Source organism: Schistocerca gregaria, chromosome 6 (assembly GCF_023897955.1).
Source record: "Schistocerca gregaria isolate iqSchGreg1 chromosome 6, iqSchGreg1.2, whole genome shotgun sequence".
Taxonomy (NCBI): domain Eukaryota; kingdom Metazoa; phylum Arthropoda; class Insecta; order Orthoptera; family Acrididae; genus Schistocerca; species Schistocerca gregaria.
Window position 1 is genome coordinate 375,147,785 of NC_064925.1, and position 72,089 is coordinate 375,219,873.

Here is a 72,089-nt window from a genome sequence, read left to right on the forward strand (position 1 = left end):
TTGTGGCCTTCATTCCAGAGACTAGTTTGATGCAGCTCTCTATGCAACTCTATCCTGTGCAAACTTCTTCTTCTCCAAGTAACTACTGCCACCTACGTCCTTCTGAATCTGTTTAATGTATTCATCTCGTGGTCTCCCACTACGATTTCACCCTCCACGCTGCCCTTCAGTACTAAATTTGTGATCCCTTGGAGCCTCAGAACATGGCCTACGAACCGATATCTTCTTCTAGTCAAGTTGTGCCACAAACTCATCTTCTCCCCAATTCTATTCAGTACCTCCTCATTCGTTACGTGCTCTATCTAATCTTTAGCATTCTTCTGCAGCACCACGTCTGCAAGGCTTCTATTCTCTTCTTGTCGAAACTATTTATCATCCATGTTTCACTTCCACACAAGGCTACACTCCCTACAAATACTTTCAGAAAAGACTTATTGATACTTAAATATATACTCGATGTTAACACATTTCTCTCCTTCAGAAACGGTTTCCTTGCCATAGCCAGTCTACATTTTACATCCTCTCTACTTCGACCATTATCAGTTATTTTGCTATCCAAATAGCAAAACTCCTTTACTACTTTAAGTGTCTCATTTCCTAATATAATTCCTTCAGCATCACCTGATTTATTTCGATTACAATCCATTATCCTCGTTTTCCTTTTGTTGATATTCATCTTATATACTACTTTCAAGACACTGTGCATTAGGCTCAACTGCTCTTCCAGGTCCTTTGCTGTCCCAGACAAAATTACAGTGTCATCGACAAATTTCAAAGTTTTTCTTTCTTCACCGTGGATTTTAATTCCTACTCCAAATTTTTCTTTTGTTTCCTTTTCCGCTTCCTGGATATAGAGATTGAATAACATCCGGAATAGGCTACAACCCTGTCTCACTCCATTCCCAATTTCTGCTTCCCTTTCATGACCCTAGACTCGTGTAACTGCCATATGGTTTCTGTACAAATTGTAAATAGCCTTTAGCTTCAGAATTTGAAAGAGAGTATTCCAGTCCATATTGTCAAAAGCTTTCTCTAAGTCTACAAATTCTAGAAACGTAGGTTTGCCTCTCTTTAATCTAGCTTCTAAGATAAGTCGTAGGGCCATTATTGCCTCACGTGTTCCAACATTTTTACGGAATCCAAACTGATCTTCCCCGAGATCGGCTTCTACCAGTTTTTCCATTCGTCTGTAAAGAATTCGTGTTAGTATATTGCAGCCGTGACTTATTAAAATGATAGTTCGACAATTTTCACACCTTTCAAGACCTGCTTTCTTTGGGATTGGAATTATTACATTCTTCTAGAAGTCTGAGGGTGTTTCCCCGGCCCCCACATCTTGCTTAGAAGGTGGTAGAGTTTTGTCAGGGCTGGCTCTTCCAGGACTATCAGTAGTTCTAATGGAATGTTGTCTACTCCCGGGGCCTTGTTTCCACTTAGGCTCCTTCAGTGATCTGTCAAATTCTTAACGCAGTTTCATATCTCCCATTTCATCTTCATCTACGTCTTCTTCCATTTCCATAATATTGCCCCCAGGTACATCGCCCTTGTACAGACCTTCTGTATACTCCTTCTACCCTTCTGCTTTCCCTTCTTTGCTGAGAACTGGTTTTCCATCTGAGTTCTTGATATTCATACAATTGGTTCTCTTTTCTCCAAAGGTCCCTTTAATTTTCTTGTAGGCAGTATTTATCTTACCCCTAGTGATATATGCCTCTACATCCTTACATTTGTACTCTAGCCATCAAAGCTTAACCATTATTGAGACGATTGTATTCCTTTATGCCTGCTTCATTTACTGCATTTTTTAATTTTCTCACTTCATTAATTAAATTCAATATCTCTTCTGTTATCCAAGGATTTCTGCTGGTCCTCGTCTTTTTATCTACTTGATCCTCTGCTGTCTTCTATATTTCATCTCTCAAAGCCACCCATTATTCTTCTACTGTATTTCTTTCCCCCATTCATGTCAATCGTTCCTGAATTCTCTCTCTGAAACTCTGTACAACCTCTGGTTTAGTCAGTTTCTCTAGGTCTCATCTCCTTAAATTCCTACCTTTTTGCAGTTTTTTTTTCAGTTTGATCAACAGTTCATTGCCAATAGGTTGTAGTCAGAGTTCACATCTGCCCCTGGAAACGTCTCACAATTTAAAACCTGGTTCCTAAATCTCTGTCTTACCATGATATAATCAATCTAAAACTTTACAATGTCTCCAGGCCTCTTCCTCGTATACAACCTTCTTTCATGATTCTTAAACCAAGTGTTGGCTATGATTAAGTTATGTTTTTGCAAAATTCAACCATGCGACTTCCTCTTTCATTCCTTAACCCCATTCCATATTCACCTACTACTTTTCCTCCTCTTCCTTTTCCTACTATCTAACTCTAGTCCCCAAATGCTATTAAATTTTCGTCTCCGTTCACTATCTGAATAGTTTCTTTTATCTCATAATACATTTCTTCAATCTCTTCGTTATCCGCGGAGCTAGTGGGCATGTAAACTTGTACTACTGTGGTAGGCTACAATAATGCCTTCACTATGCTGCTCGTAGTATCTTACCCGCGCTCCTATTTTTTTTATTATTAAACCTACTCGTGCATTACCCCTGTTTGATTGTGTTTTTGTAACCCTGTATTCACATGAGCATAAGTCTTGTTTCTACTGCCACCGAACTTCACTAATTCCCACTATATCTAACTTTAACCTATCCATTTCCCTTTTTAAATGTTCTAACCTACGTACCCGGTTAAGGGATCTGTCATTCCACGCTCCGATCCGTAGAACGCCAGTTGTCTTTCTCCCGATAACGACTTCCTCCTGAGTAGTCCCCTCCCGGAGATCCGAAAGGGGGACTATTCTACCTCCGGAGTATTTTTCCCAAGAGGACGACATCATCATTTAACCATACAGTAAAGCTGCATGCCCTCGGGAAAAATTATGGCTGTAGTTTTCCCTTGCTTTGAGCCGTTCGCAGTACCAGAATAGCAAGGCCGCCTTGGTTAATGTTACAGTGCCTGATCAGTCAATCATTCAGGCTGTTGCCCCTGCAACTTCTCAAAAGGCTGCTGCCCCTCTTCAGGAACCACATGTTCGTCTGGCCTTTCAACAGATACCCCTCCGCTGTGGTTGCCCCTGCGGTACGGCTATCTGTATCGCTGAGACACCAACAGTAAGGTCCATGGTTCAGCAGGATATACTTTATTATGGAAGTGAAAACTCATTTATAATATTTTATTGTTCTTTATATTGATGCAGAACTTCTTTGAGGATTTTTAAAGGTGTGCTTGTAGCTTCTTTGTAATGAAAGAATTTTGTAATTGTTAGAGTGTTCCCAAGTTGTGTAGTCTTTTTGTCAATAATCAGAGTTTGATTTCTCAACAATGATTTTGTTTAGAGTAAAACCCATCTCCATGATTCATAGCAAAGTTGTGAATATTTTGTACTGTTTGCATTGTACCTTACTTCACACGCAGCAACAGATATTACCGACAAGAAAAAGAATTAAAGTATTTTATTTACCTTTAGCTGCTGCTTTTAGTTGTTTGTATTTGATTTGAAGAAGTTTTGTGCTCCAGACACAAAAACGACATGGTGAGCAAGAGGTAAGACACTTTTATTTCAGGGCAGATCCTAACTTGCATTCTCGACTGAACAGTGTGCAGTCAGGATTGTCAGGTGGGTGCCAGCAAATACATTAAATTTTGATGAACAGTGTTGGTAATTTCAAGCAGTTATTTTCTTACGACTGCAGCAGAATTTTATTTTTGTGGAGGATCTTAGTCTAACGTTGCACTTCATATCACACATTGTTCATAGTGTGCTTCGGTATTTAGTTTTAGTTAGATAGTTTTCATTGAGCACATAATTATTTTTTGGCAATTAATTAGATTCATTTCTATTATTTCAAATTTTGCATTTCATGAAGTTCAAAGTTTTATTTCACAACATTGTTCACTTGCACAACACAAGACCTACCAACAATCAGTTTTGCTCAGCAACTGAATAAGTTATCAGTTTTCTCTTACACAGGCAATATTTTATAGGATTCTTAAAGGACCACTGCCAACCGAGGGAATGAATGGCACTTTATTCCGCTGATGGAACATGATGTGGCAGGGAAAGTACGTAAGCGTAACAGAGACGGTCTGGGAATCGCTGTAGAGACGATAAGCTCCGAAAATGGTGAAATTCACTGACATAAACGACTTTGACAAAGGACACTTCTTATGTCCCGGCGCCTGCAAACGAGAGTCTCGAAACCAACGAAGCTGGACGGTTGCCACGCGCTACTGTCGTGAGCATCTGTGGGAAATACGTTAAGTATCTTCGCAAATGCGAATATGATCAGCCATCAGCTGTAGAATGGAGTGATGTAAGTGAAAATTTGTGCCAGGCCGGCACTCAAACCCTAATTTCACGCTTGTCGGCAGCAGTTCAAATGGTTCAAATGGCTCTGAGCACTATGGGACTTAACATCTGAGGTCATTAGTCCCCTAGAACTTAGAACTACTTAAACCTAACTAAACTAAGGGCATCACACACCCATGCCCGAGGCGGGAATCGAACCTGCGACCGTAGCAGCAGCGCGGTTCCGGACTGAATCGCCTAGAACCGCTCGGCCACCACGGCCGGCTCGGCAACAGTCTCCTTACTATTTTGCTATCCGTGCACGACTCACGGCTACACCCAAACTTCCATATGTCGTCAACCACATGTCGACAATCTGTACTCGTACACCCATTATATATATTTCCGTACATGCGAAACCTTTTACACGAAAGTCGCTTGCCCGGCGTCGGCGATAAATACACTACTGGCCGTTAACATTGCTACACCAAGAAGAAATGTAGATGATAAACGGGTATTCATTGGACAAATATATTATACTACAACTAACATGTGATTACATTCCCACGCAATTTGGGTGCATAGATCGTGAGAAATCAGTACCCAGAACAACCGCCTCTGGCCGTAATAACGGTCTTGATACGCCTGGGCATTGAGCCAAACAGAACTTGGATGACGTGTACAGATACAGCTGCCCATGCAGCTTCAACACGATACCACTGTTCATCAGGAGTGTAACTGGCGTATTGTGACGAGGCAGTTGCTCGGCCACCATTGATCAGACGTTTTCAATTGGTGAGAGATCTGGAGAATGTGCTAGCCAGGGCAGCAGTCGAACATTTTCTGTATCCAGAAAGGCCCGTACAGGACCTGAAACATGCGGTCGTGCATTATCCTGCTGAAATGTAGGGTTTCGCAGGGATCGAATGAAGGGTAGAGGCACGGGTAGTAACACATCTGAAATGTAACGGCCACTGTTCAAAATGCCTTCAATGCGAACAAGAGGTGACCGAGACGTGTTGAAACGCCCCCTTTGAAAAATTATACGTGACTGTGCTTAAACTGACACACAATATTTTTAACTCAACGCAATCTGACTTCCAAAAATCCCTACGAAAGAATGGCCCTGACTATCATTAACCTATACGTTTCACAAATCACTTACCTCACAAAAATCTTCGTTGCTCAAGCTACTGCAATACAGCGAGCGCCACTACTGCCAGCTAAATAAAAGATTCAAACTACTGAAGGCACTAACTACTGATAGGCATAGTTAGCAAATGAAAGATTTTAATAGAGAACAAACAATGTATTTACCTCACTAGTCATAATATATATAGCAGTTCATGACACCAATTCTTACAAATTTCAAAACTCAGCCATCTCTTTCCCCACGTCCACCACTGCTGGCAGCTCACCTCCAACTGCGCAACGCTACCCACTGTTAGCATCCAGCTGCCGCTGCCCAACACTACAATGGCAGACAACAATGCAAACCAGCCACAGACTGCACATGGCACAGCCAGTGATTTTTCATACAGAGCGCTACGTGGTGTTGGCGTTACCAATAAAAATACTTAAACAGCCTACTTACATAGCCCCCATGCTCCCACAAAAAAATTTACAAATTGTTTTGGACAGTGGCCAATACAGATTTGAATTTTTTTTTCATAATTACAATAACAAAGATATCAAATGCACACACTTACTGATACAATGTTGGTCAAAAGCTAAAATTTTCTCACAGTCCATAAAGACAGTCCTGATCATTCATCAAAGTAAAATTGCAGTGTTTTTCTCAAAGTCTGAGCAGTAAAAGAAAATGCACGCGGAAGTAGTGGATTTCCATGCAGTCTTGAAGAAGTAGTGTTGTCCTTCCAACGGAAAGACAGTGCTGACTCTTGACATGCAGACAAGTAATGGACCACAACAGTCAGTCGATGTTGAAGCCTATCGGTAGGTAGGTCATCACAGAGCAGACCCACTGTAGTCCTGGTAGAGATTACTATTGGTGGGCCACCAGAGGTGCAGACCCATTGTAGTCCTTGTAGAAATAATAGTATTGGTGGGTCATCAAAGGTTTAGACCCACTGTAGTCCTGGTAGAGATGGCCAGCAGCCATCTGTTTGACTGTGCAGACGCACAATCACCATTGAAGAGTCTTGCAGATAATATAACAAGTCCATAACCACCACTTGGGCACTCAGAAAAATTGTTTTTGAAATGTCTTTAGAACCAGCAATGCTGTTATCCAGTCCCTTACTGAGTTATTAACACACGTGCAAACACTATCAGTCCCTACTTCTCACATATTGTCCATATACTATGACCAACAGAAATGTGTGCAGTGAAATGTAATTTACAAGTAACTTAATTTGATGAACTGGTGTCAATTACAATTTTATAACATAAGAATGCAATAACAAAGGTAAAAAATACATCTTTAAAGAACATAATAGTACAAATAACATTTGCAGTAGTACAGGCTTTACAAAAGAATCAAAATAGGAAATACATCAGTGTTACAAAAATTACGACATAAGTACATACATAAAAGATCAGAATAACTTTTGAAACATCAACTTCACACATGAGCATTAAAACAAAACACAATAAATAATGTCTGAACATATTTACAAAGAAAATAACATAGTATTTGAAAAATTCTACAACATAAATCTTATTAGCTAAACACATAAAGACAGGAAAAAGACAAATACACAAGGGTACATAAACACATAGAGGGATAATACAAAAGGAAAGGACAGGGTTTGTTTTACTGCAGTATTTTGCATAGAGATCTCCCTTAGATCATCATTATTCCCAAAAAGTCCTATCTAAACCTGCTTTCTGTATTCTGTTCACATCCTCTTTCAAAAATAGTTTTTCTCCACTGTACACTACTTTTTTGGCCAAACCATTTTCTTATAGCTTCTCAATGCATTTCTTCCAAATCATCATAGTTAGTTTCTTATATAGCCTACCCCCCTTAAGCTAACTTAAATCTACTGAGCTCAGATGATTAACTAAGGGATGAGGCATTGCAGCAGCACAAAACAATTTACACAAACAGCAATGTTAAAAAATGGAAATTGGCAAAAAAAGGCAGCAATATTACAACTAATATAAGGCAATGCGCAGCAAACAAGAAAAATAAATCAGTAATAAAATTGGCTTAACCCAGTAATACAAAGTGACATTCAGTAGCACTATGAATGGCAAACAGCCGCAGCAAATCCTATAACTTATACCTAAACATCACAAAGCTCAATCAGAAAAATGTTACACTAAAGACAACAATGCAGATAAGGACAATGTCTATTTACATCTTAATGTCTATGCAATTTAAGTGGTGCACCACAAAAATTTATTGTAAAAAAAATGTTACCATGTACTTGAAAAGACAATTCTGTATGCAATTTCTGTGAAGGGAAATGTCTTTTTGTGCTACTTCGTTTTTTTAAGTACATCAAAAAGTTATTATTTACTGGATCTGTAGGCATAAAATATTTATATTAGTACATCCATAAAATTTAATTTAATCAATGCTTCAGTGCAGTTAGAAACTAGATATTAAACAAAATGAGTAAATAAATGCATAAAGCAAGCCACATGGCATTTCTCTCAACTAGCAGGACAATAGCCATGAAATGTTTCTCGTCGTTTCATTAGGCATTTTAGTAAATATCATAAATTAAGAGCTCCACAGTGTAATCATATGTTTTCAAGTTTGGACGTGTAGTATTTGCGATGCTTTCTACAAAGGAATCTCAATAGCGAGGATAATGGCCTCTTTTTTCTTTTATTTTCACCTGTGCCTCTGACAGGCACACACTAATGGCTTTCTTTTGTCAGGTGGTTGTCGCGCAGCTGGGTGCCCACGACGCATTACATGCAGGTGGTCACTTAACTCTCTTATCGAAATATTTACGACACCAGTTTCGGCTACAGTGGCAGTCTTATATAAAAAAATTTACAGGTCAAGAATTTGCGTTACAAATCTGTAGAAATAAAATCATTTAAATTTAATAGTGTCCAAAAAATTTTCGCCAGCATAGTGATACATTCACGCATATACACTCATTTCATAACTCTTAAAGTACGATTCTCGGTTTCCAACATCCTTTTTCACAAATCAGAGTCCCTAACCACTACTCAATATTCCTTACCTTATTACACATATGTATATTCGTCGACACTTCTTCAATATGTCATCATAACAGATACGTAGCATAACCAAATAACTCATATAGCATCAGCTTAAACATACCTCAACAGCATAATTCACATCGTCATCGTAATAATAACATCATAACACCACAGTCAAATTCTCAAAATCCCCGTAGCTTCCTCCAATAATTTCAAAACCTAAAAAAAAATTCTCTGCTCATGTCAAAAGTGTCATCTGCCTCAAACGTACTTTAAAAATCGTGATCCCATACCAAATATGTCATTCAAAGCTCTCATAGTATCACAATGGTTCCGAAAAAATATGAACAGTTCACAAAGTACAGACAAAATACAATTTCATAGGTGTTAAATCATCCAACTGTGTAATTGCGTAAACATGTGTCACTGATGATGTAGTAAAAAAAATGTTTATCTCTCAGTTAAATGACCAGATAGCTGTGTAATTTATGTGTTAGAGAAATATGGTACCGATGTGTAAAGTTGTATAAGCAGATACCATATTAGCTAGGGCTCCTTGTGCTGGCCAAACACATAGTACACAAAGTAGACGTGTACCCCCCTGAGGATTAATGTGATTATATCCTCAGGTGTTACAGATTACAGCAATGGAATGAAATGTATCACAGAAAACCTTTGTTTCATTGTACTTCAAATATCTTTAAAAATAAATGTTTTAAGTACAAAATTAGTCACTCAAATACGTGTACTGTAGCGATAAACTGTGCGTCTTGTTGTAAGATAATTATGTGGAAGTGTCGTAGTTATCGTCCTCTGTAAGCAAAGTTTTGCTGAAGTCAATGTACTTACCTCGTAATAAAGGAAGTGAATTGCTTTGCGTATAAATATCTTAGTTATTACACTTATTGCCATGATGAAGTAAGTACTGTACTGTAACGTATTGTTGTGCTACAGAAAAGGCTGTCTCATTGTAGCTATACCACAAAGTTACTACTAAAACGTGTTTTACTTTCCAGAATAATACAGAAAAGCTGTGCAGATATAAAACAGAAACACCGCAAAAGCAACATTGTAAATTGTGTCACATATTAGTAGCGTCGTGATATAATCGTGTAGCTATCAAAGAAACCAAACGCTAAGTCATCTTTAATGTCACAGAAAGAACTTTAAATCCAGAATTTATTTTCAAGTAAACCAAAATGTTGCATTAAAATCTCATTAGCAGTACTGGTAACTGTTCTAAGTATGTCAGCCTTATAGTCGTTACGTAATCGTGCAACTAACAAGCAAGAATGTACACACACAATAACACTGTGTCGCGTGTTCACTATGACAATGCATTCGTAATTTCTGTTTAAATAAGTTCTCTTGGTTCTTGACTGGATATTTAACTTCAAACATTGTTGCATGTTAACAGATTCTGAGTCTGACAAAGCATACTGGTAACGTGAAGTGAAAAATTTTATAGCAAAGACTAAGTTAAGAAGCAGATTATCTTTCAATAAACGGTTTTACATGTGAAATGTGGTGTAAACCTTTCCTCTTCCTACTACGCAGACTGTCAACTGAAAAGCAATTATCATGTGATTACGTCGGTAAGGAACACTGGAATTCTGCTCAAGGTTAGTGTCTCTTGTTATTTTTCTCTGAGCCAGCCGGCGCAAGTGGCTGCCTGCGGTGCGAGGCATTGTCTGTTTCTTTGTTGGCGCGCGCCGTTATTGGGATTAGGAGACCTAACTTCTACGAATTCACCTTGCCGAGAGGTCCCAGCTCTGTTTGAATCCCGCCAGTTCTGATGAAATTCCGGTCTGTCGTTACGATCATATCGTCTGTCATCATGTCGGTAGTTCCTGTAGTTTCTTTCTTGTCGGTTAAGTGGTGGAGAATTTCTCCCTGAATTATCACTGCAGGGTGGACCGTTGCGTCTGAAGTTATTCTGTCTCCCGTGATAATAATTATTTTGGTTGCCATATTGTCTGTTTCTCTGATTGTCTCTGTGATAGTCACTACCGCGGAGAGGTGATCTTTCCCTGTAATTATTATTACCCTGCCAACGGTTGCCATACGGGTGGTGTCTGTTATGGTCACGATTTATATTATGAGAATAGCCTTGTCGTGTCCAGTTATTATTTCTTTCATCGCGGAATTGCGACGGATGTGACCTGTAATTGTTGTGTTCCTGTTTTCGCGTTCCACGATTGTCAGTGTCAATTTCTAATTCTTGTAAGAGTCCCTGAAAAGCTTCAATGTTGTCTTTGCAACGGCCTGCCAAAATAATATGCCGTAAATGTTCAGGCAATTTGATTAAGCAAATGCGGATGAGTTCTGACGGGCTGTATGGGTTTGACAGGTACTGATTCTTGTGCAACATGTCTTCAAAATATTTCACAAGACTGGAAAATTCAGATTGTTCGAAATGTTTCATCATCATGATGCCATGTTTTACTCGGTCTTGTGTGGCTTGAGACCAATATGCTGAGAGGAAGGCATGGTAAAATTCTCCTTCACTGTGGCAATCGTGAATGACCGATCGCATTCTTACAGCTGGTTCATTCTCTAAGTAGCCACACATAAATTCTAATCTGTGCTCTAGTGACCAGTTGGGAGGAAAACAATGAGAGAATTGATGGAGCCACACTTGTGGATGAATATCGTTGCCAGAATTCTTAAATGTTTTGAATTTACGTGCAGTAATGAACAGCTTATAGTCAAAATCATCGTGTCGGCGGGTAGCGTATCGTTCATTGTTACGTCGTGTCGGCAGTTCCATCTCAAAATTCGGTGCACCTTGCCAATTTCTTTCACAATTTCCGAAATGCCCTGTGTTATTATTTTGTGGCTTTTCCGTATTTATAAGTCCATCTTCCCGTGTTGGAGCGCGACTGTCCTCTGAAATACGTAATTCTTGTATTACCTGTGTCAGCTGATCTTGCACTTCCCGGATTTCTCTTTGGTGTTGTGTATTAATTTCATTCTGATTTTGTTTGAATTTCATAATTTGTTCGCACCCTTCTGTATCATTCAGATCATCATCTACCTTTGTAGATAAGTTAGTGAACTGATCTGAAAGTTCGGCTACTTTCTCCGATAGTGAACACATTTCCTCAGTGTGTTTTTCTGAACCAAGTTTCAGAGTGTCCATTTGTGATGAAATCGAATCTACTGTGACCTTTAAGTTTTCCTGAGTTCTTACAAGTTGCGTAACCGAATCGGTGGATGCAACTGAGTCCATTTTAGCTTGCAAGGTGTCGTGATTTTCACGAACAATAGTTTGCAGTTCTTTTATGGCTGCTTCATGATTCTGTAATGCATTTTCATGCCGCGAAAAAATAGGTTGAAAATGCTCACAAATTTGTGTTTTAACGTCATTACAGATTTTTTGGCATTTCGATTCAATGTTATGTAACTCAGTAGTTAAATCTTCACGTGTTTGTTCAAGTGTGGTGTCTAACTTTCGAAGATTTTGTTCCATTGTGTCTAACTTTTGAAGCTTTTGCTGTGTTTGTCTCTGATTTTGTTCCATTGTGTCTAACTTTTGAAGCTTTTGCTGTGTTTGTCTCTGATTTTGTTCCAAGGTGTCTAACTTTTGAAGCTTTTGTTGTGTTTGTCTCTGATTTTGTTCCATTGTGTCTAACTTTTGAAGATTTTGTTCCATTGTGTCTAACTTTTGAAGATTTTGTCCCATTTGTTTCTGATTTTGTTCAAGCGTTGTGTCTAACTTTTGTAGCCTTTGTCCCATTTGTTGCATTAACTGTAATAACAGTGCACTGGTGTCTGAAACATGTTTCGCAGTGCTATTCGGCAATGCATTTGAACCGGCAATATTCGCAGTTTGAAAAACAGAAAATGTGTCTTGACTTATTTGAGAAAACAGTGAGGACGCAAAATCTGAATCTACAGTATTTGCAAGATTGTGTCCTGTCATTTCGGAATCCTGAGGCGAGCTGTTGCCGACCGATCGATCGATAATGCTTCCCTGTTCACTAATTGTTTCACTGCCTACACCATTATTTGCAACTCGCTCCATTTCCCTATGCGCTATTACCAAATTACTACTTTGAACATTAGTGAATTCATTACATGGTGACGTTAACACACTGCTTTCGTCTTCACTGTCATTTCTCAGTTTACTTTGGAGCCTAGTGTTACGTTTTTCACACGCCATTATTGTCACAATTTTTCATACGACAACACAGAAAAACACAATTTGAAGAACAAAAATAAAAGAACACATTAACATAGCACTGAAAATAATATCTAATTAATTGCAAGCGCAGCTGCGAAATACTTCGTGCAAAACTACATGCATGCCACAACTATTTTACTGTACAACAATGAAAGACTGCAACTACAGAGGAAATCCTCTCTACAATTACGCGCTAGCAATAAACAAAAGCTCCACTAATTACACAAACTACAAGGAAAAAAATCAGAGGATTCCAGTGAGGTATCCTTGGCTAAGGGTCGACATATGAAACGTCCCCTTAGAAAAATTATACACGACTGTGCTTAAACTGACACACAATATTTTTAACGCAACGCAATCTGACTTCCAAAAATCCCTACGAAAGAATGGCCCTGACTATCATTAACCTATACGTTTCACAAATCACTTACCTCACAAAAATCTTCGTTGCTCAAGCTACTGCAATACAGCGAGCGCCACTACTGCCAGCTAAATAAAAGATTCAAACTACTGAAGGCACTAACTACTGATAGGCATAGTTAGCAAATGAAAGATTTTAATAGAGAACAAACAATGTATTTAGCCCACTAGTCATAATATATATAGCAGTTCATGACACCAATTCTTACAAATTTCAAAACTCTGCCATCTCTCTCCCCACGTCCACCACTGCTGGCGGCTCACCTCCAACTGCGCAACGCTACCCACTGTTAGCATCCAGCTGCCGCTGCCCAACACTACAATGGCAGACAACAATGCAAACCAGTCACAGACTGCACATGGCACAGCCAGTGATTTTTCATACAGAGCGCTACGTGGTGTTGGCGTTACCAATAAAAATACTTAAACAGCCTACTAACAGTGTAAACAATGGCTCTCCAACCATCACGCCGGCGATACGCCAATATGGCGATGACGAATACAAGCTTCCAATGTGCGTTCACCGCGATGTCGCCAAACACGGATGCGACCATCATGATGCTGTAAACAGAACCTGGATTCAACCGAAAAAATGACGTTTTGCCATTCGTGCACCGAGGTTCGTCGTTGAGTACACCATCGCAGGCGCTCTTGTCTGTGATACAGCGTCAAGGGTAACCGCAGCCATGGTCTCCGTGCTGATAGTCCGTGCTGCTGCTAACGCCGTCTAACTGTTCATGCAGATGGTTGTTGTCTTGCAAACGTCCCCATCTATTGACTCAGGGATCGAGACGTGGCTGCACGATCCATTACAGCCATGCAGATAAGATGCTTGTCATTTCGACTGCTAGTGCTACGAGGCCGTTGGGATCCAGCACAGTTCCGTGTTACCCTCTTGAATCCATCGATTCCATTTTCTGCTAACAGTCATTGGCTCTTGACCAGCGCGAGCAGCAATGTCGCTATACGATAAACCGCATTCGCGATAGGCTACAATCCGACCTTTATCAAAGTCGAAAACGTGATGGTACGCATTTCTCCTCCTTACACGAGGCATCACAACAACGTTTCACTAGGATACGCCGGTCAACTGCTGTTTGTGTATGAGAAATCGGTTGGGAACTTTCCTCGTGACAGCACGTTGTAGGTGTCGCCACCGGCACCAAAGTTGTGTGAATGCTCTGGGAAGCTAATCATTTGCATATAACAGGATCTTATTCCTGGCGGTTAAATTTCGCGTATGTTGCACGTCATCTTCGTGGTGTTGCAGTTTTAATAGCTAGTAGTGTAGGCTGTTACAATGCCTGTATTATTCCGAATGCGATTCAAAGTTTCTTTTGAGCATTGATGAATGCAAGCGACTTTCAAACAAAATGTTTTGCCTATATGGGAATATACATAATAGATGTACGAGAACAGGTTATCGACATATGGTTGATGATATATGGAAGTCTGGGTTTGGCTGTGAGTCGTGCACGGAATAGCCAAATGGTCAGTTCCGCTTGGGACGCGACAGCGACCGTACGTGCCGGTACTTCCGCGTAGTCGTAGCGCCTCAAGCCGTGTTTATAGACATTCTTGGATTGTGACCTGTGATATTCTCAGTGCTTCTTCACTACCGTCGTACACACGCTTTTTAATTATCTCACAGCGGTCTCGGCCGTTCACATCGTGCAGTTATGGCTCCCAATGTACCCCGTAAGAATACCCTGTGTTTTGCATTTGAGAAATCTTCCACGAATGTGCAACTGAGTTCTCTAGAGATCCATGACTGGATAGTAGATATTATCGGCATCGCGTCGGACAAGGTCCACGCAGCATATTATGACAAGGCGGAATACTGTTTTTTTGTAAAGTTTTTAGATCAGATACAACTGGAGAAAAAATTAGGTGAATACTGGTGGGAATGCAGAGTTCCGTCATCGTAATCAGTCGGTGAGTACAGTTTCAATTAATAAAGCTGACATCGGGTATAAACAAGTGCGAGTGTTCAGTTTGCCACCTGAGGTTGAGAATTGTTTTCTTAGAGATGTCCTCGCCAAATACGGTGACATCCGACAGATTAGAAACAAAAAATGGTCGAACCGTCACAAACTCAAATGTTATAGTGGGGTTCGCTCCGTTGGCATGACCGTTGAAATCAATATCCCATCCTATATAATGGTTTGTGGTTATAAGGCTCGTATCATTTACGATTGACATGTAGGCACTTGTTTATTCTGTAACACGAGTGGCCATTTACGAGATGATTGCCCACGGCGCGTTGTCGTACTTCGAAACAATCTGCAACAACTACATAGATTAGCATTGGCTGACGTCCTAACTCAAAATCAGACGCTTTCTGTGATTGACTCCCAACCAAGTGCATCTGTGTCAGAGGACAAAGATCTCGGTAACGACACCTTACTACCTTTACCTCAGAAACCCGTGGCCAGTCACCCCTTAGCCACCGGCGCTGCATCATCTGTCGGTAACAAACGACGCCGTACTAGTGACGGTAGTGGCTCCGGTGACCAGGTCGTAAAAAACCAGACCGATGACGCGGAGTCACGGGCCTCCACACAGGACACGCATATGTAGGACGGCTCAGTTACGACCCGCCGAATTCACATTGAAGCTCCCGACGCCGAAACTGTCAATACGAGTTCAGTCGAGTGTTTACAGCAATCCGTTCCGATACCGATTCTCGACCCGCCACAGGTGGTCAGTACACAAGAGGCGGAAGTCAGTCAACTGCAAATCATAAATACAGAGGATGATGCACACGGTGTAGAGCATAACACGAACACCCGCCACCTCGGAACTGCTTGCAAACAATGCGAGGAACAGGAAAGCTGTATACAAACAACCACTGCGGCTCCAAACAAACTCAGTGAGCCTACTGAAGACGCGACTTCGGACTTGCCGTCACCCGTTCCGAAGCAAGGACTTTCACACAGCTTACAGCCATGACTCGCCAACTCCGCCGTCTTCTATGACACTTCGGACGACTCTAAGACTGCAAAATAAAGTTAAACGAAATGACTCCATGACTGGAAGTAGGTCAAAAAAGTAAAGTCAGCGCCATAACTGGTACAAAACCTGCCGATGTAGGTTCGAAGTCCGACGGTGAGATGGACTGGGCTTCCTTCGCTTCCCAACACCCACATGTCTCTGACGATCATGAGTCAAGCTTATAAGTTTTTATCCCTGGACATTAATACAGTTAGGACAGATTTAAAATTAGCAATACTACGGCAGTTTATCTATGAGTCCGTAGCTGGTATACTAAATGACAGCATACTAAATGACATAGGTTTCCGTGATGCCTAAATGTCTATATTCTCGCCGATGTCATCTCCACGACATGGGCGGATTGTCTCAGGCGATGCTTCAGATATCCCAGCAAGATAGCCTGGTGGAATGTTGTGGTCAAACTGAAAATGCGATTATCCTTAAAAAACTACAATTGGAACCGGCGCAAGATGTCAAACGCACGACTGATTTTTACCAGACAATTCTGCGAAAGTTGTATGCGTCACCAACCACCACGCAGCTGACGACCATCAAATAAATAAAGGCAAAGCTTATAGGCATAAAGTGAACTCAGTTTGAAGGGCTGAAGATCAGATCTAAAGCAAAATCGCTTCAAGAGGACGAACTTGCATCGCTGTATCACCTCATAAAACATCGTGCCAGTCGCAAGCTAGCTTTTATCGGGGAGCTGGACACAGATTATGGACTCAGTTTGACCTGACAGAGTGATATTCTTACTGCAGTTTACCGGTACTTCACGGATCTGCACTCGCAATGCAATGCACACGTTGATGACGGCGGCGAGATCGTGCGTGCTCTGACCCCCACCCGTAGTCACGCCTGCGGTGAACTCAGCGGTCGTACACGATTTTGCTCCAGACGAAGTCCTTGAACTGATTTCTGGCTCACCATCGAAAAACATGCTCACGGGCTTTTTGAAAGCCATCAGCATCCAAATTTAATTTATGAGTTGCCTACGTCATCATCCTCAAACGGCATCGGGCCGGTTCGTAATCTGAGGCGTAATTTTAGATTTTGATTTGCGTATGGACATCTCTATTTGTACATTACATTTTCATCGTTGCTCTCTTGAATATTTTATGTCATGTCCTACTGGCACTACTATATACCGTTGGTTGTATTGTGTTCGTCATTTTGGGTTTTTCTTTTAATTTAAGTACGTCTGTCTGTGTGCTTCAATCCTCATATTGTTATATAATGTTATTTGCAGGTCTGTTCTTCAGCTATTGTTGTACTTGTTGTATGGTGTACGGTGTTTACCTTTCAATGTTTTGTCTTTTATATACGAGCATATGTATGTTTGCCATAATGTTGCTGTATAGTGCTATTTGTAATTCTGATCCAATGTCATTGTCATCACTGCCTTCGGCTTTCTGTGCTTGTCTAATTGAGCTTCAATTTTACTTTAAGAATGTGCTTATATGCTAACTTCGTCACATTGTGCTACTCTGCTTTTTTGCTATTATATTTCTTTATAACCGTTGTTGGCTATGTGGTTCTTGTAACCCAAAGCCAAAATAAAAAGAATATATTGGTTTCCAGAAGGGGGTCCAACACGATTTTGAACAGGTGTCACCATCCTTTGGCTGATCAGTGTATTTAATGCTATTCGAGATATGAAGACAGCCACGCAGAGAAATGGGTAACGCCGGAGGCAGACTCACATAAAACGGATCTCGTAAAACTGTTTACAGAATGTCAACGCCTCAAAGTGGGCAATAATGGATTTGTTCTACTTTTCAAGAAAGCAAGCAGTCAAGATCGAAAAGCTACAAAGTATTTTGTAACATTATAAACAGCGCCATGGAAAACCTAGTTTAGGAAAGAAACGATCTGGCTTTAAAAGTAGAGATAACGCAATGAGCGATTTGCAAGGCGTGAAAGAAATTACTGAATGGCGTCATGAATATAAATTACCACTTTTCGTGCGACTCACTTTTTTGAGAGGTGTAACAGAATTTGTTTTAACAGCCCTTTAGAGATATTTATTCAGTTTATAAAAGTGTAGTGAATGATACGTAGATAAGGCTACAGATTTCGTTAGAACTGAGCGGGAATGATTCAGAATTCAAGGAGGAGTCAGCGATGGAGATTGCATATCAACAGCTATTTCAGATCCTTAAACTGGGAAAATGTAAGAGAAATATGTACATACAAAAATGGTTCAAATGGCTCTGAGCACTATGCGACTTAATTTCTGACGCCATCAGTCGCCTACAACTTAGAACTAATTAAACTTAACTAACCTAAGGACATAATACACATCCATGCTCGAGGCAGAATTCGAACCTGCGACCGTAGCGGTTGCTCGGCTCCAGACTGTAGCGTCTAGAAACGCACGGCCACTCCGGTCGGCATGTACATACAAACAGAATATGTCCCGTTCGTGTTGTTTTTCCCCGGTACAAACTGACTTGAGTAAGTAACGCCTTAAGTTAATAGAGCGAGTTGAAAAGCAGGCCTGAAAATATGTTACAGTAAGAATAAATAACACACAATCTACACATGGAAAACGAAATAGTATATATCAACAATTACATCGTAGAAGCAGGTGAGTATCTCAGTTTAGAACAGCCGTAGACAGCGGATGGATGAGTAGCAGACGAAGTAAACAGAAGAAAAAGAAATGTCGTGGAGTGTTTACGGTAAACTGAATAGAGTTTTCAGGACTTGTCTTCTAACGTAGCAGAGAAAGAAGTTCTAAAACATGTGTCTGTTACTAGTTTTAACACATTACATGGCGTTCTAATACGAAAATTATTCAATAAAACTGTGTGATCAGTGCAGAGATGCAGATAAGAATTACTACGAGATACTGCAGGTCAACGCATGGAACGGTAAACAGACTGGAGAGGAAGGGGTAGTTATGACCAATGCGTATGAAATGGGGGTCGCAGGACAAGTATCTGGCGAACGGTTCGTAAAGGCTCGAAAATGTCACGAACATTGGATTACGATCTTAAGGAAGGAGGGTGGGTGACATTAAAAAACACGGACGAACTCTACTGATGCATATGGATTGAACCGTACTGTGTGGAAAAATATTTATGTACGAGGGGTGCCAGATGGTTGTTGTTGTTGTTGATGATGATGAGGCTGGCGGTGGTGATGATGAGATGATTAAGTTGCCATCTTCACTACTTTTAATGAAAGCTTACACATGGAAGGAAAATAAGTGTCCCTACATCTCCTCTCCTGCGCCAACTTCTTCTTCTCCGAACAGAACTTAACACCCAAAGTCGTCAATTATTTGTAGAGTAGGTACCAAGCTCCGTCTTCTCCCACGGATGGGTAGGCGCGCGGGCTTAGGGCGCCTTGCCATGGATCACGCGGCAACCCCCGTCAGAGGTTCAAGTCCTCCCTCGGGCATGGGCGTGTGTGTTGTCCTTAGCGTAAGTTAGTTTGTGTTAGATTAAGTAGTGTGTAAGCTTAGGGACCGATGACCTCAACAGTTTGGTCCCACAGCAACTTACTACAAATTTCCTACAGATGATTACTAAAGGAAATAAATATCCTATATTAGTCTGCGGTCATTGTGAATATCTTGTAAATGAAACTGTCTAGGTCGCTTAATCACTTAACATCGGATCAAATCTTAGTTTGGAAGAACAAAAAAAAAGAAAGACGAGTAAATGTATTAATCGAACTAGATGGTTTTACTCATAAAATATTCTATCACGTGTTCTGCTCATTATGGCTGCCTCTAGTACAATCCCACTTACAGTGATTTGCCTGTTTCGTCGGTTCTTGGTACATTACGAATGAAAACACACACAGCGCAGGTGTAATGTTGTACGACACCACTTATTTCCTGATGCCTTAACTGGTGTCATATTATATCGACACCACCTCTTGTCAATGTTTTCCACAAATTCCTTTCCTAACCGATTCTACTGAGGACCCCCTTATCCCTTCATTTTTCTCTCAGTGAATACTCTTATCAATTCATCAGTTCCTGTAATTCTTCCTGATTTTCACTGAAGATAACAATATCATTAGTGAATATTATAACTGATATCCCTTCACATTCAATTTTAAGCTCAGTCCCGAACATTTCTCTTCTTACTTCCATCACTGCTTGCTCGACGTACAAACCGGACAGTAGGGAAAAGGCCTACATTGCTGGCTTTATGCCTCTTCTAATTCGAGAACTATTTTCTTTGTCTTCCACTTTTACTTGTCTCTCTTGGTTCTTTTGCATACTGTACATTACCGTTCTTTCCCCGTAGCATATACACCGAAAAGCCAAAACATAGTGACCAATGCTCACACTGTCACTGAATTCCCCCTGGTGGCCTTGCTCGTTCGTGACGCGGTAACAAAAGCATTTAAGCGGAGCAGACACGTACAGATGATCACCCTACTGAAAATAAGGGTTGTAAGTGGGGAAATCCACTGAGCAAAGTGACTTTGACAAAGGGCAGACTATTATTACAGAGTGCCTGTGAAAGAGTATCTCAAAAACGGTGAAGCTGATCGAATGCCCGCGTGCTATATGTCTTCAGCTTCTATGGGAAGGCGTAGCAGTACGGCGAAACTACCACTAGGTGCCAAATGGTTGGAGGTCCACGACTCTTCACAGACCGTGGAGTTCAGAGGCTTGTCTGCTTTGTATAGTAGGGTAGATGGTGATCCGAGGCATGTCTGCCGAAACACCACAATGCATCCCCTCAAGCTTGATGTCTTCCCTGACGGCGATTTCATCTTTCAGCAATATAATTGTCTGTATCTCAGAGCCAGAACCCGTGCTACAGTGATTTGAAGAGCATTATAGTGAACTATCGTTTATGTCTCCGTGACTCAACTCGCCTGATGTAAATCTTATGGGACCCATTTGAGTCGCTATAGAGCTCCATCACCACCTACGCAAATCAGAGGCTCGTTATTTACGCGAATTACATGACCTATGCGTAGACACCTAGAGCCACATATCTCCATAAACCTACCAAGAAACTGTTGGGTCCCTGGTACGCAGAATCGGTGATGTATTTCGTTCCAAATACAGAAAAACAAGTAATTAAGCAGGTGGTCGTAATGTGTTGGCTCATCAGTCTATACCGAGCCCTGTGGCGCAGTGTTTGGCATAATGCACTCGCATTCGGGAGGACGACGGCCCAAATCTTCGTCTGGATAACATTTTAAGGTTTGCAGTTGTTTTCCCTAAATCGATCCATGCTAATGGCGGGATGGTTCCCTTCAAAAGGGGCACGGCCTGTTTCCTTCCTCATCCAGTTCGAAGTGCATGAGAAAGAGTACTTAGTATAACACTATATGTTTGGGTTTTCTCTCGTTTCAGTCGTGTATGGAGCACGGGAATAATTACTGCTTAACAGCCTCCGTGTATGCTATTAACTAGTCTAATTCTATCTTCGTGGTCTCTAGGGATTTTGCTGATGTATATTCCTAGATTCCTCTCCTAATACTACCTCCTGAAATTTTTGAAGTAGACTTTGTTGGGACATGTTGCGTCCATTTTCAAGAGACTGCCAAGTGAGGGTTCTCAGCATTTCAGTGACGCGAAGCTCTACTACGACTCAGTCAAGCCTGTGACCATATGTCGTGCCTTTTTGGTGTACGTTCTGTATCTCCTCTTGCTTGTATTTGTTGCAGGTTTCACACATTTGAGCAATATTCCAAGATGGGCCGCACAACTTCGCATATTGAATGCGTCGTCTCAAGGTCCTGGTAATGAACCGAAGTCTGAAATCTGCCTTACCTACCAATGTCCCTAGTGATCCTTCAACTTTATGTCGCTACAAAGTACAAAGCGTAGTCCCTAATTCTAGTTGGTGCGGTGAATGGAAACTAGGTCTAAAAGTAGATAAATACACACATCAAAAAACGTTTTGCATCACCTCGGTTCCCAGAAATCCTGAAGATAGACGTTGACTGTGGATTTTGTATCACAGACACAGTCCCTTTTACTGTTCAGAGATGACACTAAACCCGCCCAAACATGTAAACAACTATGCATGAGCAGCGCCTATTTGACGGAGGGGGTCCGACAGCCGATCAGTTCCAATCATTGCACCAGGAAGGAGGTACACGGCTCTTGTTGTGTATAGTTTAGTCATGCCTAGACGGTCAATACCGCGGTTCGATTGCGTCCGCATTGTTACTTTGTGCCAGGAAGGGCTCTCAACAAGGGAAGTTTCTAGGCGTGTCGGAGTGAACCAAAGTGGTGTTGTTCGGACATGGAAGACATACAGAGAGACAGGAACTGTCGATGACATGCCTCGCTCAGGCCGCCCAAGGGGTAATATTGCAGTGGATGACCGCTACCTACGCATTATGGCTCGGAGGAACCCTGACAGCAACGCCACTATGTCGAATAATGCTTTTCGAGAAGCCACAGGAGGTCGTTTTATGACTGAAACTGGGCGCAGTAGGCTGCATGGTGTGCAACTTCACTCCCGACGTCCATGGAGAGGTCCAATTTTTGCAACCACGACACCATGCAGCGTGGTGCAGATGGGCTTAATCACATGCCGAATGGACCGCTCAGGATTGGCATCTCGTTCTCTTCACCGATGAGTGTCGCATATGCCTTCAAAAAGACAATCGTCGGAGACGTGTTTGGAGGCAACACGGTCAGACTGAACGCCTAAGATACACTGTCCAGCGAGTGCAGCAAGGTGGAGGTTTCCTGCTGTTTTGGAGTAGCATTATGTGGGGCCGACGTACACCGCTTTTGGTCATGGAAGGCGTTGTAGCAGCTGTACGACACGTGAACGCCATCCTCCGACCGGTGGTGCAACCATACCGGCAGCATATTGGGGAGGCATTCGTCTTCGGAAACGACAGTTCGCGCCCCCATCGTGTACATCTTGTGAATGACTTCCTTCAGGATAACGACATCGCTCGACTAGTGTGGCTAGCATGTTCTCGAGACACGAACCCTATCAAACATGCCTGGGATTGATTGAAAAGGGCTGTTTATAGACTAAATGACCCATCAGCCTCTTTGAGGGATCTACGCCGAATCGCGTTGAGGGGTGGGACAATCCGGATCAATCGTGCCTTGATGAACTTGTGGATAGTATCCCACTGCGAATACAGGTATGCATCAATGCAAGAGGACGTTCTGCTGTGTATTAGAGGTACCGATGTGTACAGCAATCTGGACCACCGCCTCTGAAGATCTCGCTGTATGGTGGTACAACGTGCAATGTGTAGTTTTCATGAGCAATAAAAAGGGCGGGAATGATGTTTATGTTGATCTCGATTCCAATTTTTGTACAGGTTCCGGAACTCTCGGAACCGTGGTGATGCAAAACTTTTTTTGATATGCGTGTATAAGTTAATGCGGATGAGTAGGAAAGACAAACCCGTAATGCTTGGATATAGTGTCCTGCTTGACACAGTCAAGTCATTTATATATTTGGGCGTAACGATGCATTGCGCTATGAAATGGATTAAGCATGCGATGATTGTGGCAGGTAAGGCGAATGGTCGATTTCTGCGTATTGGGAGGATACCAGGAAAGTGTGGTTCATCTGTAAGGGTAAACGCATGTAGTACACTGGTGGGACCTGTTCTTGAGTACTGCTCGAGTGTTTGGGATCCGTACCAAAGATATCGAAGCAATTCGTGGGTTGGTAAGTTTGTTACTGGTCGGTTCGAAAAACACGCTAGTGTTACGGAGATGCTATGGAAACTGAAATGGGATTCCGTGGAGGGAAGGTGACAGGCTTTTCGTGGAACTCTACTGAGAAAATTTGGAGAACCGGCATTTGAAGCCGACTGTAAAACGATTCTGTTCTCTCCAAAATACATTGTGCGTAAGAGAAATCAGGCCTCATGTGGAGGCATAAAGACAGTCGTCTTCCGCTCGTTCTATTCGCGAGTGAAACAGGAAGGATTTTGACAAGTAGTGGTGTGGGGTAACCTCCGCCACGCGACGTAAGATAGATTGCTAAGTTTATTTGTAGGTGTAGATGTAGCAATTGTTACACTCAGGCACATTGCACTTCCTTTTTTTCTTTTTTAGAAATTCGCAATTTTAGATTTGTGAATATTGATAGCAAGTTGCCAGCGTTTGCTCCGCTTTAAAATCTTACCAAAATCTTATTGAATGTCATGATGGTTATTTGCAAAACAATTACTGCCCACCAACCCTGTTTTTCGATATCGTAGATTAATGAATATTATTCTACGGAATGTCACATATATTTCTCTCTATTCAAATTTGGTTTCGTTTTTATATGTATGTACGTCCATATTTTGAGATGTTGAAATCGATATAATATCTCATGTGAATATCTTTGTACTTATTGTTATCTTTGATGCTGGCTTGTGACATTTGGTGCGGAAGCGTACAGAGTAGTCAAGTTTTTGTGTTGAATATAAACTGTCTTTGTCTTGGAAATGAAAAGATGAGTCTGAGTTGTGGACAATGAAAAATGTTATGAGTTTTATTAAGAGCAGTAACGGCTGCGAAATTGTATGATGAAGTAGTGTTTTGAACATGCGAAAGTATAAAAAGGCTAAGAAATGTGAATTTTTATGAAAAGTGAGTGTCAAGAATTATTTTCAAGTGACTATTGTTTAAAAAATGTATGAAGCACATGTCAGTGAAAAACATAAATCATCAAATCAATCCTGAAAGATTGTCTTCGTAATTTCTTCAAGTTGGCATAATTAACATCATAGTGCCCTTCGCACCAACAGCGATAGTCATGCTACCTAGACAACATTTTTAATTACGAGCCAAAGCCAGAGCGAGATCCTCGTTGGATTGCAAGTACAGGATAAGTGATATTATTGTTAATTTTCTTCAGTGTAGCAACATCTGCCACATTAAAAACTTTTTACTTGTTCAATAAAAAGATCATACTTTCCGTGCCGACGTGATAATTTTTGAAATGATTAACTGTTAGTGGAGGTATTGTTATAATGTTTAAGCGTCTTTTTTCAAACAGTAGATAATGATGGCTAACTTTATGAGCTGCGAAGAAGATGAAGACTGCTATTAATACTGTCTTCCAAGTCCTTGGTGTTCAACATGATTAGCCAGGATCCCAACACACTTCCTCCTGGAACCCTGAAGTTACTTTCTGCTGGTGAGCGACGTATTGGCAGACGATAGCCACTCGCGGATGGGGCGAGCGCGCAGTAGCTCGGCTCGCGGGGCCCTGTAAGCAGGAGGAACGCCACGCCGCCTGCAGCGGGATCCCCTCCTCCCCGTCCGTGGGGCCCACACCGAATTTTCGGGCGCGGCGACGTGACCATACAGCGTGCATAAAACAGCCGCGGCCACTTCCGGAGACCTTGTCCACAAAGCGTATCCTGGCCGCCGCCGGCCGCCTGCATACCAATGCGGGCCCCGGACGCCTCTGTGATGGCATCCGCTGCCACATCCACATCCACATCTAGCCGGGGTGGCTTTCCTGCCACGTGCGCGCTCCTCTAACCGCCTGACGCGACGCCTGCTATCAAGGACAGCTAATTGAATATCCGCCCACCAGCACTGCACGCGTCAGGCGCCAAACACCTGTTGCCAACCGCAGTAGCGTACGAAATGGTGGCAGGGTGCTCTACGTCGCTGCGGGGTCTGTTATCAGGTTGGTAAATACGCTCTTGGTGTTTATGTTTTGCATGTTCCGACTGCTATAGGTTTATTTATCGACTGTCACGTTTTATTAGTAGTTCGCTGTTGATATCTGAGTTTACGTACTGATGTTAGCAAGAATTCCGCCGACAGCTGGTAATATTGTCGTTTTTTAAAACACAACTGGTTTTGTGACCTAAAGCCGCATCATCAGATGCAGCCTACATGGTAAAAAGCAAAGTACAGGGTGTACATAAAGTCCCGGAACGCTATCAATTATTTATTACACAAGAACTAAACATTGTACAGATATCGTCATTTTGAAGAGAAACACTGAACTTTTTTTCCCACCTAAACCTTCACAGTGTAGTTTGGTAATTTGCCGACAGTAAGCGCTAGTTCCAAACATGTTCAGGTGCGATGCGAGTTTTCTATGTGTTGGAGTTCGACAAAAACAAGTGTGCTACAGGTGTTCAACGGATGTTTAGAGCCAAGTAGCCGGCCGGTGTGGCCGAGCAGTTCTAGGCGCTTCAGTCTGGAACTCCGCGACCGCTACGGTTGCGGGTTCGAATCCTGCCTCGGGCATGGATGTGTGTGATGTCCTTAGGTTAGTCAGGTTTAGGTAGTTCTAAGTTCTAGGGGACTGATGACCTCCAATGTTAAGTCCCATAGTGCTCAGAGCCATTTGAACCATTTGAAACAAGTACTGTAAGAAGCCACCAGCAAGGAAGGCCATTTACCACTGACACAACAAATTCGTTACTACAGGTTACTTGTGCTCGGTAAAGAGAAGCGGACGTCCCAGTGTGAGTGAAGTGAACGTGGAGCGCGTACAAGAGACATTCATAAGGAGTCCAAAGAAATGATGCCTGGTGCCTCACATGCAATCAGACTCTCCGTTCATCTTTCAGCAGGATGGGGCTCCACCCCATTTTCATCGTGAAGTTCGTGGGTACCTGAACACGGACCTGTCGCATTGATGGATCGGCCGTGCTACAGAAGGAGACAGCTGTTTCATGAAATGGCCTTGCCGATCACCAGATTTCACTGCGTGTGATTTTTTTCTGCGGGCACACATTTACGATTTGGTGTGTGTACCGCCTCTACCACGTGATCCAGCAGAGCTCCGGGAGAGAATAAATAGGGTCCGCAGCTCGTGGTCGTGCGGTAGAATTCTCGCTTCCCACGCCCGGGTTCCCGGGTTCGATTCCCGGCAGGGTCAGGGATTTTCTCTGTCTCGTGATGACTGGGTGTTGTGGGATGTCCTTAGGTTAGTTCAGTTTAAGTAGTTCTAAGTTCTAGGGGACTGATGACCAATGTTAAGTCCCATAGTGCTCAGAGCCATTTGAACCATTTGAGAATAAGGGAAGCGACTGCCACAGTCCACGATGCCATGCTTGGACTGGTACGGCAAGAATTCGATTAACGGATTGACGTCTCCCGGGTCAGTCATGGTTCCCGTGTCTAATGTTTGTAAAACAACTTTCAGAGTTTCTCTTCAAAATGCAATATGCATGACATCTGTACAGTGTTTATTTCTTGTGTAATAAACAATTGAAAATGTTCCCGAACTTTCCGTACACCCTGTACAATGTCAACACATTTTGTGGATATTAAAATTAATAAAGGAATTTCGAAAATATATTCACAACGTTGAAAGATCGTACTGTTTTGAGCGAAAGGTAACAGAGACGTGCTCATGGTAACGAAGACATTCTTCATTTATTTAGAACAAATTGCTGATAGTTGAAACTTGCGGTTAGAGAGAGACACGTTCTAAAATTTTCCTGGATCTAGAAATAAAATAGAAAAACATTTTTTAGTGAGGGGACGTTAAAAGATTTTTAAGGGGCTGGATTGGCAATAAAGTGTTTTCACTGCTAACGTGATTAGTTACGGCACTATACAAATCACTACGTGAAATGTATCAGACGGCAGTGGCTTACCGGTGTGATGGCAGTGTAACCTGGTGTTGGGCAAAGTACACTCATTTAAAAGAAACCTTGAAAGATTACATATAGGTAGTTCATATTCGCAGTACATATACATCAGTATGTTCCGCAGAAAAAATGAGCATTTGAACCATGTCGGTCCGCGGGTTCAAGGTCACATCTATTTTCGGCGCAACACCACCTGCCGGTAAAATGTGTCCGCGGCTCTCGTTGTCGCTATGAACCGAAGGTAATGGATCAGCGTGACTTGAGCGGACGTGCAGAATGCCTTCCAGATGTATGCGTGAATTATGCCATAAAATCAGTGAGTTTGAAAGAGAGCCCATTATTGGCACGAAAGAAAGTGCAACGATCGACACCTCATCCGAATGGCATTGCAGGACGGATCTGCGACCTCCTCGGCTCTGGCGGAACAGTGGAACACACTGTCAGGGGTGACAGTCCGTCGCCGTTTATTATGGCGTGGGTTACGTGCGCGTCGTCCACTTCTCCGCCTACCTTCGACGAATGTGTAGAAACAGGCTAGATGGCAGTAGTGTATGGAACGATCTTGCTGAGGGTAGGATTGGCATCAGACAGGCAATAGACATACAGCACAAACTCAATGCTTTATGGTGTGCTGTGCTATCGGGTACAACCACAAATCACTGTTGTTCGTGTATAGGGTACTGTGGCCATTGTGACCTACATGAATGACAAACTGCGACCCGTAGCCGTACCATTTCTGCACAACACCCCAGACGTCATTTTTCAGCAAGACGGTGCACGACCATATGTTTCAGCACTAACACGTGCGTTCTTGGTGTCACAGGGTGACAGCCTTTTGTCCTGGCTCGGCAGATTACCAGACTTGTCTCCACTCATGTGCGTGGTATTCTGTGAAACGTCGTGTGCAGCACTGTGACCCAATGCATTCCACCACAGATGAACTTTGGAACCGGGGAATGCAGCATGAATGGCTATACCACAGGACGCCATTCGCGCCTTATACGCTTCAATGCTGTTACGCTTGGAACAAATTGTGAGGGCTCATGGCGGACCCTGTGCCCACTAATCAACAGGACACACGCTGATCGAGGTCATTGAAATACTGATCGTTCCTGCACAACATACTTAAGTACATGGCCTGCGAATATGAACGCCCTTTCTCAGTCGCTGAAGATGTTCTGTTTTTTTCTGAACATGAGTCGTAAAGGAGCCTGCATGAACGACGAAGAAAGACTAGTCAGCTTATTGCCCTAAATGAATGAGCACGTTTTCGTTACCTTTTGCTCGCCATACTACTAACAATATTCACTGAATAGTAAATTTTGACTAGGAGTGATGGGAATGCCTCTGATTTTTTAATGTTGTGAGAGGCAACATCTGGATGACTTCACACGAGCAAGAATCATAGGGAAGCTGGAAGGACTAGGTGCGGCGAGTGGGGCCCTGTAGTTGGGTATTGCCCACACCATTGTTTCGCGTGCGTGACAGGTTTCCAGATCCACAGACACAGCTGACAGAAGGAAAGGGGGTGGGCGCCCACGGTCAGTCACTGTACCAGATGATGATCACTACACTGTGCAACAGACATGAAGGAACCCACGTCAAATAGCGAGTGCAGTTTCATCCACATTTAACAGGGGTGTAAGGTAAGTAATATCAAGCTCCATTGTGCCTCGACGACTACATGGGGTTTTTTCTCTTTGCCCGACGCCCGGTGTGTTGTCTTCCGTTGATTCCCGCACATGGCCGGCACAGTTTGCGATGCTGTCAGGCGCATAGGGACTGCACCAGTGAGAAGTGGGGTCTCGTGATATTCTCCGATGACATCAGATTCAAATCTATTCAGCAGACTGCTTACACTGCGCCTGTCCGTCCTTTTTTGGTGTACCGCTGCGCTTTATGAGATCCTTACCAGACAGGGTTAACGGAGTATATCGAGAAAGTTCAGAGAAGGACAGTACGTTTTGTTTTATCAAGAAATAGAGGAGAGAGTATCACAGACATAATATAGGATTTGATGTCGATTTAATTATACAAAGGCTTTCCTCGTTAGGGGAGAATCTTTTCATGAAATTTTAATAACCAACTTTCTCCTTGAAATGCGAAATGTTTTTTGACGGCGACCTACATAATGAAACAAGGGAAACGAGTGCTCGCACGGAACGACCTACACAGAGAGGAACGATCATCGTAATAAAATAAGGGGAACCACAAACGGAAAGATATATGTGTTCGTTTCTTCCGTGCGTTGTTCGAGAGCGGAATAATTGAGATTGATGTGAAGGTGGTTCGATGAATCCTCTTCCAGAAACTTAAGTGTGATTTGTAGAGTAGCCATGTAGATGTAGGAGTAGATTAAATGTCTTCTCCTACGCACTGTACAATGGCTACATACAATGGGAAGTGTGGAGAAAGCCGGGATAAAGGGTGTGTTGAATGGCACCGTGGCGTCACTTATAAGCCATCTGCGATGGTTGACAGATTAGAGGCTGCATAAAGCCTAAATCTGAGAGGTAATGACCTAAAAAATTGGTCTTTCTGTTAGTCCTATGCGAGGACAACAATTAACAATCAAACGTTTCCAGAATGAGATTTTCACTCTGCAGCGGAGTGTGCTTCCTGGTAGATGAAACCTGTGTCCCGGACCGAAACTCGCACTCGGAACCTTGCGTTTCGCCGGCAAGTGCTCTACCATCTTCTTTATCTTTTCTTTACAAAAAAAACACTTTGTTCGTTGCATTTAATCGATGCGCACGTCCTAAGACACCTTTTCCAGTTTTCTTTTTTTATATTTTGTTCGCTTTTGTTCATTGCACCTGCTCGGGGCGGACGTCGTAAGACATCTGTTTAAGTTTATTATTGATCGATTAACTCCGTTTTTTTTTATTACAGAGGGCAGCTAACCCTCTGCCCAAACACGCTGAGCTACCGTGCCGGCATAACCTTCTGACCGAACACGTTGAGCTACCCAAGTACGACGCATGACCTCGTCTCCTACCTTACAAACTTCACAGAAGCTCTTCTGCCACCCTTTCAGAACTAGCACTCATGGAAGAAAGGAAGATAGCACACTTGCCCGCGAAAGGCAAGGTTCCGTGTTCGAGTCTCGGTCCGGCACACCGTTTTAATCTGTCAGGAAGTTTCAATCAAACGTTTGTCACCCAGAAGCTTCACATGGGGCTAAAAAGTGCTGTCATGGATAGGAATGCAATAAAACAGTGATGGTACTGAAGTTTCGGTCATCTCCTCCACCGGAAAGTCAATATGTTATACCACTGAATTCAGGATGTAGTGTATTCTTAACAGTCCAGAAAATGGTCGAATCTGGAATTTGAGCATCCCACTAAGCTCCCAGAAGTAAAGCCCACACCGTTTCTTAAGAAATCTACATCTATATTCCGTAACACTCACACTCCCCACGTTACCTATTTCAGTTGCGAATGACGCGCGAGAAGAATAATTGTTGGTAAGGAGCTTTAACAGTGAACCATATAGAGACAGGCAATGACTCTCTTGCAGCGTCTGTCACTGCAGTTGTCTGACATGTCCTTTACGATTTCTCGCTTAACAATCGAGCCTGTGACAAAACATGTAGCTCTTAATGGGATATTTTCCATTTCCTCTATTAATCCTATCTCATAGGGTGTAAGTAGGCTGTTTAGGGTTTCTTATTGGTAACGCCGCTTAGCGCTCGGTATGAAAAATCACTGGCTGTGCTGTGCGCAGTCTGTGTTTAGTTTGCATTGTTGTCTGCCATTGTAGTGTTGAGCAGCGGCAGCTGGATGCTAACAGCGCGTAGCGTTGGGCAGTTGGAGGTGAGCCGCCAGCAGTGGTGGACGTGGGGAGAGAGATGGCGGAGTTTTGAAATTTGTAAGAATTGGTGTCATGAACTGCTATATATATTATGACTAGTGAGGTAATACATTGTTTGTTCTCTATTAAAATCTTTCATTTGCTAACTATGCCTATCAGTAGTTAGTGCCTTCAGTAGTTTGAATCTTTTATTTAGCTGGCAGTAGTGGCGCTCGCTGTATTGCAGTAGCTTGAGTAACGAAGGTTTTTGTGAGGTAAGTGATTTGTGAAACATATAGATTAATGTCAGTCAGGGCCATTCTCATGTAGGGATTACTGAAAGTCAGATTGCGTTGCGCTAAAAGCTATTGTGTGTCAGTTTAAGCACAGTCGTGTATAAATTTTTCAAAGGGGACGTTTCATATGTTCCCTTTGAAAAAGTTGAGCAGTCATATCTTCGGAACTACACAGTCTAAAAGGCTGTGAATTGCTTTTTTTTGTACCTACCGCTACGTCTCAAAAGTTGGCATTACGAATAAACAATCAGTCATTTGTTTCTGATACTAGTTTTCATTGAAAGTAGTGTAATTATCGGCTATTTTTGAGGTAAATTAACTTCTATTGCTTTTTATACGTAAATAAAATGACTAAGCGTAAAAGTAATTTCAAGAAACGCAATTTTGCGGGTAACAGATATGTGAGACCTGCATTTTCTACTGAAGTACTTGAAAACAGTGAAGGAAACCACGATAATGTTTCTGATGTGACCACGCCCCCTAGTGCATCAAAAAGGAAAGTAACTATAGAAACGGGTGACATTGATAAAAGTAATTATATTATGGACAGCGTAATTATTGGTCCGCAGATCCTTGCACAAATTCCTTCTGAAACTGTCTCTTGCTGTCGTTGTGGTAGTGAAGCATTCTTCCATAATTTTGTGTGGTTCCGTGTGCCTAAAAACGTATTTGTTGGCCTTATGGCTCTAAAGTTAGCAGTATCTAATGCTGTAATAACTTAGGTGGGAACTATGACAGAATTAAGGTTCTGGAGGAGTTAGGGGTCAGATTTGGACAGAACACAGCTAAAGGACTGCGAGAACGTGAAACAGAGTTAGCTGCTCAGAAAATGACAAAAGAAGCAAGAAAGAAAAGCAGGAGGCAATCACTGGGCTGCTGTGACACTGAAGAAGACTCAGACTATGGGTCTGTGCAATTCTAGTGCGTGAAAGACGCAAAAATGTAAGTCTGTATATGAATTTGTATGAAAGACAATTTTAAACCTCAATATATCCGAACTACATTTTTTGCACTACGTGACGTGTTTTCTGAAAAGTACTGATGGTTGAGACATGAAATTGTGACAGCAGGCCAAGTGAGAGATTCAACACATATGGAACTAGAATAATTAAAATATCATGAGTCGTTTAGTTTTTTGGTTCATATATTTACAAAATTCTGTTTGAAAAAGAAGGATAACATGCCCCACAATACAATTTTAGTAATAATTCTAGTTCAGTGTATCTAGAAAGGTGCATTCAACAATTATGGAATAATGTAAGTTAGTGTCTTAAAAAGTTTCCAAGCTAATTGTCTCCCAAAATTCGATAATTTAATATTAGCAGTATGTGGTTCTTGTTGTGATCTTCAGTCCTGAGACTGGTCTGATGCAGCTCTCCATGCTACTCTATCTTGTGCAAGCTTCTTCAACTCCCAGCAGTTACTGCAACCTGCATCCTTCTAAATCTGCTTAGTGTATTCATCTCTTGGTCTCCCTCTACGATTTTTACCCTACACGCTGACCTCCAGTGCTAAATGTGTGATCCCTTGATGCCTCAGAACATGTCCTACCTACCGGTCCCTTCTTCTTGTCAAGTTGTGCCACGAACTCCTCTTGTCCCCAACTCTGTTCAATACCTCCTCATTAGTTCTGTGATGTACCCATCTAATCTTCAGCATTCTTCTGTAGCACCACGTTTCGAAAGCTTTTATTCTCTTCTTGTCCAGACTATTTATAGTCCATGTTTCACTTCCACTCCATACGCCCGCATCTTGTGGTCGTGCGGTAGCGTTCTCGCTTCCCGCGCCCGGTTCCCGGGTTCGATTCCCGGCGAGCTCAGGGATTTTCTCTGCCTCGTGATGGCAGGGTGTTGTGTGTTGTCCTTAGTTTAGTTAGGTTTAAATAGTTCTAAGTTCTAGGGGACTGATTAGCATAGATGTTAAGTCCCATAGTGCTCAGAGCCAGCCACTCCATACACATACTTTCAGAAACGACTTCCTGACACTTAAATCTATACTCGATGTTAACAAATTTCTCTTCTTGAGAAACGCTTTCTTTGCCATTGCCAGTCTACATTTTATGCCCTCTCTACTTCGACCATCATTAGTTATTTTGCTCCCCGAATAGCAGAATTCATGTACTACTGTAATTGTCTCATTTCCTAATCTAATTCCCTCAGCATCACCCGACTTAATTTGAATACATTCCTCGTCTTACTTTTGTTGATGTTCATCTTATATCCTCCTTTCAAGACACTGTCCATTCCGTTCAACTGCTCTTCCGGGTCCTTTGCTGGCTCTGACAGAATTACAATGTCATCGGCGAACCTCAAAGTTTTTATTTCTTCTTATGGTTTTTAATTCCTACTCTGAATTTTTCTTTTGTTTCTTTTACTACTTGGCCAATATACAGATTGAAAAACATCGGGGAGAGGCTACAACCCTGTCTCACTCCCTTCCCAACCACTGCTTCCCTTTCGTGCCCCTCGATTCTTATAACTACCATCTAGTTTCTGTACAAATTGTAAACAGCCTTTGGCTCCCTGTATTTTACCCCTGCCACCTTTAGAATTTCAAAGCGGTATAGGACATACAATGTCTCCTTAAGATCAATAGCACGAACGAGTCGTGTCTGCTTTTCCATAATACTTTAACTATTGAGTGAGTAGTTAGTGGTAGCCCACTGTTCTTTCTTGAAATGGACAAAGCGTACACTTCGTACAAACATTAAGACTCGAATGTGTATTTAGTGCACAGATGCGCTACGCAGACAACAGCTGCCAGTCATCTCCGTTACGGATGTCGAGTGACTGCAGGAAGTCACGTAGCGTGCTACGCAACAATGGCTGCCAGTCATCTTCGTAGCGGCTACTGAGCGACCCACTGCGCCACTGAGGCTGTCCCGGGCGGCTGCGCGGCGGCTGTGAGTGCAGAACCAGCCCCGTGCGTGGCGTGCGTGCCTGCATGCGTGGCGCGGAATGTGGACGCGTGTCGGGCGCTCTGTTGGCATCCCGCGGCTAACGAATGCGCGCGGGTTACGAAGGATGGGTCCTGCACCCCAGCTCGGCCTCTTTAATTAGGATCTTGCTGCCGCCGCGACCGCATTTTTATCCGTTGCGAATGCCCGGCCAGGGCCGGCTCGTACTTTTGCTTCCGAATTTATGAGGACGAGCCATTAAAACTGCCTCGCCAGCCGATTTATGTGCACTTGCATTTCGGCCCGGACTCCGGCTACCGCGAAACCCGCCGTCCAAGAAGTGCCAGCCGTGCCCTGCCCCGCCCTGTTGCGCTCACAGCCGCCTCGGTAACTTCCGCCGGTCCAGATTCCGGCTTTTAACGAGAAACAGCCCTTCTTACGGACACTCCCAGAGCGCCATAGACTCTCTCTGTTTAGTAAAATAAGAAAATAAGCAACTGTCAGTCGAAGGCATGGTTGAAGTTTATGTAACTCCAGACAGATGTGAACTTATTGCGTAATTGGGACTCGAACCAAGACCCCTGTCTTGAACTGCGTAGGCGGTATGTGCTCTCAGAGAATACGCAAAGAGGAGCGCTGCTGTGAATTTCGTACACGGAGAATTTGTCTAGATAGCAATGTCCTTATTATCGGTTCGTGCATGACAGTACACGATGCTAATATGGATCAAAATCCACCATTTAACCGGAATAATTTTGAGAAGGTAATATCTCGGATTCTGTTGATCACAGATATAAGGGGTCAAGTGTTTTGAATAGCCTGTGGCCTAGCGACTATTTGTATATGTATCTACTATTAAAAACAGTCTTGATCACGATCTATTTATCAAGGTGACCGGTTTCGGCCACTACTGTGGTCATCTTTAGACCATTGAGTAGGAACCTCTTTCTGTTCGAGAATCACTACTGTAGTGATTCTACAACAGAAAGAGGTTCCTACTCAATGGTCTGAAGATGACCACAGTAGTGGTCGCAACCCGTCACCATGATAAATAAATCGTGATCAAGACTGTTTTTAATAGCAAATATTTCTAAGACATTGATCACTGCCTTTCCCATAACGTATTCAAAAGTAATTTGTATATGTATTTCAAGAAGAGGCACACTGTAGCTGGAATGGTATAGGGTGAAAATTTAATCATTACATACTTCCCCTATACCAGGCAAATCGAGGAATTTTTTTTTCTTTTTGCGTTAGGTGTTGCCTAGGGGAACACTTACTCATGAGTGGTTCCTGATCAAACCTCGAAAACTCATGAGTTTTGGATTCTTAAAGTGCAAAAGTGCTAGTTGTGGGGACGGCCACTTCTATAATTTCTGTTCGTGGTAAATTGTCAAAATTTTTACCATATCTTCTTAAGATGATATTTTTGGCGAAATTTCAAACATAATTCCTTACCCAGATCCAGAGTTTCAAAGTTACCGTAAAATATGGACGTAATATCCGGTCCGGGGCGTCAGTATAGTTTTAATTGACGTACGCATGGAAAAGCTCTAGGATCATTCACTACGGTTTTGAGATCACCAAACGCGTTATTACGCGCTGTTTCTCTGTAGTGGGCACTTAACGCTTATACGAACACGCTGGAAGTGATAACTTTTATTTTCGCTAGAGCCACAGTCATGGCAAGTTTTTGAATGATTCGGCCACCATTTAACCGCAATAATTTTTATTTTACTGTGATACAATCCAGATTTCAACCTTAGGCCATTTTCAGGTAAGAAAAGCTAAAATAAACAGTAAACACAAATCAGAAAAACAAGAAACAGGGCAACCAGGGAAAATAGTGCATAAATACCGTGATTCTTTGCCTTGTTTATATGTCAAAAGACATTATACTGCTACAAAATACAAGTCCTTGTCGGAAAAGCATACAGTATCTGGTCATACAGGTCAGATGCCTCAATAGTAAAAGTGAGATCGTCTCTAAAAAGCTGAAATATTCTGGACTCTATAGCACAGCTATTATTTGAAACTGCTAACCAATAAATGTGTATGCGCCACACTATTGTGTGCACAACAACAGACGTGCATATTGAAGAAACGATCTTCCAAAGATGGCCTTGGAAACGTCGCAACCTGCACAATGCAATCTGTGCTATGTTAGACAACAAGGTAGCCGAATTGCTTTGTTTTGTTTCTGATGATTATAATACATCATCTTTGCATACATTCGTATATAATACTCTTAAGAGGGTATGACATGGAAGTCCACTGTTGAAGGTCACATGTAAACATTAGAAAGTCTCTCATACTTGTAACAAACACGAAACTTCTACCTTCAAATACAGTTAAATATGTAAAACATGATGCACTGTATAGGCGAGAAGTAATATGTATCATTACAAATTGCAACAACACTACACAACTTCCTTTGTGAACTCACTTCTTCAGACTACCCCTCCCCCGCTTCCTTGCACTCACACAACTGCCACACCTTTACAGTTTGAATACAGTCCCATGTTTTGTTTGCTCCGCAGTTGCATCCATATTCCTTCCCCCTCTCTACCATTTCGTCACCACTGTGTTGTAGTTTCCTTGGTTGACTGTGTTGGTGTGAAGGAGTTTAGATAGCATTTGCGTTTTGCTTTTGCTTTTCTCACAAGAACTTGTATTTCATACCACTCTGAAGCCTTTTGACTTATAAATAATCATGGTATTTGTAGACTATTTTTCACGGTTGCTCTGTTTCTTGTTTTTGTGATTTATACTCCTGTTGTTTATTCCAGTTTTTGTATTTGATAATGGCCTAAGGCCGAAATCTTGATAACAATAAAATAAAAATTATTACAGTCAAATTTGGGCAGCATCATTGAAAAAAGTGCCCAAAATGAAACTGCTGTGAAAAGATATGGGCTAAAAGGAGTCTTAACATACTTGAAAAGAACTTAATCTAACTACCAAAATTTGTGTAAAACCATGAAGACTACAAAGTCATACAACTGCTGTTAATAATATTTTCGCTCTTTTAAGATACAATCCATAAGCCGTTTTCGATGAAGTACGATCGACGAGAAATGTATCCAGTTGATTATGCTGTAAATCAGCAGGAGACAGTACGAGAGACACACGTATAGACTGTGGCAATGGATGGATTTGTGCTTTCTAAAATCTACCAGTTTCTCCTCCTCCTCCTCCTCCTCCTAAGGCCCTCGTCGATTTTCTTCAGTGGTTTCAAGGAATTTAATTCCTCCGATGCGTATTATTTCCAATCATATTCATTTTTTTACTGACTTTTCGTTACTCTTTTGACTCATTGATAAATTATTTCCTCAGATTGTCTTTTTTCATCTCGTCAGTCCAAAATGTTCGTAGATGTGTAGAAAGTAAGTACCCTACATTGAACTAACTATTCTAGAGTTGTCAAAGTTCATATATTTTCCTACAGAAGCAGGTAAATGTTTTACTGACCTTGCTATGGCTGTCTCGTTGTCTAGGATGTCGGTTCCTTTTCATGACTTTCAATTAGTAGGTCCAAGCTTTTTGTTTCAGTAAAAGTTCCTGGGATATTGTTGCTTTTTGACATCATCAGCATTCATTCATAAATTCTTCACGGTTTCTACAACACCACTTGTTAAGTAAATGCATTGTCGAACATTTCATCACATCACAAAGAACTAGATACATTGACCAATCTTGACAACGAGCGAAACTATTATGGCGTGTTTGGCGCCTAAATTTTCTGTAAGTATTACGCACATAGCTTCTAGATCCTTCTATAACAGAGTGTTGTTCAAATGTCTTTTATTACGACTGTCTTAATTGAAATTACTTTACAGCTGTAATTTACATAAAAGTTTTTGGAAATAATTATTTATGCGAATATTTATGTTCCTAATAATTATTAATAATGAAAATTTCAGATTTTGACAATATAAAAACTATTAGCTTCCTGTCTTTGTATAATTGTCGATTGAATTATCAATAGCAAAATTATAAAAATTAAAAATTAAAACAGAAATTGGGTTTACATGGAAACTAGAATATTAGTTTCACTGTAAAGTGATTTTTGACTTATTTAAGTTAAGAGTTGTGATTATTACTAATTTTTATGGTTCAAGATCAATGTTGCAAAATGAATCTATGTGGGAAATGAAATATTACATTAACAGACGAAACAGTGTTTTAGTGACGAAATATATGCAAAATTATCTTTAAACGTGGAATATATAATTTAAATGTAAAAATGAATTCAAGTCAGGCCGACATTTATAGGGAATCGAACATTTCAGTTAAAGTACGAAAGTTCTGAGGACGCAAGATTCGTTACAAAGTGCAGTCTTTCCAGTTTTCTCTGCTATTTTTTAGTGCTTGAAGATGCACGTGTAAGTTATCCTGTGAATTATTCACTATGTTATTCACTAACACTCCTATACGCTTTCAGCTAACTGGGGAAATTTCATCTCTGCTCTTTCGATATGACTTCCGTCGTTTCTTTGGGACATTCATTAGATTTCACTTTATATTGCTGGCACAGTCATGAAGCTACTGAATTTCATCATCATTTTCTCTTTCATAAGACGTCCCATTATTGTGTGTCTAACACAGAATTTATTCAGTTTCTCTCTGTTAATTCTATTCATAATTTCGATTGCTAAGTATTTCAGTTGATTTTAAATTCCTTTCTGTTGTGGACGTTTTGTACTGAATGTCATGAAATCCGTCTTATTTCTTGGGAGGTTTGTAAATGATAGTGAGAGGAAAAGAGATTCAAATCAATAACATCGAATAGCAATTTTGTTACGTATTGACTACAACTGTGGCTGCATAAGGGTATCAAAAAAAGTTTGCGCTGTGTTACAGAGTGTTGCATCCTTGGAAGGAAAAAAAAAAGACCTGCACAAAATTAGTTTTTGTGTTAAAAACAAAACCATTCTTTTTACTATCACAGTTCTTTATCTACGTTGTTTCCAGTGGATGTAATAAACCAACATTTCCATTTTGTCGAAGAATGCGTTAACACAGTATGTAATGTTTCCTGTAAATTTGGTCATAAACGATATACTACACGAATAACGTGTTCATTTGACGAAATGATATTTCGACATCTGTAAACGTCATCTGAATTGCATCCTTTCCAGTTATTTTATTTGTCAAGAGTACAAGCAGCCCTTCACTTTCTTTCAATGGTAGATTACATTCTTTTAATAATATTCTAGAGTACAATACGTATTAATTGTTTAACAACTAAAACTGGTAGGCTACTATCCCTCGAACTGTTTTTTCTTTAAAAAAACCGTAATGGATGTTACTAATTTTATACACTGTACTTCCTTGCTATTAGGAAATGTTAAGTATGACAAACTCCACTTCATGTTCTTCATCTGCAATTACTACCGTTCTTAAGTGCTTCACACGTTTTGTAGTCTGCTTCCTTTCTGTTTTATGTTGAAGTTCTTCCACTACTTTTAGTTTTTCCTCTTGAAATACTTCTAGACTTTGTACTTTACTCTTATTGATACTTATTTCTGGCATATATAAGCCTCCAAGGTCTTTCCAGACGTCTTAATGCACGCAATGGCAGACATTTTTTCTCTTGGGTATTTAAGCATTTGTTAGGTAGTACTACTTCGGTCACCCTTACTCCTGATCTAAACCTTATTATGACGTTTCCATCTGTAATCAGTCACACGGGCATCCATGATTTTTTCGGTTTTCAATGTTTCAGGATGAAAGGCATTCAGTGGCACTTCAAGAATTCTGTTCTATCGACGATCTTCTGTTTTGACGTTACAATAGATACATCTCTTATTGCAAATGGTTCTTGCCAATATTTTAGTTCTTTTTCTGTTGTATTGTCTCTCTGAAGCCTCTAGTTCCATCCACTCAGTTTTAATGCAGTTTATTAATTGTGGTGCAATATCCTCAGATCAGAGGACTGCCTCCTGGAAGTATAGAAAATTAATACGCTATAACTGGATGTTTAGCAATCCAGTGTTTTACACCGCTTAATGTCTCCGTTGTTGTGTCTGTATCGCTCAGTAGTAGTGATTCTGTACTGCTCTCTTGGAAGGTAGAAAAACACTGAGGTTGCCATGTTTTTCGTTTAGAAGTCGCGGTACTGTGACACACAAGTTCTGGACACGTGCTCGTTTCTGTCTGGTCTGTGACTGTATTTACTGATACGTCGCGAGGAAGTCGTCGATTTCAACTGATATCATGCGATGGCGATAGCTCCAGCTGTCTGCACTAGACTACGAAGCGCGGAATTCTTGACCGCCTCGTGCAGTTTGCTCAGGAACGAAAGTCAGGGCTTAATTTAAATTCCGCTTCAACACCAATAAACTTGTGTTTAAAAATGTAGACGCATCATTAGTGTCAGACAGTTTCCCCATGAAATACCACACACATTTTTCGGCTTCGTTAGGCCCAAGAGCGGGCTTCTTGTTGCAGGCAGTTTTTACGGGAACAATGGATCGCATGCCGTGATTCCCTCTTTCTTCCCCAAAGCACCTCGGTACGCGCAATACATAATACATACGCACGCGCTTCTTGCGGGTTCTTACTTATATATAAAGCAAAGCGGTAATCCGTTTCCATTAGGCGCGTAACCGTGGGATGAACGTCAGCCGTGTCAGAAATCAAATTGAGACGAATGCGATCTATGGAGAAATACTGACCCTTCTAATAAGTCGACTGCATGTCGAATGCGGACGTTCATTACGGCGTGGGTGGACTGTTTCTGCCTAAAGAACACGACGATCAATTTCTGTTAGGATCCTGAATGTTGGATTTTTAAGTTGACGGTTCGAGTGCTCATTCTTCCTTACAGTCATGTTTACTGTGCGGGTTAAATTTCTTTAAAAGTTTCGAGTTGCGACATTTTGAAACTAGAATCACTACTAAAACCGATATTTAGGCCGTCTTTGTATCTGTCGTGTTCAAGGAAACAATTTAGTCTCCTTGAACGAAACCGCTGCAAAGCAGCAAGAAACAACGGTTTTAGCAGTGGCTTTAGTTTCTAAATCATGCAGCCTAAAACTCAAAACAATTTTACTCACTATTACATTGGCCGTGGAAGCCTTCACAATTAACTTACCGTTTGATATTCGACACGAGAAGCAGTCATAATTCTCTTGTATCTTCGCTCACAGGTAATATAAATACCGTGATAGAATGATGCGAGTTTTCAGGCGTTGCTTTCGTTGAGAATTGGACGGTCTGAGCTGAACGTCCTGGCGAGGTCATCAGTGTGGCAGTACAAGCGCTGAATGAACAAGTATAAAGTAGACCGAAGAAAATCGGCCAGAGTCCTTCCAAGCGCCAACAACGCACTGACCTTAATCGATTTACAGAGATCAAAGAAAATCAAAATCTGGATTGCCAGACTAGAATTTTAATTCATCTCCTCCCGAGCGTTTAGTACCTTAATCAGAGCGCCACTTTGCTCTGCCTCTCGTTAAATAAAATCATAGTAACGTTGTTGAACCAACAAAAATTTTATGTAGTTAGACCTAATAGGTTCTCAGTGATTTGATTACCCCAGTGTTAAGATGCGACAGATGACCAGTGTTTTTTTTTAACAATATGATCATTTACTACTCTAAAGACCACTTATTCACACATTAAAAAGGAAAAAAAGTTTTTGATGGAGTTATACTTGGTTAATTTTTCTTGAATGAGTTTCACTGGCGAATAAAACTTTTTTAGAGACTAAAACGTCCCCTTACAAATTCAAACAGCTGAGCAAAACTGAACGTACTCAGACTTTTCGCTCTTTACTTATTCTGATCAACACTAAACTGACACACAATATTTTTTAGCGCTACGCAATCTGACTTTTAAAAATCCCTACAAAAGAATAGCCACGACTAACAATAACCTATACCTTTCATGAATCACTTACCTCACAAAAATCTTCGTTACTCGAACTACTGCAATACAGCAAGCACAACACTGCCAGCTAAATAAAAGATTCTAACTACTGAAGTCACTAACTACTGATAGGCATAGTTAGCAAATGAAAGATTTTGATAAAGAGCAAACAATGTATTTACCTTAATAGAGTTCAAAAGTCATTATATATATAAGTTTGTGACATGCAGTCTTACAAATTTACTGTCTCTGATGAACACACGTCCAGATCATCCGCTCTCAAAACTCCGCCATTTCTCCCCCCCACATCCACCACTGCTGGTGGGTCACCTCCAACTGCGCAACGCTACGCGCTGTTAACAGCCAACTGCCCAACACTACAGTAGCAAATTCCAACAATGCAAACCAACCACAGATTTCACAAAGCACAGCCAGTGATTTTCATACAGAGCGCTACGTGGCGTTACCAATATAAAAACTTAAACAGCCTACCTACAAGAATTTGTTTTCTCCGTCGACTGTTAAAATTATTTATTTTTAAAATAAAACGTCAAACTGTGAACCTGTGTTACAATGTGATGTTTTTTATTAAAAAAAAGGTATGGAAGAAATTTCATATATTTAGCCAGTGTAGAGGAGGGGTGAGACGATGACATACGTACACGTCCAGCATTTTCTAGTTTTGAAAGCGTTAATTCACGAAAGTTTTCGCATTTCTCCAAATAAACATATATATGGCGAAAAACGAAATCGGCAGTAGTGGATTTTAAAAATAAATTGTTTTTCTGTAGGAAGCTACCGTTATATCTTTAAAAACGTTACTGACATAACGTGGACTTCAATTTTCATATTACTTTACCCGAAAAAGGAGGAATGTTAATACATTTCAATGCACAATCAGTCCATGACAATGGAAATGAAGAAATAGAGAGAGTAAAACGCACAAAAATTGGAACGCAAATTGGATAGCACAATAAAAACAGTCAGCTACGCTTTATAAACAGCTGGAAAAATGTTCTCCAATTTTCATTCCTAATTTATTGCAAAATAAAATACCTACGGTGTTTCTGAAATGCCAGTTATGGGCCAATGCTGAAACACTCATATTTGTAGGCCCTGTAACCTTCATGGGGCGGCAATGCATGCACTGGGCTCTGGCATACAGTCCATCGTAAACATGACGAATGCTGTTTCGTGATACATTATTCCACACCTGTTCGATATGTTCGTGTAGCTCTGTAAGAAATGTGGGCGAACGAGTTGCATCTCTTGTCTTCACTTCGTGTCCCACACCTTCTCGGTTGGAGACCCGGCGATCGTGCTGGCCAGCTAGCTGATACACGTCTGGCAGAGCACGTTGAGTTCCGTGGGCAATGTGTGGGCGACCGTTATCTTGCTGGAACAGCGCATCACCTAGCCGTTGCAAGAACAATACTTTGTACGTACCGACCACTTGTCACCGTTCCGTCGCCGCGCAGAGTAGCCACGCAGTCTGAGGCTACTTGCCACAGTTCGCGCGGCTCTCCCCGCAGGAGGTTCGAGTCCTCCCACGGACATGGTTGTGTGTGTTGTCCTCAGCGTAAATTAGTTTAAGTTAGAGTTAGTAGTGTGTAAACCTAGGGACCGATGACCTCAGCAGTTTGGCCCCATAGAACTTACCACAAATTTCGAATATCCAATTTCAACGTTCCGTCCAAAAACATCAAAAGCAAATCATGTGAGTTTGGTGTCTAGGGCAGTACGGTAGGCTCATACTGGCGCTCTTCCAGCCACGCACGAGCTGCAGGACACGTTGCATTATCTTGTTGGTAGATGCTATCTTGCTGAGGAAAAACAAACTGCATGCAGGGATGAACATGGTCGCCAAAGATAGATGCATACTTGTGTTGATCCACTGTGGCTCCATATTGACGAGATTACCGAGGGAATGCCACGAAAAATACTCCAGATCATAACGCTCACTCCTGGCTGCAGGGAGGTTGCTTTCAAACGTTTCACGCCGCATACGCTGGGAGTCTGCTGTAGAGGCCCCACTGAAGGGCCGTGAGACACGCTGTTGACAGCCCTTTGACTCATTTGGGTCGTCGGTTGCTGAGTCGTTGCACGTCTGTGCGCCTTTACATTTAGAGAGGGGGCGAACGGGCACGTGCTACCGCCTCCCCCCCCCCCCCCCTCCTCCCTCCGACGCCCACAGACGGGATTAGCTCAAAACGTGAAACACCGCTTGTTAGAAAATGGTTGTAGCTGAGTCACTCCTATTCCTATTCGATACCATTTAAACAAGCAAGGTTGTGCTTATAAAATGAATGTGACGAACATGAACATTTCAGCAATTGTTTGTAAGCGTAATTGCTTGCTTCCCGCTGTGCATTAACCAGGTGACGATATGGGTGGGTCGAAACGATATCAGACAGCTCACTGGTGTTTTTGTAAAAACTTAGAAGGTGAAAGTGAAATTAACGTTGGACAAGGACCTGGGCTTCCAAGGATCATGGATTCAGCTACTAGTAGTAATTCCTCCGTAAGTAATGCTGTGGTTTATATTGTGACGAGACTTGTGTATGAACGTGTTATCGGCCATCGGTGAACAGAAGTCGACATCTGAAGGGCAAAGAAATATTTCAGTGGTTAAAGTGTGTTGGGTACCTCGAACCAAATTTTGCTTTCTGTAAATTGTAGGTGATAAAATGTGATCGTTGCAGGGGAATGGACACAAGAAAATGTTTGGCTGGCCTACAGCAACAAATTAAGTGGCGGATTTCGTAAATCTTGCGTTGCCTCGATAGGACGGAAGGAGGCAACAATGACGGAAAACTAGGAATACTGGTGAATGAACCGATGTAAATGTATAAGAAAGCAACTGAAATTGTACACAGTCACCGAGAGAAACAGTATCATACGAGAAATATGGTTGCCTAACAAAACTTTCTGAATGTGATTGAAGTGAAGTCAGCGGATGTTTTAACAAGAATGGATGAGGTTAGCAAGAGAAGAATGGACGAAAACAGAGAATCACTAATCCTAGTAATAAAGACAACAATGTTATGTGGAGCCCAGAATATACACTTGAGGGGGCACAGAGATATGATTTATTGTTTAGTGAAAACAGTTAGGAGACGGACAGTGAATCATTGGAATTTACTTCAGAAGGAAAGTTTCGCGAATTACTGAAATTTCAAATGGACACCGGCGACGAAATATTACCAGATGGAGTCTTTCTCAAAAAATGCCCGTTATACGAGTATCAGTAAGATAAAACAAAATGATTTAATACATTGCTGTGCTGATGTTATTACTTGAGAAATGGTTGATTTCATAAAGGAACCCAAATTTTTGCCATAATAGCAGATGAGACAACTGATATAAGCATCTCTCAACAATTATCGCTATGCATAGTTTCTTTGATGTTGAGAGTAGTGTTGTAAAAGAAGAATTTCTAAAATTCATTGCTGTTACTGACGTGACGGGCGAGAACTTAGCAAACACCAACCCGCAGGAGATTAAAGCAATTGGCATTGATGTAGCTTATTGCCGAGGACAATTCTACGACGGAGGAGCGAATATGAGTGCTAAATTTAAAGGAGTTCAAGCAATTATAGCACAGGAACAACCATTACCCATTTGCAGTCACTTTGCTACTCACGTGCTCAATCTCGCACTAAGTGAAACCTGTACTCTAAGCAGCGTACGAAATGCTATGGGTATCATTGGTTCAGTAGTGAACTTCATCAGAGAATCTGATCAACGACGAATTTACTAAAGAAATACAGTCCTTCTACCAGCAGAAAAGTTTCACACAATAAAGAAACTGTGTGACAAACGTTGGGAAGAGAGCGTAATGCTGTCCTGCATTTTCGAGACATGGTTCCCATCCTAACTATTACACAGCAGAAACTATGTAACGTTCGCAGTGAAAGCAATACTGCAACGACAGCATTTTACTTACTTCCTGCTATGCAGTCATCAGAATTTACTATAAGTTTATGTGTACTTGCCTAAGCGTTCGGTATAGCACTGCCACTTGCTCGAGAACTACAAGCAAGGAAACTGGTCTATTGCAAGCAATGTAACTCGTGGAAGCAGAGCACAACAGCTTGAAAGAAGTTCGTCAGGGCAGTATTTTACACTTCCATCCTCTCTTTAAGGTAGCAGAAGAATTTGCTGAGAAATCTGGCACTGAGATAAAAATGCCTGCCCTACAGAAGAATCGAACGAATGCCCCAGCTGAATCACACAAGGAATACTTTAGAGCCGGCCGGTGTGGCCGAGCGGTTCTAGGCGCATCAGTCTGGAACCTCGCGACCGCTACGGTCGAAGGTTTGAGTCCTACCAAGGGCATGGATGTGTGTGATGTCCTTAGGTTAGTTAGGTTTAAGTAGTTCTAAGTTCTAGGGGACTGATGACCTCAGATGTTAAGTCCCGTAGTGCTCAGAGCCATTTGAAAAAATACTTTAGAGCGGCAATCTGGATTCCTGTTCTAGATTTTCTATGTAATAAACTAGCCTACAGATTCCCCAAAGCATAGCTAAATCCATTGGGCAATTAAAGAATCTCATAATAAAATACATTTCTGATGGATCCACTGGGGAATTGTTGATGAGAGATGACATATAAAAAAACGATTTTTTCGCAGATTCGGAAGGGTATCATGATCCTTAATCAGTTGTCGAAAAAGACTACAAGCCAACCTCTCGAGCAGAATATCCTAAAAGTTCATCTTCTGTTCCAAACATCGCAGTCCTCCTTCAGCTCCTATCGGCTCTGCCCATCATATTCGCAACGCAGAAAGGTCATCTTCGTAGCGCCATGGTAGAAAACTGAACCAATGGCTTATCTTTGATCCACATCAACAGGATCATAAAATTCACAGCAGAAGGAGTGTTAGAAGTCTTCTCTCGAAAATTTAAGGGAAGAATGAACTTGAACTATTTTTGAGGGTTCAGTATTTTCACGGTTTATCTGACGTTATTCCAACATAAAACGCTTATTTAACTTTCTTTGCTCTAATTACACCACCAAAATTTGAATAAAATTAAGTTCAGTTATTTAAATTTATATACAAAGCCCTTGTGCAGAGCACCTTGACGTTAACACATAGGTACGCCACCACAGACAGATACACTGTGCTCTGTTAAAACGTGAATAATCATTGCCGTGAAAGCCTGTGCGTCCCACCCCCAGAAAAATATTCTACATTTGCCCCTGTGTCCGCAGCTCGTGGTCTATTGGCTAGTGTTGTTGCCTCTGGATCATGGGGCCCCAGCTTCGATTCTCGGCTGGGTAGGGTACTTTTCTCCGCCCAGGGACGGGTGTCTGTGTTGTCCACATCATTGCATCATCCATCGGAAAGTTGCGAGAGTGGAGTCGGAAAAGATTGGGATTTAGTAAGGACGCTGATAACCATGCAGTTGTGCACCGCACAAACCATATATGTCTACGTCATCCGCCCCAGTCCGCTGCCGTTGTTCACAAGCCCTGGTGCACCACAGTTGTCTCCCTGCTGGTTTCGGATAGCACGTTTTTGCTACGCAAGGTACAGTTTAGCCACGGCTGCACGCGAACGATTTGCATACTTAGCCGTTTCTGAAATGCTGCTACCCTTGACCCCGAAAGCATATGATCGTACCCTTTTGGACGTCAGATAAATAGCTCCGTTTCCCCGTTACGACAACGACTGCACTTTTTTCGCGTCTCCGCAACAAGCTTTATACACCCTTTGCTGCTAGTGCTGCCAGATGCAGTTTGTGAGTGAATATTTTACGTTGGTACCGAACACAGGTGGTGGGCACGTTAATGTAGCTGGACTTTGTAGAAACACATGAAGAATGGCGCACTGGAACGCCTTAAACGATTTCCGAAATTTTGTCTACTGTTTTTGTTGTTGTGAGACATGATGGGTTTTGAACAGTCATTCTAAATATTACGAGTTCTACGTATTTAAATGCTGTAAAATGTATTAAAGCTGTTTGGAGGATACTGTTAATTCTTCAGTTACAGAGATTTATGGTCAGTAAAATTGCGTATATTTTTAAACCTAGTTACATAACGTGTGGACAGTTGAGCCCTAATTCGTCAGTCGTACACTGTCTTGTACCTGTAAACGGAAGGTCTCCTACCATGGAATATGTGATATTTAAACACGAACTGAATTTCTTTAACTTCTAAACAGTTTTCCCCGTCTCTAAAATATAACTTTTTGTGTTAGTAGTCAATCTCTTCTACCTCAAAATGTTTTTAACTTGTAAATGATGCTGCTGGTTGCTGTTTTACTGCATGGTGATGTGGTGATACGTAGCATGGCTGTGTGCAAGCTGAGTACACTTCCAATTCCTTTTTGCTAATCATTCACTGCGGAAACTTGTTCATCCGTAACTATTTTCTTGATTCACTCCACGAGGTTACAATAATTTTCACCGGTTGGAAGCGTGTCTTGCAAGTGGAGATTCGCTCTTAATGCCTTTATGAGGCAGAATGTTTCGAGGTTCGGTCTGCTGTCTGTCTGTCTGCTGTTAATTCATCCGAATGGCAGCACCATCAACTTTATCACACTACCTATCAATGGACCTTTGACAATGCTTGGCAAGTTGTAAGGATTATACTTTGATTTTCTTTGATATTGGAACTCTGTGTGACACTTATATTGCAGGTACTAATGTGACTGAATTACTTTTTGTGAGTCAGTTATGTGAATTTACATTCAATCATTCTATCAAATCAGTTTTCCTTGCCACTAACTTTTCTGTTTATGCAGATTATACCTACTTGATCTCAGCAGTTGTCATACGATAACTTGATGAGAAACGTATTATTCGTCTTTGGGAACTGGTAGAACTTTCAGGGATTTTCTACTGCAATTAATATAAACTACAGGTAGCAATCTCTACGAATATTGTATGTCGCATTTTCTGCATGCTCTTCAGGAGAAAATTTAGGCGTTGCTGTTTGCAAAGCTGGATGGCACGCAATGCATCATTGTACTGTAAATGTGCTTGTTGTATGCCTTGTGTCTGAACTATACAACAGTCTGGATCCACATGCCCCCTGCACGGCACGTGACTTGATTTACACTTCTTCATACTTCGTCAGATATTTCGTGCGATGCCCTGTGTTCAGTTAAATTCAGTTCCCTTCTGTTGTAAAGCGTGTTCACTGTCTAGGCAGTTATCTGCAAACTACTTGAAGTCAGATTGCATTTTTAATGTTATTCACAGATCTAAACGTTGTATTTAATGGGGCATTTTTCTTAATTTGGAGCGTATCTGGACATACTTTCAAAGGAAATCCGTCTTTAAATCCTGGAAGGAAGCTTACAATATTCCAGCCTGAATTTAGGATTTCGTTACCCTTCACTTCCTTCTCCAATCAACTTTCCGTTCTTAATTCTGTCTGGGCATTATAACTTTTAATAAACGGTTCTAATTCAGGCGCCTTAGCTTGGCTGTTCCTACAGTTCACTAAAATCATATTAATCTTTTTTACTTGAGATCTACGAAGACGGAAGTTTTCTGAACCGAACGAGATAGCGCAGTGGTTAGCATACTGGACTAGCATTGGGGAAGACGACGGTTAAAACCCGCGTCCGCCCACCCTGATTGAGGTTTCCCATAATTTCCCTAAATTGCTTAAGACAAATGTCGGAACAGTTCCTTTGAAAGGGCACGGCCGATTTCCTTCTTCGTCCTTCTTTTCATCCGAGCTAATGTTCCGTCACTAATTCCCTCGTTGTCGACGAGACTTTAAATACTGATCTCCTCCTCGAAAGCTTTCTGAGAGTAATTTGGCTGATCTAGCTTCCATTTCGACAGCCAGAGCATCACTGACCTAAAGAGGGATACCTTAAACTTATTAGAAACCCGTGTGCACACCACACGTTCTCGGCTAGCCGAGTAGCCGCTTCACTTATGTAGCGCACGTCCGAGTGCCTACTGTCGCAAGTCAACAACACATAATGTCTCCAGCAGAAAAAAGCTAGAAAAGAGGTTAAATAAAACGAGGTGTATTGTTGTGCCGTTTTACTTTTGCAATAATTATGCCATGTAATGTACTTAACGAGGGGAGGTAAGTATGCGAAAATGCAATATAATTTACTAAGATTTATTCGTATCGGGTATGTAAAACAGTTCAAAACAACTTCAGGAAATAATTGTTCCACGGGATTTTGCATCATATCTTAAATGCATGTACGACGTTTTATTTTAAGGGCTTTACAAAAGCCCGCGAAGAAATGTAAAGATATTAAAAAATGTAATGCTGTCGGAAAACACTAAAGATTAAATATTTAGAAAAGTTTCTGGTGCATCTCATTAGGGAAGTTATTGCTAGATGCATGTGTACTTCAGATTCAGATATAACACACTTAAGATTTTATTTCTTTGATGTGCATATAAAATATCACCCCACTTTTAACACCTTGGTGTTCTGACACTAAAATGTACTTCAGTAAACATCAACATGTGAGTTTCTCCTGCATAACATTCTTTTTCTCAATAAAAATATAAATAACGCTTCTCCTAGGTGCTTACAGATCAAAATTCCAGTATCTCCACGGTAATATTGCGTTACTGCACTGAACGGAAGTTCCTCATTTCAGTCGCTGACTCATTGTTTATTGGAATTGTGAAGCGTATAACTTCTGGTTAATCCTGCGAAAAACGAAGTTCGCTCTACTCAAAACAGCTTCCTTCGTTATCGTAAACCTGCGTAACTTTCCTGATGTCAGTTACGCTAAACAGCGTTTCCAATAAGACCCTCAGCTGTTTATATGTGGCAGTTATGTTTTTTAGTCTTGCGTAAGTCTACGTTGATGTGCCCGGGAAACACAAACCAACACAATTCTAGTTTACTTTGCGGGGCTTTTTAATTGTCTAATAACAAATATTCATGGGATACCAAAGCGTGTTTTGAAATCTTAGTTCAGTGTAAATAATGTTCCTTTAACCAACATGGATATTAATGCTTTTCTATAGTAAAAACAGCCTGAACAGAAGCCAAATGATGGTGAAAAAATACATTTTTCCGGACCCCTATTAAACCACTCATTTGCCAGCGCAATGGTATTAATTAGAGGGCAGACATAGCTCTAAAGAAAGCTGATTTGGCAACACTTCCCTCCAAACGCACTCTTCAGACTCACTTCCACAGAAGAACTACACACATCGCACAACATTTAGGTATCAAGAACTCAGATATAATGAGACCGAACGCAGAAAACATTTTACGGTCAAATCACACTGTTGCATCTATGGGCTCTCCAAACAAATAAATGCAAATCAATTGGTTACTGGTAGTACTTCACTAACGAGAAAATTTTTAATTCAACACAAAGCACGTGTCTGAAGAAGAAAACATTAAACAAAGTTTGCATTAATACAAGGACTACATAAGCACAAAAAGAAGGCATCACGTGCGATTTGAGCTATTTGATTTGAGACCGACTAAGATTAGCACAGTAATTCGCAAGGTGGTTTCTGCTTCAGCAGCCAGTGATCTGTATGCAGTTCTCGATAGTTCAGCACCACAGTACTCCTGGTGAAATGGAAGTTGCAGATCTGTTATATGTTCACAAAAAAGAATATGAAAACAGACCGGAACAAGGGGCTTACATCAGTAGAAGAATGTTCAAACGATAAATTTGAAAGAGATTTTGTTCTGAAATTTAACCAAGATTTACGCGGAACTGGGTACTTAGAACCGCAACGCCTTCGTGGCAGTGCGAGGACAACAAAAAACGCTCATGACATTTTCAATTTTTATCGACGGTTATCTGAATGCTGAATGATTTGTGTTAAACATTGGAACGAGTAATTTGACAATAACAGCACACTGAAAAAGTAGTTTTTTCAAACAATCTTAGAACGTATTAGAGCATTTTATAAAGAGTTCTAAAACTATTTCCGGTTTATAAATTATGACCGCCGCGTTCAATCGATAACATGGATCTTTACCATGTTGACTGCTTATGACTTAGAGGCCAGATCACGCACACACCCACGCCATGACTGGCCAGTGCTTTTTCCGTTAAATTTATTCTTGTAATAGCTTGACTGGGAGTATTGAGTCACCCGTCACCGTCACTGTACCACCATTGTCGTATTTCCTACTGACGATATTGTTGCCTTTAGCTTATTAGGTTCGACACCTTACGAGTCAAGATTAAAATTTTTTTTATAAATTACTCATCCATTCGTAACACTGTACTGTATTTGAATATCACATTTCCTCATATTTAGGAACTTCATTACCAAAGCGCAGATCCAACAACAGAACTGAGAAATTCAGTGAGTATTTCTGTCTCACAAAATGCATCCATTATTGTTCCTTACTTGCAGATCCAAATAATGTCATGTGCCACCCCCATTCTAAAATCCGATTACTGAGTACTATGATTGGATGTATTTGCGCCGTACATTTTTAATCAAATTATACAGTAAACTAGAGCTAAAATTATTTAAGCTACTTATTCAGGAAAAATCTGAATCTGTTGTGAAGCCTACATTTTTAGTCACAATGCTAACAATAAAACAAATATCTTTTAAGGACAATGGAAATCATAGACTTACCTAAAACAAACGGTGATCCGTTCTATTTGTAGGATAGTTATCATCCAACGTGCCTCTCCCTTCCTCAGATTAGCTTCCAATTTGTCAAAGGTTAGCCGAAAGAATTTTCTCACGTTTTCCAGTACCAGTTCGTTGTGCATAGCAAAATAATTACTAGTGTCTTACTTGATTTTTCTTATGTGATGGACCAAAGTCCGTTTGCTTTAACTTGTTTCGATTTGTTATTCTGCTTCTTCATAAGGAATCAGACCAATCATCGGGAGTTCATCCTCCGAAAATATCATCGTTTTGTGCTCTCAAACGCAATGACAAATGACAATCGTGTGATGGCAAGACCGATGGATTCAGTGGCCAGTCATGGCAATGACAATTCACTACTGCGTGTACCCCCGAGCCCCATACCACACAGTAGCGGAGAAGCAACACAGGTGTTCTTGAATTGAAACAATGTCCGCCCCCGGTAGCCGATTGGTCAGCGCGACAGGTTGTAAATCCTAAAGGCCCGGGTTCCATTCCCGGCTGGGTCGGAGATTTTCTCCTCTCAGGGACTGAGTGTTGTGTTGTCCTAATCATCATCATTTCATCCCCATCGACGCGCAAGTCACCGAAGTGGCATTAAATCGAAAGACTTGCACCCGGGAACGGTCTACCCGGCGGAGGCCCTAGTTACACGACATTTACATTGAAACAATTAGCCTCCTCCATTTGCCGGGACGAAAATAAATACTAGACTAGTGATTTGAAGCGCATGAGAGAGAATAGACGCAAATTGAAGAATAAAATAAAACTGTCTTTGGGGTTCATTTCTTACTGACTAATCAGATTTGTCTTAAACTTATCTTTGAGGGAATATAGTTTCTCAGTTTTCTGTATTATGTCTACATCAAAAGACGGGAAGCTATCTCCTGAAGGAGGTAGGATTGCTTTCCGACAAGACAGAACGAAAATGAGCAAGTTATCGATTCAAGAAAATTATATGAAAATATGTATAGATACGAAGCCCACACCTACTACAGTAGTACAAGTTTATATGCCAACTAGCTCTGTAGATAACGAAGAAATTGAAGAAATGTATGATGAAATAAAAGAAATTATTCAGATAGTGAAGGGAGACGAAAATTTAATAGTACTGGGTGACTGGAATTCGAGTGTAGGAAAAGGGAGAGAAGGAAACATAGTAGGTGAATAAGGATTGGGGCTAAGAAATGAAAGAGGAAGCCGCCTGGTAGAATTTTGCACAGAGCACAACTTAATCATAGCTAACATTTGGTTCAAGAATCATAAAAGAAGGCTGTAAGCATGGAAGAAGCCTGGAGATACTGACAGGTTTCAGATAGATTATCTAATGGTAAGACAGATATTTAGGAACCAGGTTTTAAATTGTAAGACATTTCCAGGGGCAGATGTGAACTCTGACCACAATTTATTGGTTATGAACTGTAGATTAAAACTGAAGAACCTGCAAAAAGGTGGGAAAATAAGGAGATGGTACCTGGATAAACTGAAAGAACCAGAGGTTGTACAGAGTTTCAGGGAGAGCATAAGGGAACAATTGACAGGAATTGGGGAAAGAAATACAGTAGAAGAAGAATGGGTAGCTTTGAGGGATGTAGTAGTGATGGCAGCAGAGGATCAAGTAGGTATAAAGACAAGGGCTAGTAGAACTCCTTGGGTAACAGAAGAAATATTGAATTTAATTGACGAAAGGAGAAAATATAAAAATGCAGTAAATGAAGCAGGCAAAAAGGAATACAAACGTCTCAAAAATGAGATCGACAGGAAGTGCAAAATGGCTAAGCAGGGATCTCCAGAGGACAAATGTAAGGATGTAGAGGCTTATCTCACTAGGGGTAAGATAGATACTGCCTACAGGAAAATTAAAGAGACCTTTGGAGATAAGAGAACCACTTGTATGAACATCAAGAGCTCAGATGGCAACCCAGATCTAAGCAAAGAAGGGAAAGCAGAAAGGTGGAAGGAGTATATAGAGGGTCTGTACAAGGGCAATGTACTTGAGGACAATATTATGGAAATGGAAGAGGATGTAGATGAAGATGAACTGGGAGATATGAATTTGCGTGAAGAGTTTGACAGAGCACTGAAAGACCTGGGTCGAAACAAGGCCCCCGGAGTAGACAACATTCCATTGGAACTACTAACGGACTTGGGAGAGCCAGTCCTGACAAAGCTCTACCATCTGGTGAGCAAGATGTATGAAACAGGCGAAATACCCTCAGACTTCAAGAAGAATATAATAATTTCAATCCCAAAGAAAGCAGGTGTTGACAGATGTGAAAATAACCTAACAATCAGTTTAATAAGCCACAGCTGCAAAATACAAACACGACTTCTTTACAGACGAATGGAAAAACTAGTAGAAGCCGACCTCGGGGAAGATCAGTTTGGATTCCGTAGAAACACTGGAACACGTGAGGCAATACTGACCTTACGACTTATCTTAGAAGAAAGATTAAGGAAAGGCAAACCTACGTTTCTAGCATTTGTAGACTTAAAGAAAGCTTTTGACAATGTTGACTGGAATACTCTCTTTCAAATTCTAAAGGTGGCAGGGGTAAAATACAGGAAGCGAAAGGCAATTTACAATTTGTACAGAACCAGATGGCAGTTATAAAAGCCGAGGGACATGAAAGGGAAGCAGTGGTTAGGAAGGGAGTAAGACAGGGTTGTAGCCTCTCCCCGAAGTTATTCAAACTGTATATTGAGCAAGCAGTAAAGGAAACAAAAGAAAAATTCGGAGTAGGTATTAAAATTCATGGAGAAGAAATAAAAACTTTGAGGTTCGCCGTTGTCATTGTAATTCTGTCAGAGACAGCAAAGGACTTGGAAGAGCAGTTGAATGGAATGGACAGTGTCTTGAAAGGAGGATATAAGATGAACATCAACAAAAGCAAAACGAGGATAATGGAATGTAGTTGAATTAAGTCGGGTGATGCTGAGGGAATTAGATTAGGAAATGAGACACTTAAAGTAGTAAAGCGGTTTTGCTATTTGGGGAGAAAAATAACTGATGACGGTCGAAGTAGAGAGGATATAAAATGTAGACTGGCAATGACAAGGAAAGCGGTTCTGAAGAAAAGAAATTTGTTAACATCGAGTATAGATGTAAGTGTCTGGAAGTCGTTTCTGAAAGTATTTGTAAGCAGTGTAGCCATGTATGGAAGTGAATCATGGACGATAAATAGTTTGGATAAGAAGAGAATAGAAGCTTTCGAAATGTGGTGCTACAGAAGAATGCTGAAGATTAGATGGGTAGATCACATAACTAATGAGGAAGTATTGAATAGGATTGGGGAGAAGAGAAGTCTGTGGCACAACTTGACCAGAAGAAGGGATTGGTTGGTAGGACCTGTTCTGAGGCATCAAGGGATCACCAATTTAGCATTGGAGGGTAGCGTGGAGGGTAAAAGTCGTAGAGGGAGACCAAGAGATGAATACACTAAGCAGATTCAGAAGGATGTAGGTTGCAGTAAGTACTGGGAGAGAAGAAGCTTGCACAGGATAGAGTAGCATGGAGAGCTGCATCAAACCAGTCTCAGGATTGAAGACCACAACAACAACAACAACATGAAAATTATGAACTGCAGGAAGTGACATTATTTTATCATTCGCTTTTAGAAAAACTGATGGCATGAACTGTTTTCGAGTTTCCGAGGAGTGTGGGATTCGATGTCGGACATGTGTAACGAATATGCTGTAAAACAGCAAAATATGTTTTATTTTGTGCTATTTGACATAAAAATTGGTGATGGTATCAAATTTATGTTGCCATCGTTGCCCCACAAATGGGGTGAGATGGCTAGTGGTCTTATCTGTAAAGAAAAAAAAAATTGAAATGATCGTATGGCATTGTTGGCAGGGGTGCCCAAGCGGGGAAGTTCGGCCGCCGTATTGCAAGTCCTTTTCAGTTGACGCCACTTCGGCGACTTGCGAGTCAATGATGATGAAGAACACACAACATTCAGTCATCACGAAGCAGAGAAAATCCCTGACCCCACTGGGAATCGAACCGGGGACTCCGTGCGCGGGAAACGAGATTGCTACCGCAAAGTACTAACGGACATAAATGTTACGCATTTCTTCAATCACGTGTGATTAATCTCGTTTAGAAAATTTTAAAATATGCCGTTATTTCGTGTAAAAGTAAAAAGCATAGTACCTATTAGACACATTATAAATGTAAAAAGAAGTGTCTTAAGTCTCAAGTGTAACTGTAATGGGCGATTACAGCAGTTACTAGCACGCATCGTCCCTGGTTTGAACCGAACGCAATTGAGGCAAGAAAGCAAAGGAATGATTTGGTTCTAGGAAAATATGTCCTCTGGAATTTGTATCACGTCGGACTGCCGTAATTGTGTTGTCCGCCGCGTGTTTGTGGGCAGGCGGTAGGCGGACAGTAAGGAAGGCGGGATGACACGCAGCGCCGGGCGCGAGACGGGAGCGCGGGCCGTGTCGGTGTGACGGAAGGCCGGACCGAGGTGAGGTGGCCGCAGCGGCCGCGCCGGGCGTCGATCGGCGGCCATCCGTCACGGGCGCCGCGCCGAACCGCGCCTCTTTTGTAGCTGTCTGTCAGCGGCGCGCGCCGCCTTGATGTGCCCGACGTTTAATTGAGGATCGCCTGCCGGGCTCTGCTGGTTTCGCCGGGCCCCGGAGAACCAGCCGAGCCACCGCGCGTTTCGCCGAATCGGAGGAAAAAGAGTGAGGCGGGCATCGGCTCGAGTAGCAGGTCCTCTGCGTCGCCTCTTCCCTCTTCCGCGGCGGCCGCAGAGGCCGGGCGCAAAAAGAACTCCGCAAAAAGCGAGCTGTCGCGCGGCAGAGAGGCGCAGCGGGTCCGCTAAAAAGACGACGCAGCCGTCGCCGGCGGTCCGGCCCGGCCTCTGCCTTTTGTAGGGTGGCGGCAGTGGAGCCGGTGGCGGTGGCGGCCGCTCCCAATCTTTATGCCCGCCGCGGCCGGCGCACGCGCGGCCTTTGTCCCCGCGCCGCAGGCCTGCCAACTGGTGCTCATTAAAAGTGAGCGCCCGCCGCGGTCATTACGTACGCAGGCGTGCAACGGGGTTGGTGTGCGGGTGGGGGTACGCCGTTTCCCCTCTCCCAGAGACCTACTCTGCCCAGCGACCGATCGTCTGCATTTGTACGCTATCAGTGCTGCTGATCCAAGACACGCCCTCTGAGGCTGTCGTCTCAGGGGAGGAGTCAGCTAATGTTGACGAGGCTCTCTAGCAGTTTTGTAACGTCACTTCCAGCTATTTCACGCTGCGTAGCCGTTTCGTCACGTGAGACATAAAACAAGTTCCGCCTTATATCGACAACGTACCGTGTAAAGTAGAACCGATAAGAAGCAAGAACGTTCTATTCGTCACAAGCTGAACTTTCCAGACGCCTTGCTCTATTTGCCGTGTTTAGCTCAATCCGATCTCTGATGGGTTTTTGTTATACTTTGTACCCTTCGATTATATACTGTTCCTATCTACCAGCACATTTAATCTCTGGAGGACACATCGTTACTGAAACAATTTTTTGTAACAAAAGAACAGTAACCGTCATGTTGGTGGTTAAAGAATTCAAGTATTTAGTTATTTTCGTCTTATAAATGATTCAAATGGCTCTCAGCACTAAGCGACTTAACTTCTGAGGTCATCAATCGCCTAGAACTACCTAAACCTGACTAACCTAAGGACATCACACTCATCCATGCCCGAGGCAGGATTCGAACGTGCGACCGTAGCGGTCGCTCGGCTCCAGACTGAAGCGCCTCGAACTGCTCGGTCACACCGGCCGGCTTTCGTCTTACAACTCAAGTATTACGAAAGTGCGCATTTTAAGACAACGTCACATTCGACTGTTAGATATGCTTCAAATGGCTCTGAGCACTATGGGACTTAACATCTGAGGTCATCAGTCCCCTAGAACTTAGAACTACTTAAACCTAACTAACCTATGGACATCACACACATCCATGCCTGAGGCAGGATTCGAACTTGCGACCGTAGCAGTCGCGCAGTTCTGGACTCAAGCGCCTAGAACCGCTCGGCCGGCGCGGCCGGTGACTATTACAGAAATATATCGTTGCTTTTAACCGTTAACTCATGAGCTTTCGTTTCTCAGACTGAGAGTAAATTTTCGATCTCACTCCATTCTTGAAGAATGCTGCTGTAACCCTCGCTACCCTCCTTAAACTGCCAAACTCACAATGTTTTACCGTCGGTTGCATTATCGCCTTCTTTGTTTGTTGTTGAAATGTGTTATTGACACGTGATGGACTCTCCTAAACCAAGCTTCGTGAACTAAGTACCTGTTTCTTCAGTATAGTACAAAGAGTGTTTTTCCGCTCCACGCTTTCTAAAAGATTAGTGGTTTCTTCTTATTAAATCAATGTAAATAATTTCTGTAATATTTTATGTAATGTAAATACGCACTGAAGTGCCAAAGAAATTGCATGCGTATTCAAATACAGAGATATGTATACATGCAGAACACGGCGCTGCGGTCGGAAACTCCTATGTAAGACAAGTGTTTGGCAGAGTTGTTAGATCGGTTACTGCTGCTACAATGGCAGGTTATCAAGATTTAAGTGAGTATTATAGTCGACGCACGAGCATCTCCGAGGTAGCGATGAAGTGGAAATTTTACCGTACGACCGTTTCATGAGTGTACCGTGAATATCAAGAATCTGACAAAACGTTAAATCTCCTACATCGTTCCACGTGACAGACGTGCAAGTCTTTCGCAAATCGTTGCAGATTTATTTTCTGGGCTACCAACAAGTGTCAGCGTGCAAACCATTCCACGAAACATCATTGATATGGGCCTTCGTAGCCGAAGGCCAATTCGTGTACCCCTGATCACCGCAAGACAAGAAGCTTTCACCTCGCCTGGGCCCGTTAACACCGACACTGGACTGTTGATGACTGGAAACATGTTGCCTCGTCGGACGAGTCTCGTTTCAAATTGTATCGAGCAGAAGGACGTGTACGTGTATAGAGACAGCCTCATGAAATCATGGACTCTGCATGTCATGAGGGGACTGTTCAAGCTGTTGGAGGCTCTGTAATGGTGTGGGACGTGTGCAGTTGGAGTGATATGAAATCCCTGACACGTCTAGTTACGACTCTGGCAGGTGACACGTACATAAGCATCCTCTCTGATCATCTGCATCAATTCACATCCACTGTGCATTCCGACGGACTTGCGCAATTCCGGCAGAACAATGCGACAGCCCACACGTTCACACCTCCACACGTCCAGAATGGCTCCTGGAACACTCTTCTGAGTTTAAACACTTTCGCCGCCCACCAGACTCCCCAGACATCAACGTTATTGAGCATATCTGGGATGCCTTACAACCTGCTGTTCAGAAGAGATCACCACCCCTCGTACTCTTACAGATTTTGTGAACAGCTCTGCAAGGTTCATCGTGTGTCGGGTCCTTCCAGCACTACTTCAGACATTAATCGAGTCCATGCCACGTCGTGTTGCGGAACTTCTGCGTGCTCTTTGGGGCTCTACACGATATTGGGGAGGTGTATCTTTTTTTTTTTTTTTTTGGCTCTTCACTGTAATTGTAGTATTTGTCAGGAGTGAGTCTGCTCGGTCCTGCGAACTTTTATAAGCTGATGTCCTTACTGAATAGACATGTATGTTTTCTTTTTGTCTTACTACATGTTCATGGGCATGGAAGCTTTATTTATGGATACCCTAGTTGGAACAACATCACTAGCGTATAGACAGAATGGAAAATAGCGTTTTGGTAGAGCAAATGTAGGAACTTTACGGGCATCCATTCTTATAAAAAGCTGTGTGGTTTGCGAGCCATATAAAGCCGTCAACTGCGGCTGGAGAGGGCTGAGAGCGCAAAACCACGTTAACCGGCTCGACCCAAGTGCCAGCGGCACTGTCTCTCGTGAGGTCGAGTGTCAGCGTTAGCTGTCTGGTCCTCTGTGACGACCACATAACGAGAGAACTGGGCGAGGAAAGGTCATCGTTCTTTACTGCGATATACATTTTCCTGTTCACTTATTAAGATTGCTTTGCTCCTCCACGAACATTGTTATTGTTTTGTCTTACATTTTCGTGCTGACTGATCGTGTTTGGCTAAGATGCAGATTTTGGGAAGATGTCTCTGCCTAGGGAGAAGCGTTAAGAAGCAGAGGCTTAGCCTACCGCTCTCCTTTTCCTGCAGTATTTTATTTTTATGCCTTGTATGGCCTCCAACCGCCCAGTTGCTTACACAAGTATACATGGTGAGGCAACTAAGACAGGCCATCCCATCCATGCCGCGCGGGATTAGCCGAGCGGTTTTAGGCGCTGCAGTCATGGACTCTGTGGCTGGTCCCGGCGGAGGTTCAAGTCCTCCCTCGGGCATGGTTGTGTATGTTTGTCCTTAGGATAATTTAGGTCAAGTAGTGTGTAAGCTTAGGGACTGATGACCTTAGCAGTTAAGTCGCATAAGATTTCACACACATTTGAACATTTTTGAACATCCCATCCATATCCAGAATGAAAAAAACATATCGGGGAGCGGTTTCGCCAAGTTATCACGGATAATATTGCTTATTTCTTGGCATTCGCAAGTAATTTTTATCGTTTACGGTAGCCGAATTACGATAATGACTTCGGTTCGTGTTTTTAATGAAACTATATATTTTTTTCTGTGGAATTTGAAAGAAACTTCTAAGAGAACTTCAGCGACATAACATGTAAGGGACTTGATCAAACAGTATCAAAATAACAGCGTACAAATCAATACTCCGCCGTCAGAAGAAGAGGTACCACAAACATCTGCCCTATTACACCAAATGTAAGCAAACATGTAAATCAGTATGGTTCTTGTGTGTACCTGTTCGCTTGAAGTCCATGACTCTGTTCTCAGCTGTTGTAGAAATCAGAAAACTTGCTTGTAAAGCTGTTGAGATATTTATATTGTATGCAGCAGTCGAAAAAGTGAATATTTTCCATGACGAATGTCGCTAAAATACTAGAGTCGTCCACAAAGAAAGTTCCGTTTCTATTTTTATCCGCGGCAGCGCTACGATCGCAGTTCCGAGCGTGCGCGGCAGTTACTCTGACTCAAGGAGACATGTACGACATTTTCAGATCGCTGTGCCGACATGTGCTTTGTACTGCTTCCTTATAATGTCAGCCGTAACTGAAAATGCCGCCGCGTGTGAAATCTGTGATTCGTTTTCTAAATGCAAAGAAAGTTAAACCAAAAAGAAATTCATCGGCAAATCTGCGAGACCATTAAGAAATTGCGCCACGAAATACAGAACAAGCGCAGAGGTTTACTGTCAAAAGGTGTTGTTTTTTTCCACAATAATGCCCAACCTCACACGATGAATGTAACCAAACAACTCTTACTGGAATTTCACTGGGACGCGTTTGATCATCCACTGTACAACACGGACCTCGCTCCCACCGCCTTTCATCTCTTCTTACACCTAAAATCTGTCCTTGGTGGTCACCACTTCAACGATGATGTCGAGCTGAAACAACATGTTACCACATGGTTGAATACACAGGCGGCAAACCTTCTATGAAGAAGGCAGACAAAAACGTGTGTCACGCTATGACAAGTGCCTATAAAATTTCGGAAGCTGTGTAGAAAAGTAGTTTAACAGTTGCAGATTTTTGTACAATAAATATTTGTCCTGTATCTGTACATGTTTGTTTTATACAATCAAACGGAACTTACTTTGTGGACATACCTCGTATTAGAGCAACGGTGAGGTTGTATGTTGAAGAGTTTCTAGATCGTGCCAAGCACTCGCTATATGGCTTTGCAGATATTATAAAAAAATTCGAGAAACTGGAAGTGTGGTGAATAAAACATGCCGAAGGAAAATAAGAGTGACTGATGAAAGAAATGAAAGTAACAAAAGAATTAACTGTGAACACTATAGTCCATCGCATTTCATCGTCTTCACATTTCGTTGCATCTACAGCTTCAGGGCACCGACTTCCAAAATTGGTTACAGTTCTCCGAAATGTTATCTACGAAAATTGAAAAGTGATGTGACAAACATTACCCAAAATTTTGCTTGAGGAAGAAGCAAAGTTCACAAGCCATGGGCAAGTCAGTCTCGGCAATATGCACAAATCGTCAGTTGTAAATCCACGCTGGCTCAAAGAATCGGATAAAATTAACGATCTTGGCGTGTGTTTTTCAAGATTACCATAGTTGGTGCTTATTTTATTGATTGGAACCTAAATGTACTCAAGTATATTGAGTTCCTAAGATATCTTGCTACCACAGTTATTGGGAGACATCCCACTGGACATAAGGTAGTCAGTGTATTACCAACATGATGAATGTTACTCCCATTCAGAACATGTAGTGGCAGACCCACGTAAAAGAACCTATGGAGAACTATGGAAAGGTCGCAGGAAACGCAAAATGGTCTGTACAATCATCAAAGTAACACTTCTGTACTTTTATCTATGGTGAAAATCCAAACAAGAGGTCAAAAAATTGTTCACATCGCTCTGAGCACTATGGGACTTAACTTGTAAGGGCATCAGTTCCCTAGAACTTAGAACTACTTAAACCTAACGAACCTAAGGACATCACACTCATCCCTGCCCGAGGCAGGATTCTAACCTGCGACCGTATAGGTCGCGCGGTTCCAGACTGTAGCGCCTACAACTGCTCGGCCACCCAATCAAGAGGTCAACTATGAAACACCGACTACTCCTAAAGGGATGAAATATTCTATAACACAGGCCCGTACTGTGGTGAACTACAGATGAATTTCGACGTACAGCATTGGTTCTTCAGAATCACTTTGTAACTCAAGGTTAACAGTTTTAGCACTTGGTATGACATCCGTGATAGTAAGGCACGAAACATACCTGAGTTACGTGTTTGCTTAATTTGGTATAATAGGGTAGACGTTAGTGGAACCTCTGCTCTCGATCGCAGAAGACTGGTTTACGAAGCTATTATCTTGATATTATTTGATTAAATCCCATACATGTTATGCCGTTGAAGTTCTCTTAGAAACGTCTTTCAAATGCCTCAGAAAAAAGTATATAGCTCATTTAGAAAAAAAAAAACAAAGTCGGTGTCTCCATGCGGCTACTATAAACTACAAAAGTAACTTGTGAAAGACAGTAAATTCATATTGGTGAAAACGCACCTCGCTATATTTTTTCATTCTAAATATATGTGTGGTGGCCTGACGTAGCTGCCTTACCCTCTATATTTTTTAATACTTTTACAAACTATATATAAATTTGATTTGTTTACATTTCTCTGAATGTGGTTAATTACGTGTTCTCCCTATTAATTATATAATCGTAAAAACTTGATTATCGAGCTGTTTGAGAAGTGGTGCCATAGAAGGACGTTCAAAATGAGATGAGCCTATAACATAATAAATGAGGCAGTTTTAGCAAAAATCGGCAAGGAAAGGATAGTGTGGGGAACATTGAGAAGAAGAAGAGACAGGATGACAGGACATGTGCTCAACATCAGTGAATTACTTCTATGGTAGTGAAATACGGCGCAGAGGGTAAAAACTATAGCAGAAGACAGAGATTTGAATGCATCCAACAGGTAATTGAGGTTAATGAATTAAGGATGGGCCCGCCTTTTAGCAAGTACATACATTATTGTTTTTCTTTAAAACCCAATCATGTTTCACCACAGTTGCGGCATGCTCAGTGAGTTTTTTTCTTTTCGTTTTTTGAGACCCATACATACACGTTACGTTTATTTTAGGAAATATGTTACATCACATTTTGTTGATACTGAAATTATATATGCACTTTATCTTTTATTTCACATTGTACATGTCCTGTGGCTGCCAACCGAAATCAGCCACAGGTCTACATTAGTACAGCATGTCATCTGCAAACATTAGGGATGTTAGGATATCGTCTGAATTGATTTTTTGTTTATAATCCAATATTTAAAATAAATGTTCAGGTAAAAATCGTGGCATGTGCCCATTTTTGACCTTACCATTGTAGTGTTTGGCCAATTCTGAGCTGTCACAGGTTTGTTTTTGTTTACCAAACGTGTTTTATTGTCCTCATGTAGTTGGACTCATTTGTGGACATAGGTAAAAATTTTGTGAATCTTAGCTGTGGAGAACTATTTGGGGTATTTTGTTATTCATGAATTATGATTCGGATTTTGTCAGTGTTAATATATATTTTTTCCGCTCATTTGCTAACACCGCGCTATGCTGTTGCTGTGGCTTGGTCACAGGTCTTACTGCACAAATCTACGTTTTCAACGTGCATCTGACTGTCGTTTGTTTACTGTTTCGTTCTGACGTCCGCGAACTTTTAATCTGTTCTGTTTCTTTTCAGCTGCGCGCGCGCGCGCTTGCGTGTGTGTGTCTGTGTGTTTATTTTGTGCCGTCTGATTGTTCGTTTAGAGTGTTGAATATTATTTTGTTACGTAGTTCTGTTTGGCCATTAACAACTTTTTTGCTCTGAGTGAAAGCCTTTTACATGTGGTAATCTTCTTTGTATTGTTAAAAATGGTACAGATGATTTAGAATTCGGAGGTCTGTTTCTGTGATCCTGGGTTAGTGGGTGTGTTTAATGAAGTGTCCTGGAAATGTGAAAGTGTACAACCAGTTTTAAGTGCTCTTAAATGGTCTGAATATCTTATCCTGAAATTTCTACATGTGTGTCCCACGCATAGTGAATCACAATCTTTGCTGGTTAGCTGGTGTATAATTGATCTGTTGAATTTATCTGTGTTGATGTTAGGTTATGTCAGTCTTTTCAGCAGAGTGTTGTTTGTCTTCATTCCCACATTCATGCATTGTTTCCCACTCGGTGTGTTTTTTGTTGCCATATGTCATGGTGTGTCATGTTTTTTGGTTGTTTGTGGTTTCTTGATCTTCTGTGCATTGTGTGTCCTCTGTTGAGTGGTTGTTGCTAGTGTCTTGTGCTGTGATACTATTGTGTGTGTTTAGTGCCAGTTGCGTTTTTGTTTTATGGTTTTATATGTCAAAAGAATTTATTTTGTAATGATTTAGGTGGGAGCGCTAGTCTTCTCTGATACACCTTCGGATTTATTGACACTTTTGGTTTTTTTAGTTGGTGTCAAAACTCTGAAGGGTGAAATGGTAACAAAGATGTGTTGCGGGCAGTTTGAGACTGATTGTTGTGTTGTGCGGCACAACAAGAGTAGTGAGTTCGCACCTACAGTTTTTGATACTTGTTTTGGTGTATCACGTACAGTTTAGATTTACACTGCGGATGATGAAACTAAAAACTAAACATGTTACAGTAAATCATATTCTGGGCTAAACTTGAAAATATGATGTGCAGTCAGCCAAGAGACAAGGTCGCGGAATGGAGGATTTTTGGTGTACACAATACGAACTATTTCGATGACTATCGTTGACAGCAAATTTAAAACATAAACGTATTATAGTATTCTCAAATTGTGCACTGTCGTCTTACAAACTGAACTTGAAAAGTATTATGTGTGGACAATGTGGTAGTGCCTTTGCCAAGTGGACGGTTTTCATCTGCAGGTTTAACTGTGACTTTAATGAACACATAGGTTAGAATGATTCCGTAATAACTTACTGCGTCGTACCCCAGTAAAGTGAAATCTATCAATCGGGACTGTAGACAGGCAGTATATCAGATGGAATGCTTTCTGTGAACTCTGCCGAATGAGACTTTGTGCTAGAAGAATTAACCTCTTACCATGGAGTAAAATTTCACGAAACAATAATCGGAAACCTCTAATGTTAGAACCGTGAAGCAACGCTTTTGACAAGTGGACAGGTTCTGAGGCGCCTCGCGGACTGTGACACGTGACTTGATTCTCGATGTAAAGGAAGTTCGGAGATTCCCAACTTCTTGGACTTGTAGAGGGAGTGGGTAGATAATATTTTGAACTGGAATCCATGTCGGGAGACGTACTGCTTCCGTACTACAACCATGTAAGAACATGTTGGTAACATGACGACTTTTGCAAGCCCTTTCTCGAAGCCGTTGCATAACTGTGGCGAAAAAGGTATGCGATGGTATAGGACGTTGTGTTTATAAAAAGGCGACGAGCAGCTTATCCATTACCTTAAGCATCACCGTTCGGAAAGATCATGTCGGTGTATTCTGCCAACATATACTCAGCTATGTGGCTGTAACACTCACAGGCACTTGAGTAAGCCTAAAACAAGGTCAGGGAGGTAGGAAAACGTCAAGTTACTTCAGCCGATCCGACGTAACAACCCCCCCCCCCTCCCACACACACACACACACACCATAACTATTGTGTTTCATACCTACCTAGGAAACATGACTTCAAGTGGTTGTAGCACGGAAATGGTACGTTTCACGACACGGGTTGCTGTTCAAAATATTATGTACTCGCTCCCATCTACAAGTCTTAGAAGTCTGTAATAAGGATTTTCCGAGCTCACTGTAGTTTGATATCAAACTGCCAAGTTCAAGGCATGGTGAAAAATGTTTAACAAGAGCTGTGACGTGGGTAACATCAATTGTTTCTTTAGTAGAACATATCGGGTCTACATCGCTGACTTTCGATATTTCTATGAAGACGATATTACAAATATCACACTTCCCTTCAGCATTTATTGGAAGAGTGTTCATACATAAGAGAGCTATTACAGCAGCCACTATTAATGAGGAAAGCAGAACTAGTTTATCGGCCACCTACATGGGACGACGACACGCCAGTTTCCTTAGCTAAGTGATTATTCATCGGACTTTATAAATAGTAGCTCTTCTCTCGCGGAGAAGTATTATAAATAATTTAGTAATAAACGTATCTTTTGTGATGAAGTAGTTTACAACATCTCATTGTTGGTATCTCTCTCACCTACTTTAAGTCCCAGGCGCTCTAGATCAAACTTTCAGTAGTTAGAAAGATTAAACTGAAATTAATTTCTTTTATTAAATTCTCCTTCGTAGAAAAATACTACATCTTGCCAGTGTTTTCACTTTTGACATCGTGTGCATTCTTGTAGCATTTACGTGTACTACGTAGGCCTATTTATCTACAATGATATAAAATGTTTTTGCTTTTTTCATGTTTTGCTTCATGAAAATGTGTAACGGCAATGCTTGCAAGCATTATTTCCGTTTTTTTTTCATGTTTAGCCAAATTGTATGTTGAAATTTGTGTTGTTTAATGCACTGTGCTAGTAGAATAAGCACGCTGTACATTTCATTGGTGCAGCATTTAGATCACGTGCAAACTTTCATTCTGACTGATGCGTGTTGCTTATTATTGTTTTACAAACCAGTAATACTCATACTATGATATTCCAAAGCAGTTGTGAGAACTTATTTGCTTGTTTGGTGAATATCAGTACTCACTTTAGTTGGAAACGGTTGTAATATTTAGTAAATTTAGAGAACAGTTAAAATTTTGTGGTATAATTACTCTAAAATTTACGCACGGATTTCAGTCGACACGTAATAGGTTTCCTCATTATTTAACATGTATTTTGAGTTAAACCCTGCTATAAATTAAAAGAACAGTCATTTTATTATTGAATTTTTATATACCTATTAGCACAGTCATTTTTGGTAGAAGCAATATTAGGGCGTTTTGTGTTTCGTTACAAACTAAAATAAAATTTTGGAGAAGTATTAAAAGGGCGAGAGGAACAACATCTGACTAGAAATACCGGAGACGGATATTTGCAGAGAGGAATGGGCCATATAGTTAGCACACGATACTGATTAAGAAAATCCAATTCAAAGGCGAACATTATGTAATATACGAGAAAGGAGAAAAGCGAGCTGCTTCCATCACAACAATGAATAGTGAAACAATTCCCGTATAACAAGAGCAGGATTATTGATGTAAGGAAGATACCGGAAGGATAAGCGGAGGTGAAGAAAGCTTTTTGTTCAATTAAAAGTATTCTTGTGCTATCACATATTAAAATACCAGGGCGTGCTGGAAAGTAATGCCTCCGAATTTTTATGTGAAAACTTTTAAGGCTTTTGAAATGAAGCAAACGTTATTCACGTTCTACGTCTTTGTTCTTCATGTCTACATTTTTGTAGCCCCCTGCCTGCCAGAGGGCTGCGAATTGTATCATGCAATGTCGCGGTGTCTAACGTTAACTGTGTCGGTGCATTAGAAACAGTATGCTGTAATCGAGTTTCGAATTGGAAGAGTTCGTCCACACATGGAACACACACTACTTCAGCATGATAATGCCAGATCACACAAGAGCGCTGCGACATCGACAACAATCCGATGCTTTGGGTTCCCTGGTGCAGATCATCCTCTATATAGTCCCGACTTGGCCCCATCCTGTTTCCAAAACTTAAAAAACACCTTCGAGGACTTCACTTTGTTAGTGATGAAGTGGTGCAAGCAGAGATGAGTTTGTGGCTCAGTCATAAAGTGAAACATTCTACAATACCGATATAAACAAATTGGGAGTTCGTTGAGAGAAATGTATTGTCGCCAAGGTGACTATGTTGAGAAATAAATATGTAGGCATGAAAAATTGAGAATGTAGGATGTTAATAACATTTACTTTATTTAAAAAGCTTTAAGCAATTTGAAATAAAAAATTGGACGGTATTACTTTCCCGCTTACCCTCGTACGTTTGAGGAAACGTTCCTGAGAGAGTACATCTGGAGAACAGCATCACTGTCGTTGTTGTTGTGCTCTTAACTCTCAAGAATACTTTCATGCTGCTCTCTACATAAGTGTGTCCTGCTATAGGCTCTTTATCTCTGCATAGTTACCGCAACCCACATCCTTTTCAATATGTCTACTTTATTCATCTCTCGGTCCCTCTCTACAATTTTTCCCCTCTCACACTTCTGTCCAATATCCAAACTGACGATTCACTGCTGCCTCAAAATGCGTCCTATCAACCTATCCATTCTGTTATTCTACTTTTGCCACAAATTACGTTTTTCCTAATTCGATTAAATATTCACCTCATTTTGAGCATCCTACTGTAGCACAACAATTCAAAATCTTCTATTCTCTTCTTGGAAATTTGGAAATTTGTAGTAAGTTCTTATGGGATCAAACTGCTAAGGTCATCGGTCCCTAAGCTTACACTTAAACTAACCTACGCCAAGGACGACACACCCACCCATGCCCGAGGGAGGAATCGAACCTACGACGGGGGGAGATACGCGGACCGGGACAAGACGCCCCAGAGCGCGTGGCTATACCACGGGGCGTCCCTTCTTGTTTGCATTCTTTGTTGTATACGTTTCACTCCCATACAAGGCTACACTTCATACACATACTTTCTGGGAACCCTTCCTAAACGAGTTTCTGTTTTTGAGCAAATTTTTTCTTCCTGTTACTAGTCAAATTTTTATGTAATCTCTACTTGAGCCATCGTTAGTTACTTCGCTACTCAAACAGCAAAACTTAAATAATTTTGATGTGTCATTTCAGAGCCAAATTCTATCAGCATCAGCTGATATAACTCAGCTACATTCCATTATCCTGGTTTTACTTTCGTTGGCATTCATCTCGCAACATCTTTCCAAGACCCTACCTATTCCATTAAAATGATCTTCGATTTTTTTTTGCCGTCTCTGACAAAATTACAGTGTCAATGGCAAAAATCAAAGTTTTTATTTTTTCTCTCTGAACTTTATTTTCTTCTCCAAATGTATCATTGATTTCATTTAGTGCATGTTCAATGTACAGATTGAATAACTTTGGAAATAGGCACAAATACTGCTGCCCTTTCTTGCCCTTTTATAATTGTAACTGCAGTCTGACTTCTCTAGAAGTTGTAGATGTCCTCTCACTCCCAATATTTTGCTTCTACTACTTTCAGAATTTCGAAGAATGTATCCCAGTCAACATTGTTGACAGCTTTTTCAGAATTTAAAAATGCTGTGGACACAGATCTGTCTTCCTTCGGTCTGGCTTATAAGATAAAACGTAGGGCCAGTATTGTTCCGCGTGTTCCTACTTTTCTTTCGAACTGGTTTTCCCAAAGGTGTTTCTGTTCCCCAGAATATAATTCGTGTCAGTATTTAGCAATCATGACTTAGTGATCAGCTGGTTTAGAAATATTCACACCTGCCAACATGTGCCTTCTTTAGAACAGCAATTATTATATTGTTCTTGAAGTCTGACGGTATTTCACTTGTCTGTTATATCTTGCATACAAAGTGGAATAATTTCGTCACGGTTGGATCTTTCAAGGATATCAATAATTCCGAAGAAATATTGTCTGCTACAGGAGTTCGTTTCGACTTAATTTAGAGCTCCGTCAAATTCTTCTCACGGTATCACACCTGTCATCTCAGCTTCTTTTGCTTCCTTTTTCCGTTTATCGTATTAGCTTCAAGATTCTTTCTTACACATATAGGTTGTCTCAAAATCTTTGCTACCAAACACTGGGTGGTGATAGATCATCTCATGGGGACCACTTTTGCTAGAGGCAAAAGCTTGGATGACACTTCCCAGCGACACTGGGGGTCTGTTTATTGAATTCGCTGGTCCTGGGACAACAAGATTTCACAAAGCTAGCAGGGTCTACTAAACAGGTATGGAACATTAGCATACTACTTACCCCAGTAAATAGACAAAAGCGATTTTCAACAACAAAACCTAGAGAATAAGTGTCTCTAAGCAGAGAAAGATAATTCATAAGCGAATCAATTGCTTGGCCTACTTCCTTTCACACAAAGTACATGGCTGGGTTATTCGCAATACACTTGGCACACGCACACTACAGAATACCTATTCTTTGACGCCTCTCAAAGACATAATTAATAGTAAAAAGACACCTCACATCGCCGGAAACTATCAGAGACTGTTTTGTCTCTAACGAGATTTGTTCCCCGTGATGCGATCTGTCACCTCTAGTCATTTCATGAAACACCTCAACCGACGCATGATGTGCATGCAGCAAGTTTCCAAAGAGTCGTCAGGAAGAACATTAGGCAGGAATGTCAACAGATATATGTAATGAAACGCTGAAAATTGTACAGCACACATTACAATTCTTCTGGTCGACGTAAACTGCCGAACTGGTATAGGCGTATTCACATACAGTGGTAAGTAAACAGGCAGAATAC